The sequence below is a fragment of the Zea mays genome, chromosome 4 (assembly GCF_902167145.1).
Source record: "Zea mays cultivar B73 chromosome 4, Zm-B73-REFERENCE-NAM-5.0, whole genome shotgun sequence".
NCBI lineage: Eukaryota > Viridiplantae > Streptophyta > Magnoliopsida > Poales > Poaceae > Zea > Zea mays.
This window is the reverse complement of record NC_050099.1, coordinates 211651978-211724066: the sequence shown is the minus strand read 5'-3', so window position 1 is coordinate 211724066 and position 72089 is coordinate 211651978. Positions and strand designations below refer to the sequence as shown.

General features: G+C 46.7%; 1 protein-coding gene and 1 long non-coding RNA gene across 2 annotated transcripts; both read left to right on the top strand.

Moving 5' to 3' along the window:
* The first annotated feature begins 27153 nt into the window (after positions 1-27153).
* Positions 27154-57796, top strand: LOC103654563 (protein TPLATE). The gene is made up of 7 exons (XM_008681409.4): positions 27154-28587; positions 31037-31633; positions 46136-46497; positions 46632-46932; positions 47514-47636; positions 56277-56735; positions 56840-57796. Exons 1-7 carry the CDS (start codon positions 27463-27465, stop codon positions 57338-57340), a joined length of 3468 nt encoding a protein of 1155 aa, XP_008679631.1. The 5' UTR covers positions 27154-27462; the 3' UTR covers positions 57341-57796.
* Positions 57797-58769: 973 nt separating this feature from the next.
* On the top strand, positions 58770-60999 carry LOC103654561 (uncharacterized). Its single transcript, XR_566171.2, has 4 exons — positions 58770-59885; positions 59959-60091; positions 60170-60315; positions 60388-60999. It is a non-coding gene; the product is annotated as an uncharacterized lncRNA (long non-coding RNA).
* Positions 61000-72089: the final 11090 nt, after the last annotated feature.

The following is a 72089-nucleotide window of genomic DNA, read 5'->3' as shown; positions in this document are numbered from 1 at the left end:
TTCATCGGAATTACAGAAAAGGCCTCGCCGGCGATAAGGATGCCACCGCGGTTCGGGATGGGTCATCGGCGGCCACGGTAAAAGACTTTTGCGATGTGGCGTTAAAGCGGGGAGGTGGCAAGCCCCGGTTAAACGGCGGCCATCGTGCCATCACCGTGGTTCTGCCGCGCGGTAAGCTCGCCAGCGCGATCTGAAATCCACGATCCTCATTCGATTCCGGTCGTCGGCCTATAAATTGAGCCCAGACTCCGCTTCTTCACCACATCTCGCACCTCAGTGACTAAGCACTCGATTCAATTTCACCGGAGAACTCACACAGTCCACAAATCCCCTTTCTCCCTGTTCTTAACTCCGCCGTGAAGAACTCCACCGTGGTCAGTGCTCTTCGGGTTAGTAACTTCCCAATTGCTCCCTATTTTAGCTCGTTTGTAGCCTCCTATTGCTCTCAGTACTAACCAATTGAAGTTCGGTCGAAGCCTTTCACCGGAACACACACCTGCTCTGTAGAACGCCGCCGTGACACCCCCTCTGTCGACCCGCTCTTCGGTTCTTATTCTGCCCAAACCAAAATGTGTACCTAACCCCTGGTGAACCTGTGAACCTTTCCCCAGCCGCAATTTGGTCGTTCACGCCATTGGTTGGTCGGAACGCGTTCATCCCTATAACCATCCGCCCTGTCACCATGAATTGGTTGAGTCAATGCCCCATTGATGAAATTGTTTGAGGGGAAATGCTCGGGAGGGGTCCAATTCAGTGTCTGTTGCACGAGAGTCCCAGCCGTTGCGAGGTCCGGCCAGCATGAGCTCATCGGAGAACGGCCGAGCGCTGTCTACCGTCGGGGACCCCATCCTGTGAAGAAATAGAAGTTCAAGGGGATTCTTGTAAAATGTCAGCGATTGTTTAAATAGTGTTTTGGACTCGGTTCGGGATATTCAAAACCGCAGGGCCTCCATGCAAAATCTGCAGGCGCGCAGGCGCGGGCGCTCTTTCACCCATGGTTGGGCCGACCTGGGCCAGATTCAGCCCGGTACTATTCACAAGTTTTTTTCTTTTTCTTTTTATACCAGAGCTAAATAAATTCTAAAAAATTGCAGAAAATGGCAAAAATGTCAAACCAATTTTCCTAGATTCCTAATTTTCCATATTATTTAATAAAAATAGTTTTATGATTTTTAGGTCAAATGGGAAATTTTGGAGCATTTAAAATGGCCTAATAAATTGTTCCTGGATTTTTAGAAAATCAATAATAATTCCAAAAATCCCCAAACTTTTTATATGAGCTCAAAACATTATTTAGAAGCCTTGGGTAGAGTTTGATTTGATTTGGACCTTGTTTGATAATTATAACCCAAAACCCTACCCCCTGCCCTTTGAATTCCTATATTGACTCTAGAAACCCTAATTCTCTAGAGATCCGTGAAGGAAAATTATATTCAAGACTTTAGATAATAAACCTTTATTATCTTTGCATCCTCATGAGCATTACATGTGCATTCATTCTTATATATATGTATATGGTTATATTTAGAAAACGAGGAAGAAGTTGAGGTAGAAGAAGAAAAGACTTCGCCACCACCACCTACGGAACATCAGGCAGGAAATTGTTTTTATTTTTTACATTTGCGGATCCGAGCCTGACTCACCTATAAACGAAGGCAAGCCCCGGTGCATTTGCCACCTCCTTGATGTTTTTAAAATCTTTCTCACTTGCTTGATGCATTAGGTGATACGAGTTGAGTGCTAAAACAATTCCTGCATTACCTTCCTTGAATTTGATTACCTTCCTTTGAATCCCTGTTTTACAAAAAGGTTTTTCCTATGCTTAGCCCTGCTCTAGAAAAACAAAATGTTTTGTTTTCACAAAAGATGATGTGGCAAAGTGGGTGGGATGTTTTTCAAAAACAAAACTTGATGGTGAATCCATCATGGTCGTGATGGGTTCAACATCGGAAAAGATGTACCTCTGCCAGGTACCAAACTTTGGGTTTGAAATAATTAAGCTGAGACCGGGCGGGTGACTTGCACGAGAAAGGACTCTCGGTGTAGTGTCTCCGTCTGAGTTGATTAAGGACCGTCTCGATGTAGGCTTGATGACCGAGGACCCTTTAACTGGTCACATGCCTCGTCATGGGTAAGCTTTACCTCGGGCAGACTAAGGCCAGAATAAGATACCACGCAATGGGAGTAGAGAGATGGCGAGAGTAGCGTGTACCCTCCGTGGCAAGAGGCTGGACGGTGGTGTATCTGTGCTCTCGGTTGGCGTGAACCTGATCTGGTCTTAAGAACCCCGGTGGCGGGTTGACATATGCAAGGGTTAAGTGCTACATATGTCGTGTGATTGGAGATCCTCAGCTGAGTATAATCGATTCGGATCACCGTACCTTCGCGGTTATGAAGACTTGGTCACTGACGTATACGTAGAAATCCAGTAAAGATGAAGGGTTGTTAAGAAATTGGCTAGTGCAGGTCAAGTGTTTGAACTAGGGTAGAAAGAACTCTAGTTGCAGGTAATCTTACTTAACCTGACAAATTAAAATTGGATTTTTAAGGATCCACTTTAGTAAGCATTTCTGCAAACAGAATCATTGATTATTGATAAGCCTTACCTTGACTCCCTTAAGCCAGCATACCCTTGAGAGTCTTTTCTTTAGTCGGGTAAGACTTGCTGAGTAATTCCATACTCAGGGTTTTATTCCCTGTTGTTTTTAGGTGAGGAAGCAACCAACTTTTGTTGCTTCTGTTCTAAGGTGGTACCGAAGGAAGAACACCAGGAGTAAAGCTGCGGGAGGAAAGGATCCTCCATAAAAACTTTTGTTTAAAGACTTATCGGGAGGGGTTTTTGCCTCCCTTGGTGTGTAATAATAATACTATGCACTCGTAGGTTATATTCTGGTCTATAAATATTCAACTCTATCTTACTTTTAAATAAAGGTAAGTTCATGTAATTGCTTCCGCATTCTCGTAACTCTGATGCTTGTAATGTCTGCGTGACGGGTGAAACGCTCTTGGGAAAGGTAAGAAAAGCATAAACCAAACTTGTCAAGTGATTCAGGGGCACCTGCAGGGTTGTCTGAGGTCCGTTGGACAAGGACAACTGTAGGTGGGCCTAATGACTTGGGAGGTTCCGTCACAGCTGGTATCGGAGCGAAGCCCTTCTCTGCAGATATTATGAAGCATCTTCAAAAGAATTTTCTAAAGACTTATCTAGAAAATCTCTTCCCTTCTTACCTAAAGTATTTCTGAAGAGTTTATCTTAAATACCAGATAGTAAGAGTGCAACATATAGAAGGTATGAATCAACTAAGGTTGATTCTATAATTACACATGCATCATGCTAAGAACTATGCTAATAAAATTTCTCCCTTAGAAAAATGCCGCCGCGCACGAGGAAAACTGCACGCAAGCATACTGGCCCAATTGGTGTGCCACGTCATCAACTAGCCCCAAGACACGAGGATAGCAGTAGTGGGAGTAATGATCCGATCGGGGATCTTGAAGCGAAAGTTAATCAGCTTCAAACAGAACTCCGACGCAAGACTGACATATGGGTCGCGGATGGCAACAGAATCAATGAATTGAGAAGCGACATCCGCCGCCTGCAAGATCAGCTCGCAGGTCGAGATTTAGCGCTCGACTGGGCGGTTCACTCTCGTTTGCTTGCATGGGCTAAGGAGGCAAAAGCTCGAGCCCGAGTAGAAGAGCTTAGCTCAGCTATTGATAACCTGCAGGCTTATTGCAATACTCTACATGAAGAAGTTCATGTACTGTATTCACAATTGCACCCCCAATGTACCTGCGGATCCTGTCGGGACAGAAGCCGGACCTTCTCATGTAGCGGGAGAAGCTTTTGGTGGCGAACTGGACCTTTTCAGGCCCCCTCCCTCTATGAAGTTGGTCGATGAGTGGTCTCCTACGCCCGACAGCGAGGCTACCAGGAGCAACAGGAAGAAGGAGTAGTATAGTTTAATAGTAGAAATAGTAGTGATGTATAATAGGTAGTGTAATCCTGTTGTAAAATTCGAGTCTGTAACATTACTCCTTTTAGTAATGTAAAATGGATGGTTTTCTTTGGCATATTATATCGTTTTCAAATGTTTGTTGCCACAGATGCCTTCCCGGACTCGTGCTCAGGATGGGGCTAGTACCTCCCGTGGGAGGGAGGCAACACCAAACCCACCTCCAGTCCCTCCCACGTTAGCCGAGGCTATCGCCGCCTTGGTGAATGCTACAACAGATAATACACGTTTCCTACGGAAGATGGTAGGTCAACAACTACAACAACAAGGCGGGCGGGCATGTCAGCAGGGCCCCCGTGAAACATCTTATTTTGATTTCTCTGAGACGCACCCCCCGTTGTTCATCAAGGCAGAAGATCCTTTAGAGGCGAACGAATGGATTCGCGTCATTGAACAGAAATTTGGGCTTCTCCGGTGTTCTGAAACTCAAAAGCCCCTGTTCGCAGCTCAACAATTGCGTGGCCCTGCTAGCACCTGGTGGGGGAACTTTGTTGCCGTACAACCGGCTGGTCATCAAGTAACCTGGGATGAGTTTAAGTTGGACTTCAGAGAGCATCATGTACCTGAGGGAGTCCTCCACATGAAACAGGAGGAATTTATGAAGCTGAAGCAAGGAGGGGATAATGTTAATCAGTATCTCAATAAATTTAATCACTTATCCTAGTATGCAATCGATCAAGTTAACACAGATTTGAAGAAGAAGAATTGTTTTATGAGAGGTTTAAATGATCGACTGCAAAGAAAGATGGCAACCTGCATCGACCTTACTTATGGAAGAGCTGTCAGCACAGCGTTGGCAGTTGAAGCAAAGTATGCAGGCGCCGGAAAATCCAAGGGTTTTGGAGGTGACAGGCCTAGTCAGGGCCCCGAGAAAAGGCAACGGTTAGTTATCCGGCCTGTCAACCAGAATCGCTCTTCCTCTCGTCCACCCTCCTTCCCTTTTAAGCAACTAGTGTTCATCCGTCCCAATACTGCCCCCATTACAACAAGTCAGTCGGGTGCCCCTAGCACTCGTTTCCCTGCTCTTCCCAGTTCGTCAACAGGCTGCTTCAATTGCGGAAAATCTGGGCACTTTATTAAGGATTGCCCCTACCCGAAGCAGAACCGCTCAAACAATCAACAAGGTACTGGGAATTCTTCTCAAGCAAAGGGAAATGCGGGCAAGAATATAAAGAAGACGTGACAAATTTATTACACTCAAGTGGCTACAACACCGGAAGGCAAACCGGTGATGATGGGTACGTTCCTCGTAGCCAAACACCCTGCACTTATTCTCTTTGATTCTAGTGCTTCGCATACATTCATCAGCAAGAAATTTGTGGAGCAACATTGCATTCCATACCATGAATCAAGGGAAGGGTTTAAAATACATTCGCCTGGGGGGACAACTCTTTACCAAAGAAGTGGCTTACCAAGTGCCCGTAACATTGGCTGAACGAGACTTTCCTACTAATATGATTGTTCTGAAAGGCCAAGACATAGATGTAATCTTGGGCATGAATTGGTTGGCCCAACATAAAGCAACCCTCAACACTGATCAGAGAACCATCAGGTTGAGTCATAACCAAGAGGAAATTCTTTTGTCTATCCCCATTCCAGCTAAAACTACTGGCAGAATATATGAAGCCATTATACCGGAGATCAAGGATATTCCGGTAGTATGTGAGTTCCCAGATGTTTTTCCAGAAGATTTGCCTGGATTACAACCAGAAAGAGATGTCGAGTTTGTAATTGAGTTGAAGCCCGGTACGGCTCCTATTTCTAGAAGGTCGTACCGAATGCCTCCAAATGAGCTGGCAGAACTGAAGACCCAATTGCAAGATCTACTAGAGAAAGGATTCATCCGGCCAAGCTCGTCACCATGGGGTTGTCCAGCCATCTTCGTCAAGAAGAAGGATCAAACATTGCGGATGTGCGTGGACTACCGACCCCTTAATGAGGTCACTATCAAGAATAAGCATCCTCTTCCTCGGATTGATATTTTGTTTGATCAACTGACTGGAGCAAGGGTATTCTCTAAAATTGATCTCAGGTCGGGCTATCATCAGATCCGTATCAGGCCTGAGGATATACCCAAAACCGCATTCACTACGCGGTATGGTTTATTTGAATACTTGGTAATGTCTTTCGGACTGACGAATGCTCCTGCCCACTTCACTTATCTGATGAACTCGGTATTCATGCCCGAGTTGGACAAATTTGTGGTGGTCTTCATAGATGATATCTTAATATATTCCAAGAATGAAGAGGAGCATGCTCAACATTTACGGATCGTATTGACGCGCTTAAGGGAACATCAGTTATATGCCAAGTTCAGTAAATGCGTGTTCTGGCTGGAAGAAATTCAATTTCTGGGACATGTATTATCTGCCAAGGGGATTGCGGTAGATCCCAGCAAAGTCAAGGATATTTTGGAGTGGAAACCCCCAACCACTATACATCAAGTCCGAAGTTTCCTTGGACTGGCTGGTTATTACCGCCGATTCATTCCAGATTTTTCTAAGCTTGTGAAACCAATCACGAGTTTATTGAAGAATGATATTAAATTCAATTGGTCTTCAAAATGTAATGAAGCTTTTGAACAATTGAAGGTATTATTAACCACTGCTCCGGTATTGGCTCAACCGGATATTAATAAGCCCTTTGATGTGTATTGTGACGCATCAGGCAGTGGTCTCGGTTGTGTATTAATGCAAGAAGGCCGAGTGATAGCTTATGCTTCAAGGCAGTTACGCCGGCATGAGGAACATTATCCAACTCATGATCTGGAGCTTGCTGCAGTGGTTCATGCCCTAAAAATCTAGCGTCATTATCTGCTGGGTAATATCTGTCACATTTATACAGATCATAAAAGCTTGAAGTATATCTTCACCCAGTCAGAGTTGAACATGAGACAAAGACAATGGCTTGAGCTTATTAAGGACTATGAATTGGAAATTCATTATCACCCAGGCAAGGCCAATGTAGTGGCAGATGCACTTAGCCGTAAGGTTTCCTGTCACTGTCTTACTGTGAAGACCTCTGATAATACACTATGCCAGGAGATGGAGAAGTTAAACCTGGGAATGATCCAACAAGGAGCCTTAAGTCAACTAAAGCTTGAGTCAGTCCTTTTACAAAGGATAATGGATGCTCAAAGGGATAATGAGGGTATGAAACACATCCATCAGAAGATAGAAGCTGGAAAAGCTGACTGCTTCCGAAAAGATGATCAAGGCATTGTATGGTTCAACAACCGCATAGTTGTGCCAAAGAATGAAGAGATCCGCCAACGAATATTAGATGAAGCCCATCTTAGTCGCTATTCTATTCATCCCAAAAGCACTAAGATGTACCATGATCTAAAGCAATATTACTGGTGGACAAAGATGAAAATTGAAATCGCACGCTATGTGGCAAGATGTGACACCTGCAGACGTGTCAAAGCCATACATATGAAGACGGCCGGTCCAATACAACCTCTACCAATTCCAACATGGAAGTGGGAAGATATAAGCATGGACTTTATTGTGGGATTACCCAGGACCGCAAAGGGGTATGATTCTATTTGGGTTATAATTGATCGGCTTACGAAAATTGCTCATTTTCTGCCAGTCAAGACATATTACCCGGTCCTCACATATGCAGAACTGTACATTGCTCGTATTCTCAGTTTGCACGGTATTCCAAAGACTATAGTGTTGGATCGTGGACCTCAATTCGTATCCAAATTCTGGGAAGAACTTCATAAATCCCTGGGTACCAAATTGCTCCACAGTTTGGCCTATCACCCTCAAACAAGTGGGCAGACTGAGAGGGTCAATCAGATACTTGAAGATATGTTGCGGGCATGTGTTCTGGAGTTTCCACAGAAGTGGGATGAATGTTTACCTTTAGCAGAGTTCTCATATAATAATAGCTATTAAGAAAGTATCAAGATGGCACCCTTTGAAGCTTTATATGGACGATGATGTCGTACTCCGCTAAATTGGTCTGAACCTGGTGAAAGGTACTTCTTCAGGCCTGATATGGTGAAAGAGACCAAAGAAAAGGTTCAGAAAATTATTCATAATTTGAAGAAAGCTCAAGCTCGTAAGAAGAGTTATGCAGACAAGCGACGACGACCCTTGTATTTTCTGGTTGGAGATTATGTTTATCTGAAGGTCTCCCCAATGAAGGGTGTAACACGTTTCGGGGTTAAAGGGAAGCTTGCACCCTGGTACATTGGTCCTTTCCCTATACTTGAGCAATGTGGACCAGTGGCATACCGACTTCAACTACCTGAAACCTTGTCTGCTGTACATAATGTGTTCCACGTGTCTCAGTTGAAGAAGTGTCTTCGGGTTCCCGATCGAACCATTGACGTAATGGATATTGCCCTAGAACCAGACTTGGCATATTCAGAGCATCCTATTCGAGTCTTGGATCAAAGGGACAGGGTTACCCGGAGAAAAACTCTCAAGTTTTACAAGATACAGTGGAACCAACATTCCGAAGATGAGGCTACTTGGGAGACTCATGACTTTTTAGAGAAGAATTTCCTAGGCTTTTTGGCCTCATGTAATTTGTAAAGTGTGTATAGTTGCTGTAATAAAGGAGTAAATCCCGAAACCACCCCTGCTTTGTACCAAGAATAAGGAAATAAAGACATGTCGTGTTTCCTTTTCCATTACTTACCCTGGGACTTTTAATCTCGGGACGAGATTCTTTTATGGGGGGAAGGATGTAACACCCCTAGTGTTACTATTACTAAAACTTGAGCATGACATCATCAGCATTAGCATTTCATATGTTTGATACACCTAGGATGCATTCACTAGGTAAAAATTTCAAACAAGTTGTATTGTTATGGCATTTTGCAAATAAGACCCTAGTATAGGATACTTAACCCTAAACAGGGATCTGAAGGGTAAAGCAAGACCCAAATAGAGAAAACCCTAAAGCTTAAGAAAAATAGTCATAAAATGTTACTAAGAAGGGACTTACATTACATTCACACCCTTGGAATACCAAAAACCCTAAAAAGAATTCTGGAAAGCCCTAAACCTAAACCCTAGGGGGCTAAGTGCAAAATTAGTGCACTTTTGGATTAAAGTGCAAAAACTATGAAGTTAAAGCATCTTAGGTCATTTGGTTCACAAATATGTGGGTTTGCAACTTAAACCCTAGGTTTTGGGCCTATTTTCAAAAAACACCACTTGCGTGACCTTATTGTTAAGTCTAAAAACCGTTGATCAAAGCAAACTTTGGAGCTCTGTAGATCAAGAAGTTTAAAGAGTTTGCACTGGGTCGATATGGCAAAGTTGCAGAGCCATTGTAGAGGAACAACTTTGCTATAGGTGTTTGGGCATGGTACCATGTGAAATTTGGAGAAATTTTGATCTGAAGATGGGCTGTCAGACAAGTTTTAAACTGAATCTGAGCACTGTGCATCGGAATTACAGAAAAGGCCTCGCTGGCGATAAGGATGCCACCGCGGCTCGGGATGGGTCGTCGGCGGCCACGGTAAAAGACTTTTGCGACGTGGCGTTAAAGCGGGGAGGTGGCAAGCCCCGGTTAAACGGTAGCCACCGTGCCATCACCGTGGTTCTGCCGCGCGGTAAGCTCGCCAGCGCGATCTGAAATCTGCAATCCTCATCCGATTCCGGCCGTCGGCCTATAAATTGAGCCCGGACTCCGCTTCTTCACCACATCCCGCACCTCAGCGACTAAGCACTCGATTCAATTTCACCGGAGAACTCACACAGTCCACAAATCCCCTTTCTCCATGTTCTTAACTCCGCCATGAAGAACTTCACCGTGCTCAGCGCTCTTCGGGTTAGTAACTTCCCAATTGCTCCCTGCTCTAGCTCGTTTGTAGCCTCCTATTGCTCTCAGTACCGACCAATTGAAGTTCGGCCGAAGCCTTTCACCGGAACACGCACCTGCTCTGTAGAACGCCGTCGTGACACCCCCTCTGTCGACCCGCTCTTTGGTTCTTATTCTGCCCAAACCAAAGTGTGTACCTAACCCCTGGTGAACCCGTGAACCTTTCCCCAGCCGCAATTTGGTCGTTCACGCCATCGGTTGGTCGGAACGTGTTCATCCCTATAACCATCTGCCATGTCGCCATGAATTGGTTGAGTCAATGCCCCTGTTGGGGGCCTTCGACTTCCGAAGGTCCTCAAAAACATGATTTAACAATGCTTCTGGACTAAAGTACATGAACAGGTACCTTCGGACTCGGATCAGAGCCATAGTATGAAGCACAAAGAACACGAAGGTTGGCGCAGAGCCGAAGCTATGTGCAGGAGAGCTTCGGCACGATAGCAGAAAAGGAAACCGACTTAAAAGGAAAAGGCTATTCAGACCTCGATGGGTTACTATAGAGTCATTAGCAAATGTAAAGGGCATGGGTGTAATTTTACATGGGCTGCGTCCCGTGCCTATAAATAGATGAACAGTGCTCCTGTACTGTTCACGCTGACTTGGCATTTGCTTTTGCGTCACGCTTGTACTTTTACCTTCCCTCAAGCCAAAGGTACATTGTAATTTAATATCATTTCTATTTTTCCATAATAATAAAATAGAAATGAGTTAATAATAATACATAATTGTTTATGTTGTCTCTTATACTTTATATGGTTCCTTCTTCATTATTGTATGTTGTGCTGATGAAGGTATGTCCTTCATAACCTTCGTCCGAAAATCATTATATCCCAAGGGAAATAATGCTTCGAAGGACAAAGGACTTTAACGTTTAACAATTTTTTTGTTGCCTTGTTCTTAACTCATAGCATTTGAGAACAAGTCCCCAACAGCCCCATTGATGAAATTGTTTGAGGGGAAATGCTCGGGAGGGGTCCAATTCAGTGTTTGTCGCATGAGAGTCCCAGCCGTTGCGAGGTCCGGCCAGCATGAGCTCATTGCAGAACGGCCGAACGCTGTCTACCGTCGGGGACCCCATCCTGTGAAGAAATAAAAGTTCAAGGGGATTCTTGTAAAATGTCAGCGACTGTTTAAATAGTGTTTTGGACTCGGTTCGGGATATTCAAAATCGCGGGGCCTCCGTGCAAAATCTGCAGGCGCGCGGGCGCGGGCGCGCTTTCACCCATGGTTGGGCCGACCTGGGCCAGAATCAGCCCAGTACTATTCACAAGTTTTTTCTTTTTCTTTTTATACCAGAGCTAAATAAATTCTAGAAAATTGCAGAAAAATGGCAAAAATGTCAAACCAATTTTCCTAGATTCCTAATTTTCCATAGTATTTAATAAAAATAGTTTTATGATTTTTAGGTCAAATGAGAAATTTTGGAGCATTTAAAATGGCCTAAAACATTGTTCCTGGATTTTTAGAAAATCAATAATAATTCCAAAAATCCCCAAACTTTTTATATGAGCTCAAGACATTATTTAGAAGCCTTGGGTAGAGTTTGATTTGATTTGGACCTTGTTTGATAATTATAACCCAAAACCCTACCCCCTGCCCTTTGAATTCCTATATTGACTCTAGAAACCCTAATTCTCTAGAGATCCGTGAAGGAAAATTGTATTCAAGACTTCAGATAATAAACATTTATTATCTTTGCATCCTCATGAGCATTACATGGGCATTCATTCTTATATATATGTATATGGTTATATTTAGAAAACGAGGAAGAAGTTGAGGTAGAAGAAGAAAAGGCTTCGCCACCACCACCTGCGGAACATCAGACAGGAAATTGTTTTTATTTTGACATCTGCGGATCCGAGCCTGACTCACCTATAAACGAAGGCAAGCCCCGGTGCATTTGCCACCTCCTTGATGTTTTTAAAATCTTTCTCACTTGCTTGATGCATTAGGTGATAGGAGTTGAGTGCTAAAACAATTCCTGCATTACCTTCCTTGAATTTGATTACCTTCCTTTGAATCCCTGTTTTACAAAAAGGTTTTTCCTATGCTTAGCCCTGCTCTAGAAAAACAAAATGTTTTGTTTTCACAAAAGATGATGTGGCAAAGTGGGTGGGATGTTTTTCAAAAACAAAACTTGATGGTGAATCCATCATGGTCGTGATGGGTTCAACATCGGAAAAGATGTACCTCTGCCAGGTACCAAACTTTGGGTTTGAAATAATTAAGCTGAGACCGGGCGGGAGACTTGCACGAGAAAGGAGTCTCGGTGTAGTGTCTCTGTCTGAGTCGATTAAGGACTGTCTCGATGTAGGCTTGATGACCGAGGACCCTTTAACTGGTCACATGCCTCGTCATGGGTAAGCTTTGCCTCAGGCAGACTAAGGCCAGAATATGATACCACGCAATGTGAGTGGAGAGATGGAGAGAGTAGCGTGTACCCTCCGTGGCAAGAGGCTGGACGGTGGTGTATCTGTGCTCTCGGTTGGCGTGAACCTGATCTGGTCTTAAGAACCCCGGTGGCGGGTTGACATATGCAAGGGTTAAGTGCTACATATGTCGTGTGATTGGAGATCCTCAGCTGAGTATAATCGATTCGGATCGTCGTACCTTCGCGGTTATGAAGACTTGGTCACTGACCTATACGTAGAAATCCAGTAAAGATGAAGGGTTGTTAAGAAATTGGCTAGTGCAGGTCAAGTGTTTGAACTAGGGTAGAAAGAACTCTAGTTGCAGGTAATCTTACTTAACCTGACAAATTAAAATTGGATTTTTAAGGATCCACTTTAGTAAGCATTTCTGCAAACAGAGTCATTGATTATTGATAAGCCTTACCTTGACTCCCTTAAGCCAGCATACCCTTGAGAGTCTTTTCTTTAGTCGGGTAAGACTTGCTGAGTAATTCCATACTCAGGGTTTTATTCCCCGTTGTTTTTAGGTGAGGAAGCAACCAACTTTTGTTGCTTTTGTTCTAAGGTGGTACCGAAGGAAGAACACCAGGAGTAAAGCTGCGAGAGGAAAGGATCCTCCATAAAAACTTTTGTTTAAAGACTTATCGGGAGGGGGTTTTGCCTCCCTTGGTGTGTAATAATAATACTATGCACTCGTAGGTTATATTCTGGTCTGTAAATATTCAACTCTATCTTACTTTTAAATAAAGGTAAGTTCATGTAATTGCTTCCGCATTCTCGTAACTCTGATGCTTGTAATGTCTGCGTGACGGGTGAAACGCTCTTGGGAAAGGTAAGAAAAGCAGATACCGAACTTGTCAAGTGATTCAGGGGCACCTACAGGGTTGTCTGAGGTCCGTTGGACAAGGAAAACTGTAGGTGGGCCTAATGACTTGGGAGGTTCCGTCACACGGAGCATCTTTTCTTTGTGTTTTTCCACTTATTGATGGATGGTCTCTAGGTTGTGTATCTCTTGGTCAAGTGCTTTGTCTTGTTGTGTCGGGCTAACTGCCTTCCTGTTTTGGTTGTGTGCTTCTTGTAGTGCTTCTTCTCCTTGGTCGATGTCCAAGGATGCAAGGACGGAGCTAGTCGCTGCTGACTTCTTTTGTGCCATGACAAAGCTTGTTGTAGTCATGGAAGTGAGTTGACCAGAGGTGGGCATCAATGTTGGTCTCTTCATTTCAATCCCCTAGAGTTATTAAAGATCAAAGCAACATAATTTAGAGGACATAAACCTTCTCCACTAAATGACACCGAAGGATAATTTAAGGGAGAAGGTGTGAAATAAAGAGGAATGTGCAATGATAAATGGGGGAAAGTAAAAACAAGGAATAAAGCACATTCTCCACTTTTCATACTCTAGCATTTTCATTCCTTCTCTTGTTGCTTGATACATAATTACAAACATATCTTTGACTTTTTACAAATGATAATTCAAAGGTATTTATAGATCTGAATTAGCCGAAGCTTTGGGTCTCCTCCCCCAGAGGAGTCGATTTATGCATAGCATTGTACCTCTATTTATAGAGGAGAGATACAACTCTGATGAATTTACATTTCACACCATCAAGCCTATACATTTGAGCTACACTACACAACGAGGGTGAAGCTGTCTTTTTATTTCATCAATTTTGTGAGATCTTCAGCTTCGCCATGCTTCGTATTCTGTCCGTTCGCTCCTTGTCATCTATATTCTAAAGCATGCTTCTGTGCCTCTGATTGATCCATCTTAAAGTACTTCGAGCGAGGGTGCCTATAATGTTTAGAAATATACCAAAAACAACCACTATCTTGGTGTTTCGAGGACCTTTGTAAGAGGAAGGCCTCCAAAAGTAATAGCCAGCTGACGTCACCTCGGTTCGGTGGCGCACCGGACCAGTCTGGTGACCACCCAAATGGAAAGCTCCCAATCAAATCCTGGAGTTGGGGCACGTGGACCCAATCCAATGGTGCACCGGGCCGGTCTGGTGCACCCAGCGCAAAATCACTTTATCTATTTGATTTGCAATGGCTACAAGGGCATGGGGGCTATAAAAGGGCCCCTCCACGACCCTAAGGAAGACATCTAAGCAGCAAGAGTGTAGACTCATTATGCAATATTTCTTATCTCCCTCTCTTATATATTTCTCTCTAGATCTAGTATTGGTGTAGTTATAAGCCAAAAGAGAGAGGAAGAGTGATGTCAGGAGATAGTGCTAGCAAGATCTTGAGCAAGCAAGGAGTTTTTCTCTGTCGGGGTGCTGTCAAGAAGTTGTAAACAACCACGACCCTACTGTAACCATCATCTACATATAGTGGAAGACTCAGTCCATCACTTGGTGACAAATCTGAGTAAATGGAGGAAGGAGTTGAAATAGACTCCAAACCAGGTTGGCTAACTCCAACGTGGATGTAGACAAGCATTTCAAACTTGGGCCAAACCATAGGATAAAACTATATGTCCTCTATCTCTCTTTGTGTATCTTGTTTACTTTGCTATTTGCACTTCTGCTCTCATCTTGGTATAATATGTTTGAAGTGCAGGCTATTGTGAGACAAGGACTACAATTTCGCTACGATCTACTCGAGCTAATCTTCATTCCGTTGCGTACACAGCTTCGAGTAGAGTAAGAAAATTCAAGTTTTAAGTGTAAACTTTTATTCGCCTATTCACCCTCTCTAGGCGACATCTAGATCTGTGTTCCCACAAGAGAACTTTTAAGTTTCCTATAGGTCACTACCCGATATGGACATAGGCTGACCCAACGCTCGTGATTTCCACGACAAGAAAACTAACTGGTTCAGTTGAAGAAAAGACAATCTTTGTAGTATGATTAGAATTCTTCTATATTAACCAACTACAACTTAAATCATGTACCTGCCCTTTAAACTATATAAAGAGAGACATGAGCACTCTTGTAACATAATAGAAATAATAATCTAACATAAGACAATCCAATACACATGGCATACTTTATTACACTATTTAACGATCTAAACCTGTCTAAATCATTATTTCATGTTAATCACTGAGATTAAATTTTTTTTGCTAATATCCACCAAATCTTACCCCAAATAACCCTCCAGTAAGATTGTCGGTCATCATACAAACATGACCAAAAAATCTAAAACACATCCATATTATCTTCATGTATGTTATAAAATATAAATAAAAAATTCATGATAATATTTCTCAATAGTTTTAGCTCCTTGAATAAAATATTGAAGTTAATCATAAATCACATTAATAGTATGAGTAACAAATTTAGAAGTCATTCAATGATTAAGCACAGACCAAGTTTAGGCCCCCTTTGGAACAAAGGAAATGTTGGGGACTTGTTCTTAAATGCTATGAGTTAAGAACAAGGCAACACAAAACGTTAGTGGTTAAAGTCCTTCGTCCTTCAAAGCATTATTTCACTTAGGATATAATGATCTTCAGACGAAGGTTATGAAGGACATACCTTCATCATTACAGTGTATATTAATGGAAGTAGAAGCATATGAAACATGAGAAATAACATGAATAGCCATAGAAAATCATTTATATATCTTTATTATATCATTATGAATAAACATGAACAATATTGAATTACATTTGTACCTTCGGCTTGATAGAAGGCAAAAAGTCCAAGTATGACGCACGAGTGAATACCAGTCAGCGTGAACAGTACGATGTCACTGTTCATCTATTTATAGGCATAGGACACAGCCCGTGTGGAATTACATTCATGCCCTTGACATTTACTATTGACCTAGGGATAATCTATCGAGGACTAGACAGCCTTTTCCCCTTTAAGTCGGTTTCATTTTCCACTGCTGAGCCGAAGCTTTTCCACGGGTAGCTTCGGCATTGGTTCATCCTTCTATTGAACTGCTCCCTTCATCTCATGTACAGCTTTATCCCATGTCTGAAGGCTCCTGTACATATATTATACTTGGGAAAAATGTTAGTCGTGTTTTTGAGGACCTTCGGAAGACGAAGGCCCCCAACAGTAGCCCCTCACAGTATTAATTTGTTATAATAACAAATTTAGACTGCGACGTGAACGAAGGCCTTAAGCCGAAGGTCCGAAAAACACCTTCCCTTTGCTAGAATAGCAACAGTTAATGACAGACGGGACCCTCCAAGTTGCAACGCACTGGGCGTATAAATATGAACCATAGCAACAACATTTGATACACCATTTCTGTCGTTTGCTTTGTTTTCTCAAACTTTTAGCTCTTGCTCATTAGTTCTTGCCTGATTTTTGAGTTTTTAGAGCTTCGACTTAAAGACACGTTTGCTCCAAATTTGAACAGAAGAAGATGAGTGGAGAGAAGAAGATGACTGAAGAGAAGAAAACAACCGAGGAGACGAAGTTGTATGAAGAGAAAAAAATTGCAAATCCTTTCATTGCTGGATTTTATGAGTCCATGGCAAAAACAAATACAGAGAAAATTACTAAGGATATCATGGAGGGTTTATCCGAAGATTCTGATGACAGTGATAGTTATGATGTGGAAAGTGGGGATGAAGACTCTGAGGATCGGCCGTGGCACCCAAGCCATACTATCTTTGGAAAATCGACTATTAAGTAAAGTCATGTTGATTCCATGAGGGGGAGATATTTTCGCGACATCTATATTGTCAGAGTTGGAGGAGACAGTACTGCCCCTGCTCTGGAGGAAAACGAAGTTGTTATATATCGAAGCTTCTTGAAGGTAGGTCTTCGGTTCCCGCTGAGTAAATTTGTGGTCGAGGGATTAAAGATATTCCAAATCTTTGTCCATCAGATTACCCTCGAAGAAATTATCAGGATGGGGATATTTGTCTGGGCTGTAAGGAGCCAGGGGCTGGAGCCGAGCGCGAAGTGCTTCTGCAGCATGCACGAGCTTTTATATGAAACGAAGGCTATTGGCAAGGAACAATATCACAACATCTTCGGTTGTTACGGGTTCATTGCCCATTCTAATGCAAGCCACCTAGTGCCAACATTCCAGAAAAGATGGCCCGAGGCCTGGATGGAGGAGTGGTTTTACGTAAAAAATGATTTGATTAAAAGAGAAGACATCAAGGGAATTATCCAGCGCCCCATCTAGTCTCGCTTCGGCCTCCGAAGGCCAAAGGTGGATATTGATGACAATGTTGAAGCATGTCAGAAGGCCTTTAGTACTGTGTGTGCCTTCATTGGTACGAGGGATTTGATTCAAGAGCACATAGCCTTCATGGTATGGCCACTTGTGGAGAATTGGGAAATGCCGAAGGATACTGTTGCTGAATCGAATGAAGGTGGCCTGGTTCGATTAAAGTATACTTTCAGATTTAGGGAGAAGTTTGATGAGCCAAATGATGACTGGCTGAAATGTATTGAAGCTACCAGTGACGAGCTGCTTGGGACATACTCTCGGGCCGAAGATGATGCCCTTTCCGCAGCCTTCGGGGGTCGGGGAAAGAAAAGACTGAACATGCTATTTGATGCAAATGGCTTCGTATACCCTGATTATCGCTACCCGCTGCGAGGGCAAGGAAAAAAGAGAAAGACTGCCGCTTCGGCCACCACAGTTGTGTCGAAGGGTAAAAAGGTGAAGGTTCTAACCCACCGGCCGCGTTACATTGAACCGGTCGTGGTGCCTGAATTTGGCGAGGGAACTTCTGCTACTGCCGAAGTAAAACAAGCTGCTCCGAATGTGCAGAGCGCCAAAGAGGCCATTGTAGTGCCGAAGGTGCCTACAGTCGGGCCAGTCGAAGCTGAGGATGATAAGGCCGAAGAGCCAGAGGTGGAAAAATAGTGAAAATGCCAGAAATCTTAAGTCCTCCAGTAGAGGCAAAATTGCCAAAAGTGCAGAAAGCTCCTGTCGCAACTCCCAAGAGGAGAAGGATTGCCAATGTGCTAGACGCTGTCTTGGAGACCGCATAGGCCTTGAGCCCTGGTCCTATTAAGAAAATTGCTGAAGCTGCTAAAGTCCAAGCCGAGGCCGAAGCTGAGCCTGCAGCGCCTATTGAGACGAAGGTCGTCGTGCCTGAAGATAAAATTTATCAACAGGCTTCAGGTGCTGGCATGGCAGAAGGGCAAGACGCGGCAGAAAGGGCAAAATCTCCTGCCCCCGAAACCGCTGTCGAGGATGCTGATTATATTTATCGTCATGCTTCGGGGAAAAAGTTGTTCGAAGAAGAAGTTCTGGAAGCCAGACACTATGCGCGAAAATTGAAATATACGAAGGGAGCTTTAGTGTTTAACGGCACTAACGATGACGACTTCCTATACTGTCTCTCGGACAACAAAGAAATATCTGTTTGCCGAGAGATAGCTAAGAGTATGGGAATTCCGAAACTTGAAGAAGGTCTATCGGTTCTGTCGAAAGATGAACTTGCTGATAGCCTCGCGTACAATAGCATAAAGGTATAAAAGTTAACTTTGAAGTTGGAAATGAAGTATTTTATTGTCATACTCAATTTTTTCTTCTTCTTTATAGGGCTTGATTCTTAGTAATGCCTTGAGGGCACAAAAGGATGATGAAGACAAGAGTTGTACCATAGCACTCAACAACCTTCGATCAGAGGTGATTGAGTTGAGAAACGAAGGCTAGGAAAAAGATAAAATTTTGATTTCATTTGTAGATAAAGTGAAAGAAGATGAAGCTAACTACCATGCTCAGATCGAAGCCCAAAAAACAGAGATTGAAGATCTTCGAAGGCAATTGGCTGAAGCTAATGAAAAATGCGCGCTTGCACAGGACAACCAATAGATTAGGGAATACTGGAAAAATAAGCTAGAGAAAAATGTTAAAGAACTTCGCGAATCCAAGGAAAAGTGTTTTGAAAAATCCTTGGATTGCATGAAGAAATTAAAAACTAGCTTCTCCAAAGTGGGCGCTTACTCTTCTGAAGAAAATTTTATCCGAGGCGACCCCAAAGGTGTTATTGAATGGATAAGTGGAGAAGCTGAAGCTTTCGAAGAAATACTGAATGACCGCGGGGACATCTGTGCCTTCTCCGGTGCTCGAGGAATTGCAGCTATCCTGGAGAAGGCTGGCTGTGACCATGTTAAGACTATAACTCAGGCTGAAGCTGCCTTCTCTATTGACACCACGAAGGACGCTTCAGACGAAGCAACTTTAGCGGGCGGAAAATTCTACTCTGAAGTCTGGGTAAACGGTGGCTGAGAGCTGGCCCACGAAATTATAAAAAAGAATGAGAAAGACACCCACGACGCCCGGGAAAAGGCAAAGCGAGCTGAAGAGGCTACCGAGCGTGAAAGGCGCATAGGTATTGTTTTTGATTATTTAGCTTCGGTATTTGCCTTATGACTTCGAACTAAGAAAATTGCCTACTTCAGATGAATTATCCCCGCCCCCGGAGCCGTATGATCCCCTAGCTGATCCAGAAATGAAGGAAGCATTGGATATTATAAGCATGGCAAATATTATAAGCATGGCAAACTCCATTATTGACGAAGTCGTCGACAAACTTTTGAGTGAAGTTGCGGAAAAAGTCCTAAGAGAAGAATAGGTCTTATTGTAATAATATTCTGAAATACTTGATGTATGGGACAATGGAATGAACATTAAGCTTCTATTGTAACAAAACTATGTAACATTTGATGTATGTGAATTATTGTAACTTGTTTCTTTGCGATGCATGAAATTTACACATACCGTTTTTGAGCCTTCGATGAAAAAACACCTTCCCTTCTTTTCATGCTTCATAAAGAAAGAGATCCCTTCTTATGGCAAGTCTGATAAAACTATATTTCTCGAAGCTTACTTCGTGCCTTAGCACATTTTTAGTTTGACGAAGCATTTGCCGAAGATTGGCTTCGTATTCGATTCTTGTGTCGTTAATGCAGTATGATGTATGATTTAATGTTATGCAAAATGATGTGATGATATGATGCAAAATGATGAGGATGCCGAAAACACACCCACGCGCCCACACTGGAATACACAAAACTCTGCATCCCCTTAGGAACGTCTTTTGAGTCTAAGCTCTGCATCCCCTTAGGAACGACTTTTGAGCTTCTTCACCTTCTATTTCGGTGGAATAAGTTCTGCATCCCCTTAGGAACGACTTTTGAACTTCTTCGCCTTCTATTTCGGCGGTATAAGTTCTGCATCCCCTTAGGAACGACTTTTGAACTTCTTCGCCTTATATTTCGGTGGTATTTGGCTCTGCATTCCCTTTGGAATGACTTTTGAGCAGAAAACTTACACTGCGCTCCCTTAGGAACGACTTTTGTAGCTTCGTCGATTTTGGCTCTGCATTCCCTTAGGAACGACTTTTGAGCAAAAAACTTACGTTGTGCTCCCTTAGGAACGACTTTTGTAGATTCATTTATTTTGGCTCTGCATTCCCTTAGGAACGACTTTTGAGCTTCATAAATCTGTGAAGAAGATATATTTCATTCTGGTACATGCAAAATTATTACAAGAAATTGAGACTGAGTTTTCATTACTTATTTCTTATATAAAAAGTAAAAATGGCATAAAAGATAACAATGCTTCAGAGGTAGGATATCTCTCAGTAAATGTGCTTCGATTCTGGTACAGTGCTGTTGACTGTACGAGCTTCGGACTCTTCCCTGAAGTCACGTTGTTGTTGAGGGTGTTGGCGCCCTTCTAGCTGCTGGCTTTGGGTATGAGCAGGTGGCAAAGGTGGTGGCAGTGGAAGCTGAGGCTAGGAAGCTTGTGAATGGCTTGCCGAAGCAACAGAAGTTGCAGGTTGGTTACCCACATATTCTGGTATGTAAGGAGAGTAGCACGAAGCAGTGTGTAAAACCTACTTCGGCTGGTTCTACCGAGCTTCTGCTTCAACAATCTCTTTTTTCTTCTAAATAGTAATTTGACACGTTCTTGTAGTGTGACCCTTGTCTTCACAGAACAAGCAATAGATTTTCTTAGACTAATCCCCATATCTTCCTCTGAAGCTCCTGCCACCTCTGTCCCTTATAGCTGGCGACCTGAAAGAGCTCTGCTGCTGCCCTAAAGATTGTGAGCTTTGGCGTGGCCTTTGAAGCTGACTTCCTCTATCATCATTCTAACTAGAGTTGTGAATAGATCTGACGTGCCTAGGGTGAATCCTTCCTCCGAAGCCCCTAGTCATCTCAGAAAACCTATAAGCTTCCTCCCTTCTTTGGCAGAAATCATTGTAAGCACGGATGTACTCATCCATTTTCTGAAGAAGCTTCTCCAGAGTCTGGGGGGTTTCTTGGCGAAATATTGAGTCGTAGGCCCTGGTCGAAGGCCCTTGATCATGGCCTCAATAACGATTTCATTAGGCACTATGGGCGCTTGTGCTCTGAGACGTAAGAACCTTCGGATATACGCTTGAAGGTAATCCTCATGGTCTTGTGTACACTGGAACAAGGCCTAAGCAGTGACTGGCTTCGTCTGAAACCCTTGAAAACTGGTGACTAGCATGTCCTTAAGCTTCTGCCAAGACGTGATTGTCCCTGGCCAAAGAGAAGAGTACCATGTCTGAGCCACACTTCGGACTTTGCCATGACAGCGGCGTTGCCTCCATATGAGGATATTGTTGCCTCATAGCTCATCAAGAATTGCTTTGGGTCCGAGTGCCCATCGTATATGGGTAACTGGGGTGGCTTGTAGGATTGTGGCCATGGAATAGCTTGCAATTTTGCTGCCAAGGGAGAAGCATCATCAAAAGTAAAGCTACCATGATGACAATCATCATACCATTCATCTTCGTTGAATGAGCCCTCTTGGCGAAGCTCCCTGTGTTGGGGCCTTTGGTCATGATCATCTTGGGTAAGATGACACATTTCTTCAGCAGCTTCGTCTATCTTCTTCTGAAGGTCGGCCAGCCGGGCCATCTTCTCCTTTTTCCTTTGCACCTGCTGATGAATGAGTTCTAGGTTCCTGATCTCCTGGTCCAGCTCCTCCTCCTGAAGTGTTGGGCTGGTGGCCTTTCTCTTTTGGCTTCTAGCTTCTCGGAGAGAAAGCATCTCCTGATTTGTGTACAGTGGCTGCAGTGCAGCCCCTGGCGCTGTTGTCTTCTTTAGCGGCATGACGAAGGTTGATGATTTGCTGAAGATTGTGGAAGTGAGTACACCGGAGGTGGGCGCCAATGTTGGGGACTTGTTCTTAAATGCTATGAGTTAAGAACAAGGGCAACACAAACGTTAGTGGTTAAAGTCCTTCATCCTTTGAAGCATTATTTCCCTTAGGATATAATGATCTTCAGACGAAGGTTATGAAGGACGTACCTTCATCATTATAGTGTATATTAATGGAAGTAGAAGCATATGAAACATGAGAAATAACATGAATAGCCATAGAACATCATTTATATATCTTTATTATATCATTATGAATAAACATGAACAATATTGAATTACATTTGTACCTTCGGCTTCACAGAAGGCAAAAAGTCCAAGTATGACGCACGAGTGAATACCAGTCAGCGTGAACAGTACGATGTCACTGCTCATCTATTTATAGGCACAGGACGTAGCCCGTGTGGAATTACATTCATGCCCTTGACATTTACTATTGACCTAGGGATAATCTATCGAGGACTAGACAACCTTTTCCCCTTTAAGTCAGTTTCATTTTCCACTGCTGAGTCGAAGCTTTTCCACGGGTAGCTTCGGCATTGGTTCATCCTTCTCCTGATCTGCGCCCTTCATCTCATGTACAACTTTATCCCATGTCCGAAGGCTCCTGTACATATATTATACTTGGGAAAATGTTAGTTGTGTTTTTGAGGACCGTCAAAAGACGAAGGCCCCCAACAGGAAATATGAAGGATTTATTCCTGAAATTTTTTTCTACGCGAGCCTTTGGAACACATGTTTTAATCTCATCAATTCCTTTGGAATTCCTATGGATTGCTTTCCTCCATACAAGTTTTGGAGGAAAATAACAAGAGGTCCAACCTTTTGCGATCTATTCGCTTCAGATTAAAGTCAGTTGTTCGGACTGCTGCATCTGCAATCTATAGAGACAAAAACACTATAGAAATAGTGAGGTCGTTTCAGATTAAAGATAAACGAACAGGCTGTTGGGAAATTTATTATGACTCTCATCTCTCCATTCAAATTCCCTCCAACAGGTCGTTTCAAATTTTCCTGCGTTCTCAATTCATGTAGGATTGCAATTCATAACCAACTCTAATCCTGTGTTTTTCCTATTCCCGTGTTTTCATATTCGTGTGTTCCGAAGAGGGGCATGTATATTATTAACATTATCATCATTGCAAATATCGTTAGATCAAAAAAGAGTAAAATGAGTAAACTCACTAGTAGCAAGTGTAACTCTATACTTTTTGAGCCCCTAGATGAGGATTAAATATATGCAAGTTCTCAGTGTAAGAGTTAGTTTGGAAGCAAGGGAGACACAAACCCAGAGAGGGAAAACCTCTCATAAATAACTAAATTGCCATCCCCATGTAATGCCCACCTTGGGAAAGACAAGGATCCAAGATGATTTGAGTTTTCAAACTAGCCCTAAATATATTGATAATTATTATCTCGACCATTATTGTCCCTCATATTATTGATGGTTAGGCTATGTCCAGTTGATCGCGTATATGATCATATAAAATATTGTTTTATAACATAGATGACACAATTTATAGAGTGTAGCTTGAAATAGATGATGAGATAAACCGCTGAAGATAGCATTATTATGTACTCTCATGCAAATTGTTGAGAACTACGGCACCACGGATCACCAGATCCACTCCTTTCCCTCCCGTCAGCAGTAGAGGCGCAAGAAGCTGTAGAGGACAAGTCTCCCTTCCCATAAGCATGACAGAAGAAACACACGAGACACATAATATAGGGTTGGGCCTCTGGCCTCTTTCTCTTCTATTTCTTATGAGGGGTGTACAGAATCCTTATATAGAGATGTGAGACCCCTAAGGGGCAAAGTTGATATTTAACCACATAACCCTAACTAGGGTTACTTAACACTCCCCCTTGGGCGAATACCGCGACCAACACATGCCTCTTTAAAACTCCAAAAAACCCAGTGGGAAAAATATGGAGAAAGAGTACATGGTGACGCAAATTTCATTTACACTTTGTTGCCCCATTAAAAACCTTATGTGAGAAACTTCAGAAAAACTCACCAAGGAAAACGAGTACATCAACTATCATCAGGACAAATTTTGATCTTCTGAATCAGGATTTCATCAAATCTTCTACAAGGGCTAAATTTAGAAATGTTTTCCCCTGATCCTTGCAAAACCGTATCAATATGGTAACATCTTCTTCTGGAAGTGTACGCACATAGAGATTTAGCAAATGGATTGCATATCCTTGCAAATATTATTTCAGGAACTTCACCTCAACTCACTTCTAGGATACACGAGGTAAGTGCATGTATCAACGTAAATAAGCCCTTTGACTGGTGGTGTTGGATCCACTGGATCTACATATCTGATAGAAACTTCTATAAAGCTTCACGTATTGATCATCAAGTTGACGCCTCCAGGGCATACTGATATGACATTCAGTATCTCGCAATTGTGATGAATATTAAGCATTCGCTCCCCCTGACGATGACATATGTCAAAGTCTTTATCCCTCGTAACTCAAACACATCCTTCAAGATATGTGTCTCATTGTTCATCTGGAATAATGAGGGTGGATGAGGCTAGGAGCTACACCTTTGATTCTATCATACACCACAATGTATACATAGTTGTGCAAAGCAAATAACTTACAATCTCATGGTCAAGACTTATGGCTCTTCTGGTGCCAAGGACCAAGGACATATCAATGCCCAATTTAGCTTCAAGCTCTGTGATGATGTGGGATTTCATGGCCATTTTTCTACTCTTCTTACTTCTGATAGATCGGATATAGATTGTAAGCATGCCAAGGGGTGAAATCTAATGTAGTTCTGCTACATAAACCCCATTTATATGCCCCTCCAGGTTTGACCTTTACCGTTTTGGTTACAATATATACCATACTCGTCAAAGGACTATCCCGGGTTAATTCAACAACTATGAGTACTTAAAATTTTGAGAGATGTATGCAAAACAAGCATAAAGGTCCTAGATAGGAGGAGCAAAGTGGTTCTACGGGAACACATAATGGTTTTCACACTAGCATAGTGCAAATCTTCTCAGAATAACCTCTCGGTATACTCGCAACTTTGTGTTGCTAGCGGTTACATGTCCTTTTATCTCATAGTTTGCTTCATGTCATTCAGCGACAAAGAGAGCAATGTGCTAACATCTGGTTGAGAAATGTATGACTAAGATTTATGGTCTTAAATCATCTGGGAAGGACTTTTTGCTTACTAATATAATCCCAATTTATGATGTATTCTGTGCCAAAAAGGCTTTCATGCATTATATTATATATCTTCGGGTTGCTTCGGGTAAAACTTTATGCATGAGGAGAGAACAGAGAAGTATTTATTTGTGTTTCATAGGCATTTCATTAACTTTCCAGATCTTCTAAGCACTATAGAGCTTGTCAAAGTTGTTATGGCCACTTGGCGATATATATAAATATATTAAGCCACACAACACATGTCAAGCAAAATATAGAGCCAAACGAAATTATTTGCGAAGGTTGCGTTATGCTGTGACTTCAGGGGCTCGGATAACCCACCACATTCCACGCGAGTACAAGCTCCAGCGTATCTGGCGTCAACACAGGTGCGACCATCAGGGCTACGACAACACAATAAGCCTATGTAACAAGCGCAACAGGCGCAATTGTGGCTCGGTGGTCGGGGTACACGATAAGTCCACACAACGTGCGCAACAGGCACAATTGTTGCGTCGCGTTGCTAGGGCGCAGCCAATGCCCTAACTCAACCGATTAATAACGTAGTTTGATAGACGTGTCTGAGTACCCACTATATAATTTAATCGTTCGTCGTGAGTCCGAAGCTCAACATAATATAAATATTTAGAGCAATTTAAATATGCGCAGTAACCTTCACATACACTTTAATAATTTTCTGCTAAGTATTTACTGCGAGAAATAATATTAATGCAGAAAAAACACCCGAATTAACACATTATGTTAGATGTTAAAGGCCTTTTTATCCATATAATATTTAGTCATTTATCCCTTAACCAAATATTAAATAACCAAAAGCAGGTATTACGCGAGGACCAATTCTGTGGGCACGATCAAACGTCCAGCGCGGACCAATTCCGATTATTGATCATGCAGACTTCTCCTATGTCATTACTATCATTTTTCTTTCCCTTGCTTATCTTATCCGGTCGCACATGCAGCGATTGACCGTTCTCAGGGACAAACAAATCCCTTGCCGCATGACCCGCTCTCGATCCAAGATAGCTGGTCCGGGCGATGACGACGATCTCAGTCCCCTGCTCCCCGCAGTCGCATACGTTGCTTTGACCAGCCCCTGCCACCACACGATCAAAGGGATCCGAGAATGATGCCCCTCGGGCAGGCGCGGTCTGGCGCGACTGCGGCCCCAACAAGGCGTGCGAGCGCTTCCTCTCGTGTTTGGGCACTCCATCGGACGACGATTGCGTATGAGACTTGCTCGTGCGCGAGCAGGTGCACAATGCGTCGTCGTCTGTTCTCCAAGCATCCGAGTGCGACCAATGAATAGATCAAGAATTGATCCAATCTAAAGACATACCGCTCGACTGTGTAGAAGAGGATTCGAAGTCTGTCGCGTAGGACAGTTCGGCTAGGCCGGAGGACCTGCCGGCTTGACGGAGAGTTGATGCAGATCTGATCCCGTAGCAAAGTCGAGGTAGAGCGTGCTGATAACGTGTTGAGAACTATGGCATCACGGATCACCAGATCCGCTCCCTTCTCTCCCGTTAGCAGTAGAGAAACAAAAGATATAGAGGACACGTCTCTCTTCCCATAAGCACGACAAAAGAAAAACACGAGACACAGAATATAGGGTTGGACCTCTGGCCTCCTTCTCTTCTATTTCTTATGAGGGGGTGTACAGAATCCTTATATAGAGATGTGAGACCTATTAGGAGCAAAGTCGGTATTTACCTATATAACCCTAACTAGGGTTACTTAACACAAATGACTACTCATGCAAATGACTTTCTTCTCCAATTAACCTCTGGATTTTCTTTTCAGCCCAAGCCGGCCTATTAACCGGCCCAGAGACTCCGAAACGTTCGTAACCATTCCCACCTCCCGCATCAAGGACCGGTCCTTCTCAACTCCGCGCCGGAGCCCCTCCGCCTCGGGGGCGCGATGGATCTCCTCATCGCGCAGATCACCACCGACCTTCGCTCCTCGGACGCACTCCGGCAGTCATTGGCGCTGCTGCAGGCCCTGCAGCAGTGCGCCGCGGGGCGGGATGTCTCCGCGCTCGCCCGCACCGCTGCCACCGAGATCCTGTCGGCACCCTCCTCCGCAGTCTGCAAGCGCCTGGCTCTCGACCTCCTCCGCGCGCTCCCGCTGCCGCCAGACCTCCTCGACCCGCTCCTCCTCTCCTCCCTCCGCTCCGACCTCTCCTTTCCGGACCCCGACGTCGCCTCCTCTTCCATCGCCTCGTTTCCATCCTTGCCCTCCCACCTTCTCCCATCGCTCCTCTCCTCTGCCCATGCTGAAATCGCTAATGCGCTCTCCTCGCCCGCTGAGTCGCTGCGCCTCGGCGCTGTCACATCTCTGTCCTCGTTCCTCCCGCGCGATGACCTCGTGCTCATGTGCTCCACAAACCCCTCCCTCATGGCACACGCCACCACGTGGTGGGCCCGCCTGGCCGAGCTTGCGCTGGACTCTGCAGACGCTGTTTCCGCCGGTGCGTTTGAGGCCCTTGCACGGTTGTTCCAGGAGCTAGAGGGGCGCCGCATGAGCCGGCTAGCTGGTGACAAGCTTGTTGATGGAGAAGGTGTGCTTGCAGTGCGGGCCCAGTGGGCGGCTGATGCCATTGATTTCATTTGGTCAAGGCGCAATATGCTGATTGCGCGCTCCGTGGTGATGCCTGCGGAGAGCTTCCGACTTACTGTGCACCCTCTAGTGCATGCAGCGAAAATGGTTGCTTCTGGTGTAGTAAACACGCTGCAGCGGATTGCCAAGCCAGGGGACACTACAATTGCTGATAGTGTGGAGTCTAGTGCGGAGAAATTGGTTGGAGTGTCAGACATTGTCTCGCACTTGCTGCCATTCCTTAGTTCACTTGACCCACCACTGGTGTTTGAGGTGGGGATCAATATGCTGGCACTTGCAGATGTCCCTGGTGGCAAGCCAGAGTGGGCTTCAGCTGCCATTATTGCAATCCTGACACTATGGGACCGGCAAGAGTTCTCATCGATGAGGGAGACAATTGTAAGGGCTGTTGTGACCAATCTTCATTTGCTGGATCTTGGAATGCAGGTACTGAAGCAATCACCATAATGGCTTACTTTCATAACTTCTAGCTGATCTAACCTGTTAACCATAGCCTGTCCTTGTATGATAATATATTTGTTAAATTTTTGTAACCATATTCCAATAACATGTAGTTCTGTCCATTTACTGTTTGTTTGAGTGTGCCTAGACAAAACTACATGGGCTTGAAATGAACACAAATTTATATTTTAGAACAACTCAGGTCCAGTGTATTTCTAGGTTCTTCCTCGAAGCTACTAAGTTTATTCAGTCAAATACCTCTAGTTGCAATTTGCAAATGTAAGTCGTTAGGACAATGACATGGTCTCTAAGGTGGTACTTTAACTAATGATCTCTGTGGAAATATCTTGATTCAAAAGAAGGGAATATGCCTAGGAAGTGTTTTGATTTTTGAATGATGAATGTAGTAGGATTAGTTCTGTGCTCTTAGGGAAGGGCGGGCCTGGTGCAGCGGTAGAGCCTACCGTCTGTAACAAGAGCCTACCGTCTGTAACCGGAAGGTCCCAGGTTCGAGCCCTAGCCTCTGCATATTATACGGGTATGGCTTGGAGCTTAAAGGTACCCTTCCCCAGACCACGCATAGTGTGGGAAGCCTACGACACTGGGTACGCCCCCTTAGTTCTGTGCTCTTAGGACCTAGTTGGTTGGTGGCCAAAAATTCGTGACCAAAATGTGGGTAACCTGAGACTTTGGCAACCATTTGGTTTGCTACTGAAGTTCTTCAATATCTCAAATTTGGCTTGCCAAATCTCGACAAACATTTTTGCCCAACTTTTTGCTTGCCAAATCTTTCCCAAGGCAAAATTTGGTAACAAACCAAGCAGGCCCTTAATCTAAATAGTTATTATTGTATTGATGGATGGAACTTAGATTTTTGACGAACTCATATCCTGAATTACTTAACTGCAATTGGATGAGTATTATCTCACTCTTAACTCAACATTTACCAATTTCCTTTTTTTGTCAGCATTGTATACAAGGATGAAAGTGGATATCCGAATTGTTTGAACAAATTCAATATTTTAAAATAAATATGTATGAAATTTGATGACGATCTTTTCATATGTTATCAAGCATATTATTACACATATGAATAAAATGTTTCATAAATTGTTTTATGCATTATTTGCTCTCTACAACACAAAAGGTGAATATATAACCAAATTTGTGTTCGAATCTGTATCCGAATTTTGTATCTATCATTTGAGAAAATATATGATAATTGAGGTTTACTTTTAATGAATCTTTACAAGTTCAATGCTAAAAACAAGAATATAAATTTGTACATCTGATTCTATAACCTATTTATTTGAGCGAAAGGGCCTCTAGTCTAATGGTTAAAGACTTCTAGTAGTATCTCCAAGTCCCGGGCTCGATTCCCCTTGTGGGTAAATTTGCCGGCTTGGTTAAAAAAATCCCCTCACTATGCCTCATCCACTCTCGGGTTACGATGTCCTGTGCGCCACCCTCCGGTTAGGCTGCTGCAGAGTGGACGGTTGACGCCGACTCGTTAGTGATTGGGGGCCAGGGTTCGAGGATTTTCTCGGTCGGACCATTGTTTCGGTCTTTTCTTAATATAATACCGGGAGGACGGTCATTCCCTCCCTGTCCGAGTTTTTTTATAACCTATTTATTCACAATCGACCAAAAAATGATATCCGAATAAGTATCTGTTTTTGACTGTTTTAATCCCTAAGGGGTAAGGGCTAGTTTGGGAACCCCATTTTTCCAAGGGATTTTCATTTTCCCAATGGAAATTAGTTCATTTTCACTTGGGAAAATTGAAATCTCTTGGAAAAATGGTGTTCCCAAACTAGCCCTAATTGTATAAAATTGGCAAATGATAGATTAGTTCCTTTTGGACCTACATGCCCGTATTGTTATCTATCTACATTAACTAGAACCTGATTTCCTGCAATGTTGTTAAATTATGCTTCTTTTCTATTTAGTTCAGTCAAATGTGTGTTGTCTAATGATTCTCTGTCAGATTCAGACATTGAGAGTAGAAAATACAAGGGGCCCTAGGTGTGCAAACTCTAATCTCTATACAACCAAACAAAGTTTTTCCCACACATAAACTAATCGTTTATGCAGTGTATGCAATGATCTGTGATTTGGTTATTTTGTGATATGTCCTTCAACTTGAGACTATAAATGATACAATGTTGTACGCTTGCTATCAAATTAAATTTAAATATATGACATTTCGATCTCATAATTTGGACTATTCTTTCACTGAGCCATTTTATGATTGAATCTGAATGTAGAAAAGATAAAGCTATTGATGAACTCTTACTAGTTTCTTACTTCTCTGCATCACCGCTGGATAGATATGTTGCTATGTTTGGACTTTGGAGTCATAACTATTAATTTAGTGGAAAATATTGTGAATTATGTTCAAGATGTATTTATGTGAGCATCTGCTGTAATACAGGTCTCTCTGTTCAAAAGACTGCTTCAGATGGTGAGAAATTTGAGAGCAGAATCAGATCGTATGCATGCTCTGGCATGTATTTGTCGGACTGCTCTTTGTGTTGATCTTTTTGCAAAGGAAAGTGTTCGAAGAGGTCAGAAGCCTGTTCCAGGAACAGACGTGATATCACTCTTTGAGGATGTGAGGCTGAAGGAAGATCTAAATAGTGTAACCAGCAAAAACTTGTTCAGAGAAGAGCTAGTGGCTTCCCTGGTCGAAAGTTGTTTCCAGCTATCCCTTCCACTACCAGAGTTGAAGAATTCTGGGACAGAGAGCAGAGTTATAGGAGCTTTAGCCTACGGAACTGGTTATGGTGCCCTTAATTGGACAGAACCTGCTTTGGATGTGGTGGAAGTTTGCAGGCCCTGTGTTCTTTGGGATTGTGATGGTCGTACCTATGCAGTTGATTGCTATCTAAAGTTGTTTGGGAGGCTTTGTCATATATACGACACCAGAGGTGGTGTGAAGACAATTAAAGCTGGTGCATCTCAAGATCAGATTCTGAATGAGATGCGACTTAGAAATTTGCAGCTACAGCTTATCAGGGACCTTCGCGAGGTTGTGATCCTTCTTATTGTCTCTGAATGTTAAATTTTAATTATACCTTCATGTGTTCATAATACTAGTTGAAATCTAAGAAGACTGTTTATTTCATTGTTGTTTCACAACTCAATGGCATGACTGTTTTTCTCATGATGTTACATAGTTCTTGCCTGAGTTGTCAACCAAAAAATGTTTTAGAATTAAATTCAGTGTTCTTTACTCTTAGCATAACACATATGGCATCTTTTTCTCCATAGTTTATTCTCTTTCTTTGTTGCATATATCTGACTCTTGCATGTAAATCTTGAACCCATAGACACCCTTTTATAAACAGGTTTTAGGACACGACGACGACGACAACAACAAAGCCTTTAGTCCCAAGAAAATTGGGTAGGCTAGAGTTGAAACCCAACAAAAATTACAAGTCAATGTTTAGGCACATAGATGGCTGTTTTTCGTGTACTCCTATCCAAGGCTAAATCTTTAGGTATCCTTTCGAGTCTCCTTTTACTGTCAGTTCCTATGTTAACTTCGGACTTTCCTTGCCTCTCTTCCTATTGCTATTACATCTTAGGATTCCACTACGTACTAGTGCTTCTGGAGGTCTCTGTTAGATATGTCCAAACCATCTCAATTGGGGGTTGGACGAGTTTTTCTTCAATTGGTGCTACCCCTAGCTTATCACGTATATCATCGTTTAAGACTTGATCGCTTTTTGCATGGCCACAAATCCAACGCAACATACATATTTTTGCAACACTTATCTGCCGAACATGTCATTTTTGTAGGCCAACATTTTGCACCGTAAAACTTAATTGGCCTAATTGCTGCCCTATAAATCTTGCTTTTTAGATTCTGCGGTACCCTCTTGTCACATAGAACACCAGATGCTTGATGTCACTATCCACTCTGCTTTGATTCTATGGCTAACATCTACATCAATAGCCCGATCTCTTTGTAGCATTGATCCTAAATACTGAAAGTTATTTCATGGCCATTACTTGACCTTCCAAACTAATATATCATTCCTCATGTGCAGTTGTGATGAATTCACATCCATAGTTGTTAAGGTGGCAAGACGAGGTAAGGCGACCAACCCCCTTTTAACTTTTAAGCGATAAGGCGAGGTGACACCTTATTAATATATAAAATTAGGAAAAAATATAAAATATAGGAATATAGTCTCAAATAGATAGGGATAATAGTATTATAGTAGCAAATAGGAGTACAAGTTCAACATAAACCAACATAACAAACTTAAAGTCCAACATAAGTAATAGATAGTAGTAGATAACACTCTCATCTCTCAATAGCCAGCGCTCTCCATCACAAATCTACAAAAGATAATTCACATCCATATCTATATTTAGAGAACTGAATAACTGATCAACTGAAACCGAGTAACTGACACTCTGAAATTGAATAACAATGCATCCACATCCACTAAAACTGAAGAACAGAGAGAGCAGAACAGAGAGGAGAAAGACAACACACCCGTAGGGGCAGGGGGAGCTGCGGAGGGGACGACGCAGGGCAGAGTCGTGCCTAGGAGAGGAGTGTGGAGCCATGTTGGGGAGGGGGACTTCACTGGGGAGGGGGCCACCGTCGCTACCTGGACTTCACCGGGGTGGTGGAGCTCACGGAGAAGCCATTGACGGCTGTAGATCGCCACTTCCGCTGGTGGAGAGAACCCTGAGCGCCACACCGCTGCCTGGAGCCTTGGACTAATTATGTTTGTAACCGTGAATAGATGAGCCTGTGACCGCGAACATATGAGCTCTTCCCCTATATCCAAGGCGTCCTTAGGGCAACACCTTACCAATGCTTAAGGCGCTAGGGCGACACCTTGATGCCTAAGGCAGACGCCTTACTCGTGACTGCAAGGCAAGGAAGACGCCTTACCACTAAACCTTGCCTTAACGCTTAAGTGGACACCTTAACAACTATATTCACATCTCATATATTTAGTTTTAGTTCTTGTTACTAACCTTGGGATTAATAACTGATAATAAGTCCCTAAGGACTATAGGTTATATATAGGCAGTAGGCCTGGGCCTAATGGGCCTTAACACCCCTCCTCAAACTCAAGGTGGAAATGGAGGATCTAAAGCTTTGAGTTTGATCAAGTGAAACTGATGTTGTGCTCTTGTTTGCGCTTTGGTGAAGAAATGTGCCAATTGAGATTCTGAGGGCACATATTGAAGATCAATAGTCTTCTGTTGACAATGAGATTGAGTAAATGATGCATCGACACCAATGTGTTTAGTAAGTTCATGCTTGATTGGATTATGAGAAATCTGTATAGCACTCATGTTATCACATAACAGAGGTGTAGGAGTGTCACAAGGGACACCGAGATCAGCCAAGAGCCAGCGCAACCAAATAATTTCAGCAGTGGTAGTAGCAAGAGCCCGAAGTTCCGCTTCAGGCCTAGAACGATATATGCCCGCTTGCTTCTTGGATTTCCAGGCAATAGGAGAGGACCCAAGAAGAATACAGTAACCTGTAGTAGAACAACGCTCAACAGGATCACTCGCCCAAGTGGCATCAAAGTATGCATGAAGCTGAAGTGGGCTATCAGAAGCATAGAGTAAACATCTGGATCATGTCCCGCTTAAATATCTAAGCACACGAAGCAAATGACCATAATGAATTGAGGTTGGTGTGGATACAAATTGGCTCAGAATATGAACAACATGAGCAATATCAGGTCTAGTGATAATGAGATAAACAAGGCTACTCACAATATGGCAATATGCAACTTCATAGTTCATGTACTCTTATATATTCTCCCTAGAGGCTCAATGCAATACATCCCACACATTATACGCATTCTCTACTTTCTTCATGGTATCACGAGTTTAGGTTTTAGATCCAACAAGCATCTTCCACTGCCACCGCCGCGCCTCACCCGGGGAGATCGTTCTCCGCCGGGGGCAGCACTCTCGTAGGATGCACGACCGGTCCCTCTGATCTGTCGTGCCCATCGTCGTCATCGCGTCAAGTCGCAGTAGCAACAGATCAGAAAACTCACCGTCGGCGTTGCTCGGATCGGCTGATCCGGCACCTCCACACGCCGTCGTGGTGACAGTTGTGGCCGGATCGAATCCCCGTCGCTGGCTGGGTCGTGCGACGCCATGGTGACAGCTCCGACTCTCGCTGCCAGCCGATCTTGCCGGAGCCACACGCCAGGCTTGCGCGCTCGCGCTGGATCCACGTGCCCGCGCCAAGGACGCTGCGCCATCGTTGGGTCTGCGACCTCGCCTGGCCACGCCACGCTGTGGTCGCGCTCGCGCGCTACCGGGGCTAGGAGCACCGCACCTGTGTTGAGCCGCCAGGGTCGCGCCAGCGAGCTGGGTCCACGTGGTCACGCCGCCAGGCCGCGCGCCCGCAGGGGACGTGCCTCGGTACCCGGTGAATTCCCCAGATCTGTTGCTGCTGCATCTTTTTTTGTTTTTCCGGTCAGTGATCGGGTTTGCGTCTCCATCGCCCACCGTCAGTTGACTCGTGCGCCCTCGACAACGGCTTCAACAACACTGGCTTCTTCATCTTCTTCGACGGTGCAACTAGCGTAGCATGCGGCGTAACCGGAACACCTGCCTGTGTCGCGCCTCTTCGTCTGCACGTCCATCTATGCCGGCTCGTCGTCGCCACCACCGATTGGGAGGCTCCACCATCGACATCACCATCATTGTCTCCGACTCGCACACCGTCGGCCTGATCAATCGATCGCCGACGAACCATCCTCCCGAGACGTTTGTCGTCCATTGCGCGATGCTTCGCCAAGCAAGAGGGCCGTCGCTGCGTCGCCTCCTCGGGCAGCAGTGAAAGTCGCCTAGAGGGGGGGTGAATAGGCGTAATATGAAATTTACAACTTAAAACACAAACTACAAGCCGGGGTTAGCGTTAGAATTAAATCCGAGTCCGGTAGAGAGGGGAAAAACAAATCAACCAAGAAATAAATTGGATGAACACAATGATTTGTTTTACCGAGGTTCGGTTCTAAAGAACCTAGTCCCCGTTGAGGTGGTCACAAAGACCGGGTCTCTTTCAACCCTTTCCCTCTCTCAAACGGTCACTTAGATCGAGTGATCCTTCTTCCTTAATCTCACGGGTCACTTAGACCCCGCAAGGACCACCACACAATTGGTGTCTCTTGCCTTGCTTACAAAGCACTTGAGAGTAAGAATTGAAAAGAAAAAGAAGGCCAAGCCAAGCAAACAAGAGCAACGAATGAATACAAGAGATCCTCTCACAAGTCCTAATGCACTAGAGTTGATTTGGGGACTTTGAGTGGATCGATCGCTTTGACTGTGCCTTGGAGTGGAGTCTATTGCTCTTGTATTGAATGCAATGTTCAGAATGCTTGGATGCTTGGTGATGTGGTGGTTGGGAGGTATTTATAGCCCCCCAACCACCAAATGGCCGTTGGGGATGACTGCTGTCGATGGGCGCACCGGACAGTCCGGTGCGCCACCGGACACTCTCTGGTGTGCTGCCACGCCACCCAATCGTTAGGGTTCGGGAGCAGTCGACCGTTGGCGCCGTTGTCTTCTTGTGGCACCGGACATGTCCTATTCACTGTCCGGTGCGCCTCTGGCTCTACGCTCTGACTCTGCCACGCACTGTTCTTCACTGTAGTGCTGTCAGCGCTCTTTTTGCAGTCCACCGTTGCGCTGGATAGTCGTTGCTCCGCTGGTGCACCGGACAGTCCGGTGAATTATAGCGGAGCACGCCTGGAGAAACCCGAGAGTGGCTGGTTCAGCCCTGTACGGACCTGGTGCACCGGACACTGTCCGGTGGCACACCGGACAGTCCAGTGCGCCAGACCACAGCACACTTGGTTTCTTTGCTCCTTTGAATTTGGATCCTTAACTTGAGTATTTATTTGTTTGTGCTGAACCTATGTGCACCTGTAAAACATGTATTATAGAGCAAACTAGTTAGTCCATATATTTGTGTTGGGCATTCAACCACCAAAATTAATTTTGGGAAAAGGTTAACCCTATTTCCTTTTCAAGCAGCATCGCCGTCTGTCGTCGACCAACGCCGTTGCATCTACATCGCCATCGACTTCGTCGGTGCGCATCTCCCGTGCACGGTTTGAGCAAGCTGTTCGACACATGTGAGCTGCATCGACACACCCGTCGTTCTGCGCTACAGGTCCTCTTGCATGCTGCGTCAACACCTTGCGCTGGTGTTGCGCCTGTCCTAGGCGTGCCAGCCACCGTCGCCAGTCTGCACCACACTTGTCATAGAGTTCTTCGCCGACAAACACCGCCATCGCGCTCCACTGGCGCCATTCAGGCTCGTTTCCTGTGCGTCGTGGCTCTCGTTGCCGCGACTCCAGGAACCTCGATTTGTCACCAAGCCCACCCTTTCGCTTCGTCCAGCACAACCTCGTCACCAGCATCATCGTCTCGTCCTTGACTACTTCGTCTACTCCGCTCTGACAACTGTGCGTTGCGCTGGCACCCCCGCCGTGCTGCACTGTCGCGGAGGTCTTCTCTGTTAGTCCCTTGAAATGCTGGCACATATGGTTGGGGCCCTCTACCTAGTACGTTCGGTACTGGCACCACCGGCACGTGCATTCATCCACGACATGTTTCTAGGCTTGGCAAACCTGGAACACGCATCGTCCATGGTTGCTTGACGCGTCGCCCCCGACATCGACACCCTCATCTGCCTCGACGCATCGCGCCTTCATCTACGACTGCTTCTCAGCGCCACCGTCACCACGACGTCCTCTAGTGCGCTGTGGGCCTTTTCGCGTGCCGCACCAGAGCCCGCAACTTGTGCGGCTTGTCTTTTACGACGTGCTCGACAGCTTCCTCGACCACGGCTACCCTATGCACGACACTTCGACAACGGCTCCGCGTCCTCGTCCTTGGCTATCTCGACATTATCGGCACAAAGGGCTATCATCTGCATGGTCTACTCCAGTCGCATCATTCGCACTAGTGTTTCGACTGTGGGGGGGTATATCTCCATTATTCTCTGGTCTGTCCGTTCGTGTTGCTAACGCTATGACTGTGGGGGGATGTTAGAGTACATTAGGCATGTTAGAGTATATTAGGCAACTCCTGGTATGGTTGGTTTAGGATTGATTGTAATCCCGACATACCTTTCTTATATCTAGGATAACCTTCCTTTTCTCTAGGATAGGCTTCTTGCCCTCCAAGTCATGTACTCTTATATATTCTCCCTAGAGGCTCAATGCAATACATCCTACACATTATACACATTCTCTCCTTTCACAGTCTGAACACAAAAAGCCCACTCTGGGTAATTCTGCCCATCAAGCACAATATTGACAACAATAGCGTTGGCCGACATATTGAAGAGCAAGAAAACACTGAAGAATAACAGATCTGAGAAAGTCTGGCTTGATGGTACCAAAATCCCTGGAAGGTGCAGCAGATCAACAGTGGATACACCGGTTGCAGCCTGGACGAAACCGTGTGGACTCCTAGCAGATCGAATAGATCTCAGCAGATCTGGTCTGCGTGAGCTGGAGGCGGACAGACGCGGGCGGATCCTGGCCAGCGCGGGTGGCACGCGGATCCTGGACTACATGAGGATGCGGGTGCGAACGACGCGGATGGCGTGAACATGGTTTGGTGGCGACGTGTCCTGTTACGCCCGTCATGGACCAACAATGTCGGCCTGAGCTCCCTCCTTGCGGGTTCGTTTGGTCGTTTGCTCCGCCTCACAGACTTGCTCGACGGGGGCTTGTCGTTCGCCCTGCCTCACAGACTTGCTCGACGGTGGTTTGGTCGTTCGCCTGACCTCGCAGACTCGCTCGACGGGGACTTGGTCGCTCGCCCCGCCTCGTAGACACGCTCGACGGGGACTTGGTCGCTCGCCCCGCCTCGCAGACTTGCTCGATGGGGGCTTGGTCTTATGTCCCGCCTTGCAGACTTGCTCGACAGGGGTTTAGCCGTTCGCTCAGTCTCGCAGACTTGCTCGACGGGGACTCGGTCGGTAAATGGGTCAGAGAGAGGTTTATGGGCCTTGCCTTGGGTACCCCTTTCCTGGGTACCCGACAGCAGCCCCTCGAGCCTTCGTGCGACTCCTTGGAGTCGGTCGGAGGCTTTCTTGCCAGGGTCCGAAGCCCCGAGTGCACGCAAGCGCATCGGTATGATGTAGCCCCCGAGCCCCCGAGTAATCCGTGAGGATTGCTTGGAGGGTTTACTTAGTTCTTAGCGAAGCCATATGCCTGCTTTTTTGCCAACCACTTCCGACTTTCTGGCCGTGTCAGATACACTTTTGTTTGGTGCCATGGCTCTTGATCCGGCCCTTTGGGTTGGTCGCCAGAGCGGAGCGTTGCTTTGGTCCCCGCACGGAGTTGCCCGGTTGCAGCGTTCGCCGGAGCGGGCGTAGTCTCTAGGGACAAACCCGTATAGAGTTGCCCGAAGGCGATGCCTGCCGGAGCGTGGCTTGAATGTGCACAAGCGCATCAGTATGATGTAGCCCCGGATTAATCTATGAGGATTGCTTGGGTGGTTGCTTTTTCCTAGGTGAAGATTAGGATTTGCCTTCTATTGACCTTTCTCGATTCGGCCCTCCGAGTTGGTCGTTGACACTTGCCAGTTCTTTGTCGTGCACGCATCTCCCCTAGAAGGGCTTTTGGGCCCTTTTTAGGAGAGGGCCGCCTTCCCCGACCTAGTTGGCACGAGGGAAGGGGCTGTTGAGCTACAAACAGGTTATCCAAGTGAGATCCGACTGCCCTTTTATAGGGTCTGGTTTCGGCGAGCGGTTCCACTGGGGGCTCGACCCTTTGGGGGCTTCTCATTGAGTCCTTCCTTATTCTATCTCGTATCGGCCCTCCGGTCGGTCTGACCTACTGGAAGGGAGCCCCGTGGCTACCTCATTAGCATGGTTGCCACAGGAGAATGTGAGGTACGACCTTGGACGTGGGACCGAGCAAATGATTCCCATCCCAAATGCATGATCAGAATTGAGAACATGCAATCTAAGATCATTTTGAAGATAATCTCGAATACGATGAACCCACATACCAAGATCAGCCTGTTGCACCACTCCTTCCACATCCGCCGCAATGACAAACTCATCACGTCGAGTCTCTTGCCCCATAGCAAGATTAATGCGGGCACGCGTACGTCGGCTGGCGTCTCCATCCATGGTGACAAACTCCGGCGGGAGGAAAAGAAGAGGGTTCGCAGAGAAGTTGGTTATGTGCAAGAGGGATGAGGGCAGCAGTGAGAAACCACCGAACTGATGAGTTCGAGAAGGTGAGGGCCAAAGGGTTTTCTCAACAACAGTAAGAGGGGAGTGGCCAACGTTAGAATCGAAAAGGCGCCTGCAACCGGGTATAGCAGTCGAGCCAGCAACCGAAGCCAGTTGAAAGCGGGGCGAAACTCTTTCGGGGATAGGAGCCGAACAATTGCCCTCGTGAGTGAATGAATAGGCGCCTTTACTGGAAGATTGAGTGGGCCCGGTGACGAAGGCAAAGGGGCCATAGCTAAGGCTCCGAGAGCAACTTCTAATGCAACAGGAGCATCATTGCAGCCTGCCGCCAATCTTTTTTCTCGAATACGCAAGAGAATTGCGTATTTTTTATATTAATAGAAGAAGCAAAAACACAAAAGTTATAGCCAAGAGGCCACACAAGAATTACAGGGGATAACAGGAGGAGAGAAACAAAGACAGACATAACAGCCCCAAACACACAATCACACCAGAAGCACAATATCACTTAGGTAGCAACATCTGGCAGCGACAGACCATTGGCACCAGCCAGCTTCCAAAGCATAATATCATGCCCAACCATGGCTAAGGCAGCAGAAAGATTTGGACTCATCCCATTGAAAACACAATCATTCCGATGCTTCCAAAGACACCACGCCCCCAAGATCACTAAGGAATTAAGGCTAGCCTGAGAAGATCCCCCCACGGGAGTGGAGATGCCTTTCCACCAAGCCATGAAGTCCTCTTCACCCGGTTGCGGTGCCACACCAGCAAGCCCAATCCTCTGGAGAAGGATAAACCAGAATTGCCGAGCGAAAACGCAAGACAGCAGCAGATGGTTGATCGTCTCCTCCTCCTGGTCACAAAGGACACAAGCGTCGGGATGGTCGAGGTTGCGCCTAGCCAACCGGTCGGCCGTCCAGCAACGGTTGTGGGCAACCAGCCATAAGAAGAAACGACACTTTGGAGGCGCCCAACTTTTCCAAATAAGATCGCAATGCTCGAAAGTGATTGAGCCCATGAAGATCATCTCATAAGCAGACTTTGCTGAATATTGGCCCGAGCTTGAGAATCTCCAGATATGCTTATCAGGGGTATCAGGCAACAGCAACACCTCTGAAACAGCTTCCGCTAATTTAATGAACTCAGCGATGACCACAGCAGTGACCGTACCACGAAGATCGTGGACCCAAGCCATATCAGTTAAACCCTCAGCGACCGTTCTCTTGTTAGCTACTCCCTTAGGAACCATAGCACATAGGTGGGGGGCCAGATCAGCCAGGCGCTGCCCAAACAGCCATCTGTCACACCAAAACAAGGTGTTGCTGCCATCTCCAACTTCAGAGACTAAGGCAAGATCGAAGAGAGACTTCACCTGATCTGAAAACTGGAGTTGAAAAGAAGCCCAAGCCTTGTCCGGACTAGTCTTTTGAAGCCAAAGCCATCTAACACGAAGAGCCCAATTCAAAGACTGTAAATTAGAGATGCCGAGGCCGCCCAGCTCCTTAGGTCTAGTGACTTTAGGCCAAGCAATCAGACAATGACCTCCATTAGTTTCGCTACTGCCACGCCAAAGAAAATTCCTCCTGATTTTATCCATGGCCTTGAGGGCCCAAGAAGGGAGATCTAGAGCCATAGCATGATAGACAACAGTAGCTGTCAACACAAATTGAACCTGGACCGCTCTTCCTGCCTTAGTCATAAGATCAGCCTTCCAACCCGGGAGAGAGTTCGCCAAGCGGTCAATGAAGGGCTGTAATTGCGCTTTATTGAGCCTTTTTAAGGACAGCGGCAGCCCCAAATATTTAAAAGGGAATTCCTCCAGCTTGCAAGGCAGATGATCCTAAACAGTGGCTACCTCCGACTGTGAGCACCTGATAGGGATAATACTACTTTTCTGAATATTTGTTTGGAGACCGGAAGCTTCACCAAACAGCCTGAGTATATCCCCCACCAGAACAAGGTCATCCGCAGTAGGTTTGATGAAAAGCGCAACATCATCCGCGTAAAGAGAGACTCTATGCAGAAATGATCGAGTTGACAGGGGCTGCAACAGCCCAGCTTCAACAGCTCGCCCCACCATGAGGTTTAGAACGTCCATCACCAAAATGAATAACATAGGGGAGAGGGGGTCTCCCTGCCGCAGCCCTCTTCTGTGTGGAATGAAGTCCCCTGGAATACCATTAAGGAGAATCTGAGAGGAGGATGTGGCAAGCAGCCCACTTACAATGTCACACCATCCAGCACCAAACCCCAGACTCCGCAAGACTTCCAACAAGAAGGGCCAGGATACTGAATCAAACGCCTTTGATATGTCCAGTTTCAGCATAATTGTTGGCTGATTCTGAGAATGAAGGAAGCGGGCTGTTTGTTGGACCAACATGAAGTTGTCTTGAATAAATCTTCCCTTGATGAAAGCACTTTGGTTCTTGGACACCATACTATCAAGCTGACCTCCCAACCGGTTTGCAAGGATCTTCGTAATTAGTTTGGCAAAACTATGAATGAGGCTTATAGGCCTAAACTCCTTGGCATTAGACGGGTTCTCAACCTTAGGAAGGAGGATAACGAAGGCTGAATTAAGAGCCCGAAAATTCCGAAAGTCCTTCCTCCAAACTGCTGCAACAGCCGCCATGATGTCCTTCTTAATGATTGGCCAACACACCTTATAGAATCTTCCCGTGAAGCCCAACTTCAACAGCTCGCCGCCAATCTTTTAATGCAGTGCGCCTAAGGCCTCTAGATCAGACGTGTTGTAGGTTGGGCGTGCGTACTGTTGCAATATTTTTCAAAGTGACCAAGCAGAAAACACCGGCGACACCTGAGCGGGCTAGAACATGTCCTGACGAAGTGGGTGTTCGAGAGACACCGATAGCAAAGCTTACCCAATAGAATGCTAGGCCCCACATTTGTCGAGTGCGCATGCAACATGCGTACATGCCCAGCCGATGAGAGACGGGTTTTGCACAGAGCCCAAAGAGACGCTGCCTTGTCCAGATCCTGGGAAATCCGAGAAAAGATGGCTGGAACAGGAACTAAAGCAGTCTTCGGAGAGCCTGTTTTCAAAGTTGGACTGAAACGAAATCTCGAGTTCAAATTTAAGAGGCAAAGGACATTTGAAACTCCCAATTTGCACAAAATCCAGCTGATACTGATCAGTGGGAGTACCCTAAAGAATGAGCTTCGACTTCCTCTTTATGGCTGACCTGAGAAATCCCTTGTCCATTCGACCTGAGGGACCATGTTTCTTTCTTGGTGAGTCTTGCACCAAATTCTTAGAAATGGAGACCAATTTTAAAGAACGACAACTTCTGCGTTTAACAACTGTCCATTTTTCATCCTCCTTTTTTGCACCAAAGAGCATATTCCTTTCTCCAATTTGGACTCCCATTTCTCCAAAGAGCGAAATAGACATCAAAGCTTGTAGAGATGATGCGTTTTAGAGCCAGGACCATGAAGCCAACTTTCTTAGAGGCGATGGAAAAACGAAAATGGCGGTCTGATTCTTCAACAACATGGAAACCCGCCGGAGAGCCACCAAGAACCGAATACAAAGCCAAACTGACCGATTCAGCCTAAAGACGAAAAGTGTAATGATGAAAAACTGCGATCAAAAGAAATGAGCCCGATGGCGAAGAGGAGGCATGCTGGACTGAGGATCCATATCTCCGAAGAACCGAGAGTTGGAAAGCTTTACCAGACAAGCAGTCCAAAGAATTTGCGAGCAGTTTTCCCCTATCATCCCAAACAAATGGAGAAGCCATTGCGGGGAGGCCGCCCGACAACACCAGGAGGGGGAAAGGGGAGGTCTAGGAGGGGAAGACTAGACCCACGATGACGCTAGGATAGACGCATGGTGGTAGGCGAATGACGGTGGACGGCGGCGGTGGGAACGGTGGTGGAGGAGAGCGCGAGAGCGAGCGTGGCAGATAGCAAAAGACCACCACTATTTTTTATTCTATTATATAATTAAGGTGTCGCCTCGTCTTACGCTTTACCGCCTAAAAGGTAAAAAGAGGGTCGTGCCTTATGTCGCCTTACCTCCTTAATAACTACAGTTCTCGCTATCTTGGCTTGTTTATCTCTACTGACACGTACTTGGAAACGGAATGCTGCTACCACAAGCTTATGTTGAGAGAGAACACACTCATGTATCACCTTGCAATCCAAACATTCTCATTTGTCCTCTCTTGTGAGGATAAATTCAATCTAACTCTAGTGTTGGACACTACTGTAGCTCACTAAAAGGGATTCTCTCTCCCTAAAGGAAGTATTGGCTATCAACAGGTCAAAAGCTACCGCAAAGTCTAAGAATTCCTCTTCCTCCTGGTTTCTATTACCATACTTGAAACCTCCATGAACAGCCTCGAAACCTGCACTTGTTGTACCTACATGCCCATTGAGAGCTCCTATGAAAAGTTCCTTACTAATAGGTATAACTCCAACCATGGCATCTAAGTCTTCTAGAAAAGTCTAAAAGCACTCATCGTGGCCTACTTGCAGGGAATGTGGGATATTTACATTGAAGGGCAGATCATTCATGACAAGCTTGACTAACATAATCCTATCTCCTTGTCTTCTCATATACACCACATCGTTCTTGAGGTCCTTATCAATCAAAACTCCTTGTTCGCTTCTATTTGCAGCTGTCCTCGTGTACCAAAGCTTGAAGGTGACATTGTCTGCCTCCTAGTTGTCGCCTCAACTAATTGCCTTAACTGTAAGCGACCCTACATTCCAACTACCTAAACGGATCTAGGTTCGACTAGCTTCCTTACCCTTCGCACAGGTCGATGATGTGATGACCCTTGCACATTTTTCACTAACCCAGGCTTCTCCTTTACTTTAGGACATACATAGATAAATGCTTTTGCTTTGCTAAAGCTTTACCCTTGCTTAGATCTGATTATGCTTGTTTTCACCATGTTTCATCTTTCCTGGTAAACACTAATATTGCGCCATTTCTCATTTCTTAAAATTGCTTTTCTAATAAAAGTAGTGTTTGAAAAAGCACTTGGTTCTAGGTGGTGTAACACCCCGTCCAATCCCGGAACAGCGGTACTTACTCCTGGCAGTTCTCTACGATCATATATTGCCCCCACAGACTAACACGAGTCTTTTGTGCGCACTTTGTCCTCACTCATGCACACCTGAGAAAACTTCCCGATCGGTCACCAATCCCAAATTGCTCCAAGCCAAGCACGTTTAACTTGGAGGTTCTTTTGAGATAGGCTTCCGAAAAATAAGATGCACCTTGTTGATATGAGTACTCTATTAATTCTGTTAAGCCTTGGGCCAAGATATCCCATTCACCGAGGCCAGGATATCACAATCTACCCCCTTAGAAGACCGACATCCTCGTCGGTCAACCCCAATCCAAGAACCTCCCCTTTTAGCCACGTATGTGTGTCTAGTGTCGTCATATGCCATACCATGTGACCACTCCGGGCCCACATGCGTCATGCGCCATATACCTGAACCCCCTAGCCCACACACGCCCGTGAAACCTCGAGGGTCAGCTCTGATACCACTTGTAACACCCCGTCCAATCCCGGACCAGCGGTACTTACTCCTGGCAGCTCTCTAGGATCATATATTCTCCCCACATACCAACACGAGTCTTTTGTGCGCACTTTGTCCTCACTCATGCGCACCTGAGAAAACTTCCCGGTCGGTCACCCATCCCAAATTGCTTCAAGCCAAGTAAGCTTAACTTGAAGGTTTTTTGAGATAGGCTTCCGAAAAAGAAGATGCACCTTTTTGATATGAGTACTCTATTAATTCTGTTAAGCCTTGGGCCAGGATATCCCATCCACCAGGGCCAGGATATCACATGTGGGTAGTGGTGAAAGGGCCTCTAGCGTAATGGTTAAGCCTTCCGAGTAGCACCTCCAGGTCCCGAGTTCGATCCCCCTCGGGGACAAATTTCAGGTTTGGTTAAAAAAATCCCCTCGCCATGATCCACCGCTCTCGGGGATCGATATCCTGCGCGCCACCCTCCAGCTGGGCCGTTGCAGAGTGGACAGTTGATCAGCCCGTTAGTGATGTGGGGTCACGGTTCGGGGGTTTTCTCGGCTGGGACCATGTTTCGGTCTCTTCTTAATATAATACCGGTAGTGCGGTCTTTCACTCCTCGGCCGAGTTTTTTTAAGGCGGGTAGTGTGCTGGCACCTACTAGCGCCTAGGCAGTGATTAAGGAGGCTAGTGCTGACTCTTTAAATAGCGAATACAAACAAATCCATGCTCTACATTTACTTTTTCAGAATAGTCCAAGATTATTAAATTTGATTAACTGTACCTTTCCAGGTTCACACTCCACGTATATCTTCACGCTTGATATGGGCAATTTCTGAACACTTTGATCTTGAAGGTCTGGATCCCCTTTTAGCTGATGACCCAGAGGATCCACTGAATATTATCATATCTAACATGCACAAGATATTATTCAACATTGATTCGTCTGCTACTACATCAAATAGGATACAAGATGTGCAGGCTGTGCTAATTTGTGCTCAACGTTTGGGAGCAAGAAATACAAGAGCAGGACAACTTCTCACTAAAGAACTGGAAGAATTTAGGGCAAGTACTTCAGCCGATTCTGTCACCAAGCATCAATCACGTTATGTGTTGCAAGTAATAAAATATGTAACAAACCATCCCAATAACAGGTGAGTGTATTTCTGTACTCATGTTACTAATTTTGTCACTTGTGTACCATAGTGTTTGACTGTTCACATAGACGAGTATACCTGAATGAAAGTTCTACAGGGAAATGACAATGTTATACCTTCTGTTGTTTCAGGTGGGTTGCTGTAGGTGATGCTACAGGGGATTATCCATTTAGTCACCACAAACTTACAGTTCAATTTTCAGAGGCATCTGCTGCCCAAGATAGAAAATTGGAGGTATTAGTTCATAAGGCCATTCAGGAGCTTTGGAGGCCGCATCCCAGTCAATTAACTCTCCTACAAACAAAGGGAATCAGTGCCTTGCATAAAGAGCTTCCAAAAGCCTGTACTTTGACCGGCAGCAGTGATCCGTGCTATATCGAAGCATATCATTTGGCAGATCCAACTGATGGCAGAATCACCCTACATCTGAAGGTATGGCCTGATTGATGCATCTTTCTCTATACTATTAACTTGAAATATACCTTTGAGCCACGATTACTGCTAATGCATCGGATATAGTATTAACCGATTGTCGTGTTTAACATTAAATGATTTTTTAATAAATTGGATATACTATTAACTTGAAATTAACTGATTGTCGTCTTTAACTTGAAATACCTTTCTCTATACTATTAACTTGAAATATACTTTTCACCTCACATTCTAATTGTGAATTTAATTATCTAATTGTCGTGTTTAACATTAAATGATTTTTTAATAAAAAAGTTTTTTTTGAACACTTGCTTGCTGCTACATTAGTTTCATTAGGAATGAATGTTCTTGTACAAATAGACAAAGTACTGATTACTGAAACTAGTTGACATGATTAGACGATTAGTGTTCACATACAAGTAGACAAACATCTAAAGAATGTGGCCTTGATGTCCTGCATCGGATATAGTATTAACTGAAAGAACTACGGTTGATTCTTCACATGTTGCTTTGTTCAAATGTTGAATTATTTGATTAGGAACTATATTATCACGTCTTTTGACTAGTGTGTCCTGTTTCAGATTTTAAATTTGACTGAGCTAGAACTCAACAGGGTGGACATTCGTGTTGGCCTCTCTGGAGCACTGTATTATATGGATGGTTTCTCTCGGACTGTTCGCCACCTCGGAAATCTTGTTTCCCAGGTCCTTATAATTTCTTTTTCGAAGGAAGAACTTTAACAATTATTTTCTACTGATTAGTGATTACAGTTTCCTATTTTTTTCCTCTCGAACACGCAGGAGAGCTGCGTATCATTATATTAAAAGAAGAAATAAACAAGGTCTAAAATAGACCGGGGTACAACTGACGCCTTACGGCGGCCTGAACGAAACTAGCATAGACTGACTAATCTATAAAACTCTAGGCTACATGAGAGAGGGAGGCAACAAGGGATGTCAACCCCTTGGCCCCGTCAGTCTCCCACAGACGACGCTCATCCCCCACATGGATTAGGAAATTAGCAACATTAGGGGAAAGGCCATCAAAGATGCATCTGTTCCGGTGATTCCACAAAATCCAAGCGCCCAGCATAATGAGGGAGTTTAGGCCATCTCTGAAGGACCCCTGAATAGCTTCATTTGCTTGATGCCACCACTCCATAAAATTAATATTTGTTGGTTGGGGGGGCCAAACCCTGCAGCCCGAATTGCCTTAGAAGGAGGAACCAACATTCTCTTGAGAAAACGCAATTCACAAGCAGATGGTCAATTGTCTCCCTCTCCTGCTCACATAAAGGACATTTTTCCGGATGATCCAGCCCCCGCTTCTCAAGTCTATCTGCTGTCCAACATTTCTTGTGAGCCACCAGCCACAAGAAGAATCGACATTTGGGCGGAGCCCAAGTTTTCCAAATCCGCTCAAAAGGTTCAAACTCCACAGATCCAATGAAGAGCCCCTCATAAGCAGCTTTAGTCGAATATTTGCCATTAGCAGCCAACCGAAAAATATGCTTGTCCTCCTTATTGGGGTACAGATCAACTTGGGCCACCAAATCCCAAATACGTAGGAAGTCTGCAAGTGCACCAACAGATAAACTCCCAGGAATATCATTAATCCAGCCATTATCCTCGATCGCCTCCTGAACTGTCCTTTTGTTAATCAGCTTCTTAGGAATGGTCTCAATAAGTCGGGGAGCGATATCCCCAATCCGCTGCCCACCCAACCATCGATCACTCCAGAAAAGGGTAGAAGCTCCATTTCCAATCTCAGAATACAAGGCTACTTGTAGAAACTCTTGAATTTTTTTGGGGTATGCAAAGGCAGGGATGCCCAGGGCCGACCTGGCTCAGTTTTTTGCAGCCAAGCCCAACGCATTTTAAGGGCCCAACTCAGTTCAGTGATGCTGAAAATACCCAATCCACCAAGCTCTCGAGGTCTGCACACACTGCCCCAGGCCACTGCACAATGGCCGCCCATGGCATTTTTACGACCACGCCGAAGGAACCCTCTTCGAATTTTATCAATGTCCTTCAAAGCAGTAGAAGGCAAGTCTACAACCATAGCACTATAAATCAGCACCCCTGTCAAAACAGATTGCACCAATACACTTCTTCCTGCTTTAGGGTGTGTTTGGTTTGGCTTTTGGCTTTTACCCCCTAAAAGCCAAAAGCCAAACCAAAGGGCTGGATCTAGGAAGCAGCTTTTTCTAAAAGCCGACTTTCTTGCAGTGCAAAACTGAAAGCACCTCTGGACCTGCTTTTAGCGGCTTTTGGATGGAACTGTGAAAATATATATGGAAAAACTTTTAGCGACTTTTAGTGGTTTCCACCAAACACTTTTTAGCTTTTTAACAGCTCACAGCCCACAACCGCTTTTCTCACAGCTCACAGCCCACAACAGCTTTTTTCACAGCCACAGCCCAACCAAACAGACCCTTAGTCAACAAATCAGCTTTCCATCCAGGTAGTTGATTAGCTATTTTATCCACAATGAGCTGCACCTGCTCCCTTCTTAATTTATGTAACGACAGGGGCAGCCCAAGGTACTTGCATGGAAAGCTAGATATCTCACAAGGCCAAAACTGTTGAATAATCTCTAAATTGTCTTCATGGCATCTGATGGGGTAGACACTAGATTTCTGATTATTATTATATAAACCAGAAGCCTCACCAAAAAGCTGAAGGATGTCTGAAACCATAGTCATGTCCTCTGCCACAGGATTAATAAAAAGAACCACATCATCAGCATAAAGAGAAACCCGGTGTTGAAGCTGCCTAGTAGAAAGAGGTTGTAATAAACCTTCCTCATCTGCTTTAGAGACAAGTTGACCAAGCACATCCATGACAAGCACAAACAGCATCGGAGAAAGACGATCCCCCTGTCGCAGCCCTCTTCTATGAGAAATTATGCTTCCCGGATGACCATTAACTAACACTCGAGTAGAGGAAGTGAGAAGCAGCCCTGAAATGATATCTCTCCCGATCTGCCCAAACCCTAGATTCTGCATGACCTCAATAAGGAAGGGCCAGGAAACCGAATCAAAAGCTTTAGTAATATCCAGCTTGATCATCAGGCAAGGATGCCTTTGTTGATGAAGTAATTTAGCCGTCTGCTGAACCAACATGAAATTATCCTGGATAAAGCGACCCTTAATGAAGGCATTTTGGTTTGGAGAGACCAAATCGTTGAGCCATGAAGCCAATCGAGAAGCCAATATCTTTGTGATTAGTTTTGCAAAGCTGTGAACAAGGCTGATAGGTCTAAAATCTTTGACCTGATCAACATTATCTTTCTTTGGGATTAGAGTGATAAAAGCAGAGTTCAGCTTATGAAAATTATCAAATTTTCTGTTCCAAATCGCAATCACCGCAGCCATAAGATCCTCTTTAATAATGGACCAGCAAATTTTGTAAAATCTACCAGTAAATCCATCCGGTCCAGGAGATTTATCAGAGGGCAGAGAATTTATAGCATTGCACACTTCTTGCTCAGTAATGGGGTTGTTCAACTCGATCAAATTTGGAGATGGAGTGCCGCAGTTTCCAGAGCCTCAAGGTTAATCAAAATATTTCTGTCTTTACTAGCCCCAATCAAATCAAAGTAAAACTGATCCACTGCTGCAACTATGTCGTTATGAGCATTAAGGACTTGATTTCCAACAGTAAGCTTGGATACACTATTTTTCTTCTTTCTGTACCGTGCAAAGGAATGGAACAACTTAGAATTTGCATCTCCTTCCTTGAGCCAAGAAATTCTTGATCTAAGGCGGGCAATGGTACGCTTGGTAGAGGCCAAAGCCAGAGCGAGCTTCTTCAATTTACTTAACAACCACCTTTCCAACACAGACAGAATACGACCATCCTGCGCAATCTCAAGTTGATGGATCAAATCTCTAGCAAGATGCAGTTGAGTCTCAATGTGCCCCACCTTCTTGCTGCTCCATCCTTGAAGGGCTTTGGCTGTCCCTTTAAGTTTTAAATCAAAAGTGGAGAAAGGGCAGTGGCCAACAGGAACCGAATTCCAGGCGTTGTGCACCACTTCGTGGAACCCTTCAATTTTCGTCCAGAAGGATTCAAAATGGAAGCGCCTTTTAACACCTTTGCAAACTTTGAGACCCAATAATAAAGGACAGTGATCAGAATCTTCAGAAGCCGCACTTTGTAACACTGCACCAGGAAACAACTCCTCCCAATCAATAGAGCACAGGACTCTATCAAGTTTGACAAGAGTAGGCTGATTCTGCTGATTAGACCAAGTAAACTTGCGCCCATGGAGTGGAATTTCTTTAAGAGCGAGATCATCTACCAATTTTTTGAATCGACCCATCAGGGTGGCCTACAGCAGGCATGTCCCAGGTGTGCAGGAAAGGAGAGGAAGGGGCCGTGCTAGGGTGCCTTAGGCGTGGCCTATAGCACTGCGAGCCTCCCAGCGCGCCAGCACGGAAGAGGGGACACGAACGGCTGGGTCGGATCGAGGACGACTACGCAGGGGAGGGGCGTTCGAGAGGAGGGGGCCTGCCCAGGCTGAGGAGAGGGGCGCGCGCCAGGGGCGGTGACACACCATCGTCGAGGACTAACGACGCGGATCTGAGGACTGCGGAGTGGTTGCCTTGTGCGCTGACCCCTGGGCCAGAGAGGTAGCTCGACAACGGTGTGTGGCGTACTGGGCACTGCTGCTGCACTGGCCAGGGCTTCACCGGCGAAGTCGACCGACAGCACTGGACGACGCCCTGTGCGGCTTGGAGAAAGTCCGCGCTCTTGCGCAGAGGAGGGCGGGCGCAGTCCGACGTCGGCGTGCCAAGCGACAGTTGGTGCGGATTCGGGGCGCCGACATCGGGAAGCGCGGCCAAGGGACAGCTACACGCGTGTGCCAGCAGCGGGTCGCGCAGCACCAGGGGGGCCGCGTAGTGAGCTAGTGAGGTGGGGGGCACCGAGGCTCAGCCGGCCAGATCTGGGCGGGCTCCCGACGACTGTGATGGTGGTCGCCGCCGTGAGGCAAGGATGAGCCTCCCGGGGCGACGACGACTATGATGTTGGCTTGCCCCTGTGAGATGGTGGCGACTAGAGAATAGGGAGAGGAAGGGAGGGAGGAAAGATCTAACCCTGATACCATGTAAGATTGTGAAGTCCTGTTGTATTGCATAGGGGTGGTTACATATATATAGATTCATGTGAGGAGTCTAGGCTGCTCTTAACCGTGAGCACGGCTGTCATATCAATTTTACACTCTGCAGAGGTGGCACATCTTTACCCATGAGTCGCGATTCCGTTCTAGCCTAGGTTGATCAGACCCGTATTCACTTTCGAGGTGAATGACTAAGGTCTCACTACGAGGCTTTTCCCTAGAGTCCTTAATATGCAAATGCTGGAAATGGTCAAACTGCATAGAGCACATCTAACGTAACCAACTTATAGTCCAGACTGCAGGGTAAAGCTTTGGGAACTATGCCCGTATCCAATCTGCCTGAGCCAGAAATATAAGAGCTTGCCAGATGCCCCCGTTCCGGTCGACCACGACCAGCACCCAACATAAGGGTCTGTTTGGTTGGGCTGTGGCTTTGAAAAAAGTTGCTGTGGGCTGTGAGCTGTGGAAAAAGCAGCTGTAGGTTGTAAGCTATTAAAAAGCTAAAAACTGTTTAGTGGAAACCACTAAAAGTCGTTAAATTTTTTTCAATATATGTTTTCACAGATCCATCCGAAAAGCCACAAAAAGCATGTCCAGGGGTGCTTTCAGATTTGCACTACGAAAAAGTCGGCTTTTAGAAAAAGCTGCTTCCTGGATCCAGCCCTTTGGTTGGCTTTTGGCTTTTAGGGGGCAAAAGCCAAAGCCAAAAGTCAAACCAAACACACCCTAAGACTTCCCTAGTTATTTAGCCAAGGGCGTCTCATACCACCCTCATGGTTTCACTGTTTTACTGGGTGGTCACTCCATGTTTCAATTAATATGCAATAATTTTGTTTAACCATCGGGTTAACATCATAATACCAATTTCATTTACGAAACATTAAAACAGGAGTGACATAACCATTATTAAGTTGAGCGGTAGCATCAATTTGCAAAGCATAGCATTTTCCCAGGGTAATCAAGGAATACAATTGGTAAATCTAGGAAATCCTTAATTAGGTAAATCCCATCAATTTATGCAGTATATCCAAAAAGTAAACATTATTATATGCATTAATTGGGTATAAATAGAATATGCAGAGAGAGAATCCACTTGCCTTGCTCGAACGTGTCCTGCGGGTCGTCCTCGAACGTGTTAGGCTCGTCTACCTCACAGTCCACTTCTAGCATCGATTTGCGTATCGCATATACAAAAGAATACGTAAGCCAAATAAATAAACATACACCACTACAGGGGTAATCATTCACCATTACATTCATCACACTTATCACACTCATAAATATGTCCTAAAGCGTAAATACTTATTAATTGCGAGTCATAAATGGTGAAATTATGATTAGGTGTTGTAATAATAGTTTTAACTAATATTAATATGTATTAACATACTTTATGAAAATAAAGTCCGTGGGCAAGATGGCCTCGGCCCCATAGACTAGAAAGAACGGCGTGAACCCCGTGACTCGGCTCGGGGTTGTCCTCAGACTCCAAATCACTGAGGGGAGTTTGGTAAGCCATCGTCTGCCGAACTTGTTCAGCTTGTTGAAGATCCTTGGCTTAAGACCTTGTAAGATCATGCCGTTGGCATGTTCCACTTGCCCGTTTGTTCTCGGACGAGCCACGTCGGACCAGTCCACACGAATGTGGTGGTCGATACAGAAACTTAGGAACTTCTTTCCTGTGAACTGTGTGCTGTGGTTCGTGATAATGGAGTTGGGGATCCCGAAGCGATGAATAATATCCGTGAAGAACGCCACCGCTTGCTCGGATTTGATGTTGGTGAGAGGTCGGACCTCAATCCACTTGGAAAATTTGTCGATGGCGACCAATAGGTGCGTGAAGCACTCGTGCGCCTTTTGTAGAGGACCGACGAGGTCTAATCCCCATACAACAAAGGGCCAAGTGATCGAAATTGTTTGCAAGGCCTGAGTTGGCATGTGCGTTTGCTTCGTGTAGAATTGGCATCCTCTGCAGGACTGCACAATCTTGGTGGCGTCGGCAACCGTAGTTGGCCAATAGAAACCCTGTCTGAAGGCGTTTCCAACGAGGGTTTTCTCCAGGCAACTTTGGTTTTATATTTTTCAGGCTATAAAGATGCCAGAGCTGGTACCCAACATTGCTAAAACTTCCTTCCCTAAGTGGAGGAAGGTGGTCAAGTTAGTACCAAAAGAAAGGAGGCAAGGGCTCAATTCTCTTATCATTTTAACAGCCTGGGAGATATGGAAGCACAGTAATTCTTGTGACTGAGAATTCAGAGCCGAACACTCTTACTTTGATCACAAGGATTGTTGAGGAATGTTGGCTTTGGAGGTGAGCTGGAGCCTCCAAACTGCAAGACTTCCTGGTCTGGGCACGAGCTAGGAATGTGTAGCCTATCCCTCTGTGGTTTTTGTATTCTAGTGGTTTAGGTGTCACCGTTGTTAAAAAACTCTGCCGGTAGGGGGAAAGACCGCCCCACGGTATTATATTAAGAAGATGCTCAATCGGAGCCCCCGACCGAGAAAGGTCACAAAAGCTGGTCCCCCATGCAACATGAGGGTCCGCCCCCTATAGGCTAGATCTTTACTTGTGTATTGAGCTCTCCCAGCCCCTACACGAGGATCCGCACCCCATAGGTCAGTCCATCTCATGTGCATACGACCAAGAGAACCAGCGAGTGACCTTTTTTAACCTCAACCTGAAATTCGCTCCCACTGGGATTCGAACTCAGAACCTAAGGAGTGCTACTCAGACCACCTAGCCGACTCGGCTAGAGGCCCTTTCACATGTCACTGTCGTAACAGCCTGGACTTTTAGTTGCTCAGTCCCTGGCTGTAGGGGTACATGTCTTGTGGTCTTTGTTGTTTTCGAGTATTTTTTGCTCTCTTTGATGTTTGTGGTACTTCTTTTTTTCTCGAATATGCAGGGGAGCTGCATATCATTATATTTAAGAAGAAGAAAAAAGTCAGGCCAAAGCCCTTACAAGCCATAACACTGAGGTTTAAACCCCTCAAAAAACAGAAAAAAAACAACAACCCTTGAACAGAATTTAGCCGTGAGGAAGGTTAGCTGCTAGGAAAATAAGCCCCTTAGCCCCTGCCATCTCCCACAACGGCACAACCTTCGCTCTTCTCCAACCTACTCTAGAACAGCAGCAACACTCGGATTGCCGCCCTCGAAGACACACTGATTACAGTGCTTCCATAAGGTCCATGCACCAAGCAAAACAAGGGAGTTAATCCCCATCTTCATTTGTCCAACTGCCATTTCACTTATTGTCCTCCACCAGTTCAGGAAACTATCATTTTCTAGTTGAGGGGACAGAGTATGCAGTCCAAATTGTCTCAACAAAAGGAACCAGCACTCCCTTGAGAAAACACAAGAGACCAGAAGATGGTCTATTGTTTCACTTTCTTGTTCACAAAGAGGGCAGCTATCAGGGTGATCCAATCCTCTTTTTGCAAGACGATCAGCTGTCCAACACCTTTTTTGAGCAACTAACCACAGAAAAACCCGACATTTAGGAGGCGCCCAGGTTTTCCATATCTCTCATACGGTTCAAAAGGAATCGAGCCAATGAAAAACCCCTCGTAGGCAGATTAAGCTGAATATTTTCCATTGGCAGCCAGCCTAAAAATGTGCTGATCTTCAACATTCGGCCTTAATTCAGCAGTTACAGTAAGTTTCAGAGGTGAAGATAATCAGCAATTGCCCCCACAGATAGGGCCCCTCGAATATCCGACATCCATGCTCTTCCAGTTATAGCTTCTTACACTGTCCTTGTATTGATTTTTCTTTTCGGAACAACTTGAAGAAGTCTTGGCGCAATATCAGCCACCCTCTATCCTTGAATCCATCGATCCTTCCAAAAAAGAGTATTAGCACCATTCTCAACTTCCGTTTGCATCGCCATACTGAAGAAGGCCTGGACCTTGTCCGGAACTTGATATTCAAGGATGACCAAGATCGGTTAGGCTACGTTTTTTGCAGCCATAACCAACGCATCCGCAGCGCCCAACTCAGCTCCTTACTTCTCTTCTTAATGAAATGACACATAGATCTCCTGCGTTGTTCGAGAAAAAAATAACCAGCAAACAAAATCGGTTTCGTATCTTGTTTCTAGATAGATTATGTCCAACATGAAACAAATATTGGTCTATTTACAAACTAAAAACTCACTGTAGAATTATGCTTGGGTAAACTTTGGCATTATTGATCACCTAATGCTTTTTTATATCTCCAGGATCCTGTCCAAAGTAGTGTGACTGTTGGAGTTTCACATTTTGAGAGATGCTCGCTCTGGGTTCAAGTTTTGTATTACCCGTTTTATGGAAGTGGTGGATCTGCAGACTATGAAGGAAACTATGCAGAAGAAGAGGATTCGCAGATGATGAGGCAGAAGCGCTCACTTCGGCCTGAGCTTGGGGAACCAGTTGTTTTGCGGTGCCAACCCTACAAGTTCCCTCTCGCCGAGCTTCTGCTACCATTAGAATGCTCTCCAGTTGAGTATTTCCGGCTATGGCCTAGCCTACCAGCCATGGTGGAGTGCACTGGCACGTACACATATGAAGGCAGTGGTTTCAAGGCCACGGCCGCTCAACAGTATGACAGCTCTCCCTTCCTTGGTGGACTGAAGTCAATTTCTTCTAAGCCCTTCCATCAAGTCTGCTCACATTTCATCCGAACAGTAGCTGGATTCCAGGTAAACCGTTGACATGCTGTATACTAAATGGTGCAGTATTTTTATTTCCTATTCATAACTAGTAAACATTTTGAGTGATGACTAACAACTCGCATCTCCTACAGTTATGTTATGCAGCAAAGACATGGTTTGGTGGGTTTGTGGGCATGATGATATTTGGGGCAAGTGAAGTCAGCCGGAATGTTGATTTGGGTGATGAGACCACCACAATGATCTGCAAATTCGTCATGCGTGCGTCTAATGAATCCATCACGAGAGAGATTGAATCTGATCTCCAGGGCTGGCTGGATGATATCACCGACGGTGCTGTGGAATACATGCCTGAGGATGAGGTGAAGAGCGCGGCCGCTGAGCGGCTGAAGATCTCCATGGAGAGGATCTCCCTGCTCAAGGCAGCCAAGCCAAAGGTCCCACCTGCGAAGACCGAGCAAGAGGAGGAAGAGGAGCGAAAGCAGAGCGAGGAACTAGATGGGTTTGGGAACCCCAAGGGCCCCTCGACCCTCTCCAAGCTCACTGCGGAGGAAGCCGAGCACCGAGCTCTCCAGGCTGCCGTGCTGCAGGAGTGGCACCAGCTGTGCAAGGAGAAAGCTATGAAAGCACAGTGAGGTCGATTTGGACCGCGTGGATCTTCGAAAATCTCTCTTAGGCTTCGTAAAATTCACTTCTTAAATCATCATTTAGTTTTTTATATCTTTTCATCTTCCAACATTTTTATATATGTTTTACACTCCAGAGAGTCATTCTTATTTTTATCCTTGATAGCGAGAAATTTAAAATAGAAGATGCATATATTTTGATGGCTACTTATATGTTGTTTAGAATCTCTAGAGCTAATACTTAAACAGCTAATAAATTATTAACTAAGTTGAGTCATCTAATGTACTAATTGTTAGCTGAGAGGTAGCTAACAATTAGTTACGGTATTAACTGAGTGTATTTGGAATCCAATAACTAATTTTTTGTAACTAACTGTTAGTTCTAGAGGTTCCCAATGGTGCTTTGTAAAAGCTGTTAAAGAAGTTGGAGAAGCTATTTAAGGGTAAGTGTATTATTTAAATATCTATTCCTGTTAATTAGGAATGATAGTTTTCTGGAGTTGCGCGCCTGTATGATTTTGTATTTTTTTTTTGTCTTCCATCTTTTTTGCGTAACTATCCTGCTGATTTCACTCACTGTATACCGTCGCAGATATTGTGTCGCGAACAAACTTTTTGTAACAGTAGCATTTTTAAGATCTGGCGTGAAGATCAATTGTACAAGAGAATCCGGATGTCATTCTTGCATTCCTGTTTTTTTTATGAAAGTAATGTATTCTGTAATTGAAGAATTCTCTCGAAATTGTCATTGTTTATATATATAAGAAATGTGGAGTTATAACGATGTAACGATGACTCCTGACGGGTACAGCAGTTCTACGACTCGGAGATTGTTTGGCATGGCTTCCATCTGCTCTAGCACAGTTGATCACTCTACCACGGAGGCGGTGATCACATCTGCTCCGCTATTGTTGATCACTCAGAGCATGTTTGGGAGGACTCCGACTCTAAAAATAGTTCTGTTTCTAATTCCTCTATAAGTGCTCCTCCTCCATAGGAACCAATACTTTTTGTAAATCGTTTGGCGAACTCCGTGGTGTGTGCGCTGTCGTAGTGGACGCTGGGGAGGCTTCAACGCCAACTCAGGTTCTGATCACTTGATTTCTCGTTTAACACTTGCCAAGTTATTGTATGCTTTGTGCTGATCATATTGTTTCATTGTTGTAGAATTCTTTTGCTGAGTTTGTGTCCAATCCTCCCATCCATGAAGAGGGTAGCAATTCTAGCCATAGACTGCGGCTTTCTTCGGACGAGATGGAAACCATAGTTGTTGCGCACGAGACCTGCCTGATAAGGATAAGCAGACTCATCTTGATACGGCAGCCTACCAGTGACTCTGAGATTGAGGCTATTCTTGGCATGTTGGCCAGGGAGTCCTCTGAGGCTATGTTCGATTCTATCCCAATCCATATGGATTGAGGGGGATTCAATCCATAGTAAGTCAAAATCCCCTCCAATCCGTATCAATCCCCTTCAATCCATATGGATTGAAAATAACCGAACAAGCCCTGAGTCGGGGTGCGAAGCCCCCCGAGCAGTCGAGTACTACTAGGAAGAGGGTAGATAACCTTGCGAGTCCGTGGCACAAACGACCTTGTTTGCTAGATGCCTCGGCTGATGCTCCAGAGGTTAAGAAGAAAAGGAAGCTCCAGTGTTCGTTGGACATGCAGCCGATGTCTACCCAAGCTAAGCTAGACATCAGCGATGATGTGGTGGATGCTGGTTTGGTGGATGATGTGGAAGGTGGAGGCATGGTGAAGACAGTCAGGTATGTTGGGGAGGAAATGGAGGAAGATGATGATGATGATGAGGTGCTCCCACTAGTCCGGCGCGAGCGGCGTTCTAAGGCTCAAAGTGATGCTTCAAGTCTTGTAGCCCAATGAGACTGGTGGACATCTAGGGTTTGTCCATGTCAGTTGTGGATTGTATTCTTGAAGAGGCCATTCCAAAGGCGCTGCTACGTGAATTATCCGAGATAAATGCTATTGATGTTGCCATAGTTCGCTCGGATGAAGTATCTCATGTTGGTTTGTTGGCTAGGCCAGAAGTAAGCCTGCCATTTCCCTAGGGAGTTCTTGCATTAGTCGGCTATGCCGCCGATCCAGTCCTGACCCTAGAGGGCGCTCCAGCCCCCGAGGGTGCTCTAGCCCTCGAGGGTGTCGTGCTTGGTTCTCCTTCTGCTGCTTCAATGGAAGTTCAGGTTGGGTCGCTAATGCCTCCGATTGACGATGCTGTGGCAACAAGTTCTACCCTGCCCATCAGATCTCGTCCAGACGATCCAACCACTTTTGGAGGTTAGTGGTTCTGGTGCTGGTGCTGGTAAGTCTTTGCCATCCCCCTTGGTTAAAGAGGCCACCCCGAGTCAAGTTCCTGAAGATGCTACAACAACTTCGACCAGCGTTGGGATCCCAATGGGTGTTGCACTTCGTCTGGGGGATTTGGAGCCTTTGGCGCTTGTTCCTACTTCCTTTGTGGCTTCTACGGATGTTGCTACTTCTGGGCTATCTTGGCTTCACCAGCTTTGGATCTTCCAGTGTTTCTATTGAATTTGCAGGTATTTGTTGTGGAGTTCACGTTTCTTTGTATTTTTCCGATGGGAGCTCTATCTTTTGATTTTTGCTTTGCAGGGCGTTTTGAATCAGGTGGCCGTTCAGCTGAAAGTACAGGCAGCTTAGGTGCCCGAACAGATATCTTCTTTGTCGTAGTGGGATCCTACTGTTCTTCAGAAGCAAATAGATGACCTGAAGGTTGCTAATGTTGGTAAGTCATTAATACCGTCCCTTGCTAATTCTTCTCTTGCTCGTTCGTATTCTTTATAATTGTGTGCTGCTTCCTCAGCTACGACTCGGTAGTGCTTTGATGCTGAGTAGAGGTGCGCCCGAAGCTAGGCAGAGCTTAACCAAGTTACTGGGTTCCTTGATGGCGCCCGTGCAATGAGCTCCTCCTTGCAGTCGAAGTTAGACATGGAAAATAAAACTCACGAGGTAACTCATCGAGAGCTTCAGGTTGCTTATTCCATGCTGTCAACCTATTATCAAGAATTCTCCCATATGCAGGAGGATATCCAGAGGCTAAAGGATGAAAATCGAGCGTTGCTCTCTTCTCAAAATATTTTGCACAAGCTATGCAGGGATGCCACCAACTCCCTTACCACTTTGGAGAGGAGCCACCGATTTACCATGGAGGAGCTAGAGCGTAAGAGAGATGAACTGAGGGATTCCTAGGATGAAGTGTCAGCGCTTAGCAGTTCGTTGTCCTCCAAACATTCTATCATCAATGACCTTCGTGCTTCGAAGAAAATTTTGTCCCAAGAGTTGGATACCGCCAAACGGAACATTAAGGTCTTAGAGGGTGACCATGAAGTTCTGAAGGCGGGGTATGATAAAGCGATGGATAAGGCGGTTCACGTGGGTTGTCTTCTAATGAAGAAACCCAGTGTTGTGGCCCCTGATGACATTGTTGCAGATGTTCTAGCTGCATCGGGGATTGCGGCTAAAGCTCTTGCCCCGGTGAACCCAAGGTTGATTCCACTCCTGGAGGTGCTTCTACCTAAGTGCATGATGTATTGTAAATAATTGTTGCTTGTGTGGGAGGTGCCCCTCCCCTCTATGAATGTATTGATAATTAGTTTAAATCTAATCTTTAAGGTTGCTTCCCCCTTTCTTTGAATCGTGCATTGAGATTAGTTGCGTAGGTGGGACTTAATGGGTGTCCCTACCTTTTTTCTGCGAGCGTGATATGTCGTCTTAAGTTAATCCCCAAGTTTTATACTGAGCATTCTTCTTGATGGGGTTTGGAGTGCACCCTTTTATCTGTATGTCTGAGATTGTGACACCGGCTTAAGGCACGTCCTGACTTAAGTCGATTGCTTTGTTAGTAGGGTATGGTGTGCACCCTTTATTTGTAAGCGTGAGCATGTACCACCGACTTAAGCCGATCCCCGACTTAAGTTGATTGCTTCGTTAGTAGGGTATGGTGTGCACCCTTTTATCTGTATCTGTGAGCATGTGACAACGACTTAAATGATCCCCGACTTAAGTCGATTGCTCCGTTAGTAGGGTATAGTGTGCACCCTTGATTTGTATGCGTGGGCATGTAACACCGACTTAAGCCGATCCCTGACTTGAGTTGATTGCTTCGTTAGTAGGGTATGGTGTGCACCCTTTTATCTGTATGCGTGAGCATGTGACACCGACTTAAGTCGATTGCTCCATTGGTAGGGTATGGTGTGCACCCTTCATTTGTATATGTGAGCATGTAACACTGACTTAAGCCAATCCCTGACTTAAGTCGATTGCTCCGTTAGTATGGTATGGTGTGCACCCTTCATTTGTCCTGGGCCTGCTCATTAGCGGTTGTTGGGACCTTCCCCTTCCGAAGGTCCTAAAACATGACTAGCAATGTACTTTCAGTATAATGATGATTATCATAGGGAGCTTCAGTTCATGAAGGGACTGTTCTCCTTCATTGAAGGACTTCAAGACAAAGGCATCGCCCGAAAGCGACGACAATGAATGACCGAAGCTATAGCCAAAGGGAAACAACTTCGGTTTAAAGCAATGCCGAAGATCAAACATGGAGCCGAGCCGAAGAGGAAAAGACTAGCTAGTCCCTAATGATTTATGTTATAGTAATGAGTAAATGTTAAGGTTATAAATGTACTTTTACCCGGGCTGCGTCCCGTGCCTATAAATAGGTGAAAAGTACCCCCGTACTGTTCACGCTGTATTGTAATCGCTCTCGCGTCAGCACCTTCGAACAAGCCGAAGGTATCAACATAATGTAAATTTTGTTTATGTTCATGTATACATTATGAAATACACATGTGAATGAGTTGATGGATTACATTCACCATCTCTATGTACTCCTATTATTATGAATGATGAAGGCATGTCCTTCATGACCTTCGTCTGAAGATCATTATATCCGAGAGGAGATAATGCTTCAGAGGATGAAGGTCCTTGATCTTTGATAATTGTGTTGTCTTGTTCTTGATCCACAACATCTGAGAACAAGTGACCAACATTGGCGCCCACCTCCGGTGAACTCCAACGACCACCTTCGGCAAGCATTCACCTTCGTCATGCCGCCAAAGAAGGCAATGGTGCCAGGGGCTGTAAAACCCAGGTGTTACTCAGGGTTTCTCCTCAGTACCCACATTGTGACCTATTATCACATGTGGTTTAGTTGGGGCAAAAGGCACCAAACTTGAGGAGCTAAACCCTGACCATATAAAGCTTAAGGAAGAAGGGAAATGCTAAAACCCTAAAAACCCTTTCTTTAGAGCAATGGAACACTGAAAAGAAACTCAATAAAAGACCAAGAAAATCACATTGTCATGACTTGGGCCAATTATAAAGTTGTAATACAACTAATAACCTACAAAATATAGCAATAAAGTTTGCCCAAAAGAGTTTTGCAAAATCCCCAAACAAGCCACTCAAGTGGGGCTTCAAATATAAATCAGGATTTCAGAATTCTGAAATCCAACCCTCTCACAAAGATCAAACGCGTTCACCATGTTCTAAAACTCAAATTCACTTGACCCAAATAACAAAGTGGTGCAAGGACCCCTAGAACACCCTGGTGAAGTTTGAAGACAAACCCAAGTCGGTTGACATGACTTGGCGTGAGATTTGCGTCGGGACGAAGCAGTCGGACAAACCCACGTTGGTGACATGATAACGCCCCACACAGACCAGAAAACCCCTCGACTTCCACACGAAAATGTTAGAGTAGAGTCGGGGGGAAGAAATCTCTCATAAGGATCCTGTTGAAATTTGCTAAGATTTGGAGCCAATGGATGCTTGAAAGCGACCACACTTTGTGTCGCCACGTGTTCGATCGCGTGCTCAAGTGCTTGGCCGTGCACTGGCCGCTCTCTGCGCGCGCGCCGCACACGGTCGGCTCCTCCCCCGCGCCTACGCCTAGCCGTGCCCGAGGGCGCCTATAAATCCCTCCCCGGTGCGCAGTAGTTCATCCCTCACCTCGCCTCACTTCCCCAAGCAAAACCCCGACTCCGGCGAGCTCTGCGCCGCCCACCATTGTCGCCCGAAACTTGTCGTCGTGGCCAGGACATCCCAACCACCCCATCGCCTAACCGAGAGCACCAGAGGCTTCCCCGCACCCTTCCGCAGCTTGTAGCCTCACTCAAGTTAGCTCTACCGCGCTGGAAAAGCACCGCCACCACCAGCCACTCACGGTCTGCTGCGAGAGTGCAAGGGCTGGTCACTCCAGCCCTCCACCTCCCAATTCGAGCCCGGGAATAGCTTCGCGAAAGCCCTGCCAAGCTCCCTGAGCTTTGCCACGAAGATCCACTGCACCAGGCCCCTGAATTGAAGCTCACAGACGACCTCCACCGCCTATGCCCGTGGACCCGCCAGTTCAGCTCATCGCCGGCCAAATCACCGACGCCCCCAAGTTGGCCGAACCGACCCGAAGCTCTGCAACCTTGTCCCCGACACGCTACCGCACCAAGTAAGCCACGATTTCTCGCAGTCATTCGCATACTGTTCCGACGAGGGAGGGAGGAGCGCGGGTTGAAGATCTCAAAACCCGAGTCTTTCTACTATGTCAGTGACCCATAGAAACAGTTGACCAGGGACTCATTTTGTAAGGTGCCAGGGAAAATAAACCCAAGGACCCGAGCGCAAAGCGGCGTTTCTTTTTTAGTTAATTGAAAATACCTTTTAAATCTGCAGTAGGCTTCAAAAATTCATAACTAAATGAATACTGGCCCAAAATTCATAAAACCAATTTTGTTAAACTTTGTGTACCGAGAGCCTTCAACTAAAAATATGAAATCACCTTTGTACAACAACAAATGTCCCGATTGGTTGAAGTGGACTGGCTGTATGTGGGGTTAAGGTCAAAGAAGTTGCTTTTAGTTGGTCAGGTGTTTATCATTAATAGAAATAAAGTTTTATTATAAAACCCAAGTTGATATTCCCAAAATAAAGCACCTCCTTAGAGAGGAAAGTACCAGAAATTATAAGTATAGCCATCATCATTAAACCATCAACATAAATGAATCTAGATTATCTCTAATCAAATAGGATCCCAGGGTTGCTCTTAACCGTGAGCACGAGTGATATTCCAGTTTACAACCCTCTGTAGAGGTCGCACACTTTCCCCACGAGTTGTGATCTCTTTCCAGCCTGGGTTTGCAAGACCCGATTTTCACAACCGAGGTGAATGGCTAGGGATTCACTATGTAGCCTTTACAAAGATTCTCCTAGTGTGTAGCCGCCCGTTAGGTTTCACCAGTCGTACAAACACAGTACTCCTCTCTAAGGTGGGTGACTAACAAAACCAAATCGAATGAACCTCGACACCCACCCTTAGTAGAGCAAGCACTATACGCACAATTTTAAAATTGCCTAGGGGCCTTTTCACAAAATCGCCATCTTCTTCCTCTCACCATGGCAATGGGAGGAGAGGGGGAAGGGGAGGGCTGGCCCCAGGAGGGAGAAGAGTGGGGTCGAGCCGGCCACGGGCCCGGGGGCACGGGGGGCGCGGGAGGGGGCACGGCTTGGCCGCCGCCAGGGAAGGCCATGCGCGCGGGGGGGGGGGGGGGGGCACCACCACTGGGGGAGGAGAGGGAAGGGAGGCACTGCGTTAACGGGATTCGAAGAAACGAAGAACTCTATGTGCAACAATGGTGGAGGGGCCCATCGGAGAAGAAAACATAGCCGGAGCCGAGAAGAAAAATGCTGATTGGGGATGAATCGTCGGTCGGATCGAAGTTCTCGACGAGACGAACATAGAGGTACCCTCCTATTTATAGATGGCCAGCCGTGCCGGGCTAATCGGGCCGGCCCGGAGCACGGCACGGCCCATAGTGCATGGGCACGACACGGCTGGTGTCGGGCCCGTGCCGGCACGGCCCGATAGGTAGTGTCGTGCCTGGGCCGAGCATCAGGCACGCTGGGCCGGCACGGGCACGACACGATTAGCCCCTAGGCACGGTTAGGCACGATTATGCATGATTAGATCCAAACACGACTGTTGGAACTTGCTATCAGTCGCAAGAAGGCCAACAGGGGTGAACAGTGTAGACAGTAGGGTTACGCGTGAGATGGCAAATAGCTCTATTAACCAGGCCTCTCACGGGCACTGTGCGGGGGTATTTATAGGTACCTGAGCGCCCAGCGCCTTGTGTTAAGGACGCATGTGCCCTCAGCTACCTAGGTTATCCCTAGAATATTCCCATAAAGCAGGGTTATAGACTGTAATTATAGGGATGCCTTTACAAATTAGGCCCGTAACACGCGGCGACCACGCAGGGCCCGTTACAATGGGCCGGATCGCACGTGGGCCTCTGAGCTGGACGAGGCCGCACTGTGGGATGCCTTCGTCGCCGGTCTTCGTCTGGTGCCGATCAAGCGAAGGGTGTCCCTGCCTGCTTTGTCTCTGTCAGAGCAGCGGCTAAGCAGCGGAGACTTCGAGCGAAGGGTGGCGTTTCTGCCTTCGCTCCAACATTTGCCCTCCGAGGGACCAGTTCGACAAAGTCACCTGGTGCCGAAGACGTCGCTAGATGGCGGAGACGCTGCCCTCGCTCGAAGTGGTTCCGCGGGGTTTTTTGATGTGACCGTTGATTGACGGCGTACTGTTGGATTGCGGGTTTCCCGAAGCGCCGCGCCCTGTTGGATTACGGGTTTCCCGAAGAGCCGCGCCCTGCCTATAAAAGGGGGCGGGGCCCGGCGCTTTTTGAACTTTACTTTCCGCGCTCCGCGAAAACCCTAGCCGCCCGCCGTCTTGCTGCTCGTCTGCCCGCCGTGCTCTTGTTCGCCGGAGATCTGGCGCGAGTGAAGCAGACTGCCCGCCGCCGCCGACGGTACGTAGCGATGCCGTCCTCCTCTTCTTCCGCTGCCGCTACGCCGCCGGCCGGTTCCTCGCCGTCAGCCGCCGCCTCGTCGGAGGAGACGTTGAGTAGTTTGATGGCGGAGGAGTTGCGCGTCGGCGATTCTGTTGATTTCGGCGTGTCGCGAATGTCGTCGGCCCGCGTGGAGGATATGCAGCGGTTGGGCTACTTCGGCGGCGGAGTTGCTCGTGCCCCGGGGACGGAGAAAGTCCCCGAGCCGGAGGGCGAATTGGTTGTTTTTGAGGCGTTCTTCGCCGCCGGTCTCCGCTTGCCTGCACACCGGTTTGTTGGCGAAGTCCTGCGCAGGTTCAACGTGCAAATACATGAGCTGACGTCGAATGCCGTGGTGGCCCTGTCGAAGTATGTCTGGGCGACGACTTCGTACGGCGGACAGCCATCGGTCGAAGTTTTTGCGAAGCATTATTGTTTACACTGGCAGAAGAGGATGACCGGGGACGAAGTTGCTCAGTTTGGGTCCTGCACATTCACGCCGAAGACCGGCAAGACCACGATGCAGGTAGTCGAGTTGGTTCCTTGCGCCCGCAACAAGTGGGGCAACTGGAATGAATTTTGGTTTTACGTTGCTGAGGGTACCGTCGAAGGCCACGAGGGACTTCCCGTGTCCGAGATGTGCTCTCATTTTTACTCAGCGTACCCGCCCTTCGAAGTGGCGGAGGATGATGTGGACGAAGGGGCCCTTCGGTGTGCCGCCGGCCAGAGTAGTGGGCGCGACTTGGTTGAAGAGTTTGTGGCGTACGGGGTATGGCCCTTGGCGCATGGTTGGGCGTTGGGCGAAGTATGCCCTCGCCAGATGCCTTTCCGTGGTGGAAAGGTGGTGCGGAGTCCCGCCTTCGCGCTAAATCTGCGAAACCGTGATCCGGCCGCCTTTGTGCGTGAGGCGGAGGATGAGGCGGTGCGGCTTGTTGGGTGTTATGTGCCGAGGACAGAGGGCCAGCGCAGCTGGGAGATCCGCGGGTCGAATGACCATCTGAATAGGGTCTTCGAATTGAACCAACTGCCATATGACGGCTACCCTGGTCAAGACGATGCGGACCGCCGAGGGAAGAAACCGGTGGTGGAGACTAAAGACGACCCTGCGCCGGCGGCCGCCCCATCCTCTAAGAAGAGGAAACTAGGTACTGCCATGGGAGGACTTGGGGTTTCCGATGGCTTTGCTAGAGAGTTGATGAGGACGTGCGCGGCCCCGGGGGAAAGGATGTCTTCGCCCGAGCTCCGGGAGTCTTCGGCTCGGATGCTGAAGGTTACCGGGGGTTGCTGGCCTAGGAATGTTCCTATCCCCCGCGCGGCCAGCGGGGACGTTTTTACATCTCGCATGGTTCGCAAATGGAGAGTTTTTCCTTACGGGCGGAATATTGCTGCTGTTGTGTCGGCAGTGATGGACAAGGATCGCCATGGGGCTGCACAAAAGCGCCAGGCGGCTGTCAGGCTTGTTGAAGCCAGGCCAAAGAGGCAAAAGCGGGGGTCGGCGAAGGCTGCGGCCCCCGGCGGAGGCAAGCCACCGCTGGCGGCGAAGTCAGGCGTCCCTGCGTCTAGCAAGGCGCCAGAGGCAGCGGCGGGCGCCGGAGGCTCCAAACTGGCGAAGGCTGCGCCGCCGCCCAGCAGGGTGGCGGAGGCCGCGAAGGCGGCCCGAGCGTTGCCGTCGGCAGGCAAGCGTGTCGCCGACTTCGCCACCGACATTTGTGTGGAGGACTATCTTGGTGGTAAGTCGCTGGCTCTTTTTTTTAATGTATTATTATTTTTTCGTTGATACGTTGCAGGGTCGGACGAAGGCCAACTTGTTATAGTTGCGCCTGCCGCGGCGACAGCGGTTGCTGCCGCAGCGCCGAAGGCGAAGGGCGGGGCTCTTAGCGCCGGAGGCGAGGTGGCGGCCCTCGCGGCTGTGAGGGATGAGGCGGGCGCTGCGTCCCGCCGGCTAAAGGAGGTGGTGGAGTCGCTAAGTCAGGTCCGCTGAGCCGGACTTCGCTCTCTCTCTCTCTCTCTTTTTTTCAACGGACTTCGCTGGCTCTTTTTTTTTAACGGGGCCGTGGTCTTATGCGTGTTGTGCAGGTGGCTGACTTTGCCAACCGCACGGTGTTGGGGGCCCTCACGGCAGTTGTGTCTGCCGAAGTCGAGAGACTTCGGACACAACATGCTGACGCCGTCCGAGAGAAATCGGCCGCCGACAGCAAGTGTCGCAAGCTGGCGGACAAGGTGGCCGCACTGGAGGGAGAGAAGGCTGACCTCCGGCGCCAATTGGCGGGGGAGAGGAGGGAGACCAACGAGGCCCTCGCCAAGGCGCAAGCTTCGCAGGCGGAGGCCAAGCTGGCCCGAGTGGAGGGAAATATTGCCAGGGAGCGCGCCGAGCAGCTGCAGGAGCGGCTCATCGCCCTGGAGAGCCGCGTGGAGCGGGCCGAGGCCGCGATGCGAGCGGAGGCCGAACGGACGCGCACACAGCTTGTGAGCACATATCGTGAGCTGGGTGCGCGGACCGGTGACTTCAAAGTGCCGGACCGAGAGTCCGGGCTTCGCTGTCTGGAATGGGTGCAGGAAGAACTGCAGGAACTCCCCGCTGTCGTGGGGGGGTTCATGTCGTACGCCTCCCTGGTCACCTGCGAGGGGGCGATGAACGCGCTCTCCCGCGAAGGGTGCCGGCACTTCGAGGTCTTCGACCAGGCGGATGAAGATTTTGATCGAGATGTCTATAAGGTTGAAGACCTCGTGGTGAAGGATTCTGCCGGGGCCCTCTACGACCGGATGTGGGGTCCGCACGGTCGCGAGGTGGTCAGGGAGCGGGCGGAGACGGCGATGGCTCAGGTAACATTTTCGTTTGTTTGGCGTTTGTTGGATGTGGGGTGTGCGTGTGTTTGCTGAATTTTGCGTGTTTTGTCTTAGGCGTTGCGTGGCGAGCGGGTGGACGACTTCGGGGCGTTGAACAGCGCGCTGTCTGACCCGGAGCCGACCCCTGCGGAGGCCGTGTCCGGGGTCGTCCTGGAGCCAACCCCGAAGACCGTGGAAGACGCACCGGATGCCCCCACATCCGCAGCGGCCGGCGTAGACCTGCCCCCGAAGGTGGCCGAAGGCGCACCTGATGCCCCCGCGGCTGCTGCGCCGAGTGCTGAAGATCCCGCGGCGGTGGCGGCGGAAACAACAGCGGAAGCAGCGGCGGAGCCAATGGCGGAGGCTTCCGCAGCGCCAGGGCCCTCGCAGGTGGCGTAGTGGGTGTATAGGGTTGGGGAATTTTGGATGTGTTGCTGAACTTTGGTTCCTGCGCAGGTTCAAGATTTTGGGCCTGCGCACGCAACCGCTACTACTAAATTTTTGGCGGCTTCGACCGCGGAAGGTGGTAATGAATATGGTGGATCTGCATCTGAGTTTTTTGATTTTACTGACTCTGGGAGCTCGGTTGAGTGGACTGAGGAGTCGTCGGAGGAGGACTTGGACTATTTTGCGGCCTTGGACGTGGCTGCGGCGGAGGCCTCGCCACATGCCGCGGACGCGCAAGATGTGCCAGGTCCTAACACCGGGCGCCGTCGGCGAAGGGCGGTTGCAAAGCGTAGGGTTAGTACGGAGGAAAGGGGTCGGCTTCGTGTGAGTAGGGCTGGTCGGCAGGAACTGTTGTCTTTGCCCGCCGCCGCGAGTAGAGGGGAAGGGGAATTGCGGAGTCTTTTTGCGGGTGAGGAGCTTAGGATAATGTTATTTAATTATAGGGAGATGGGAATTATTCCTAAGGTTGAGCCGATGTAGAGTGTGGCGCCCTCGCTTGTATATGTGTAAAGGCTTGTAAGATGAAGTCGTGTGCCCTCGCTTGCCTGTGCCTGCGAAGGCGTTGTGTACTTTGTCTGGTATGTTTTGTTATGCTGTGCTGGTGTGATTATAGTCGGTCTTAGCGCGGATGGTTTGATGCTGTCGTTTCTGGTTTTGTTGTACTAGTTCGGTTGCGCCCTTAGGCGGCTTCTGCGTGGATAGTCTTCGCGGTAGGCTTCGGTTTTTTCGCACTTGTTGAGCTAGTCCGGCTGCACCCTTAGGCGACTTCTGCGCGGATAGTCTTCGCGGTAGACTTCGGGTTTTTTCGCACTTGTTGTGCTAGTCCGGCTGCACCCTTAGGCGACTTCTGCGCGGATAGTCTTCGCGATAGACCTCGGGTTTTTTCGCACTTGTTGTGCTAGTCCGGCTGCACCCTTAGGCGACTTCTGCGCGGATAGTCTTCGCGATAGACTTCGGGTTTTTTCGCACTTGTTGTGCTAGTCCGGCTGCACCCTTAGGCGACTTCTGCGCGGATAGTCTTCGCGATAGACTTCGGGTTTTTTTCGCACTTGTTGTGCTAGTCCGGCTGCACCCTTAGGCGACTTCTGCGCGGATAGTGTTCGCGATAGACTTCGGGTTTTTTCGCACTTGTTGTGCTAGTCCGGCTGCACCCTTAGGCGACTTCTGCGCGGATAGTCTTTGCGATAGACTTCGGGTTTTTTCGCACTTGTTGTGCTAGTCCGGCTGCACCCTTAGGCGACTTCTGCGCGGATTTGTCGCACGCGAGGGAGGCTAGCGCTTAGCCTCGCGGTGACCTCGAATTGGTCGAATGTCGAAGACCGTCGTCGCGGTCTTTTTTCGACGCATGTTTTTGCGGGGGATTTTTCACACATATATTACATGGCTCCGCCTCGTTAAAAACCTCACCCCCCGGGAGGAAAAGAGTGCGGGCCGGTACAAGATTGTTTTTGGCGAATTACAAGGGCAGAATCAGCCCCGATGAGTCAAACAAAAAATTTGCGGAGGTTGTCGATGTTCCAGGAGTGCTCCAGGTCCTCGCCGTTTGGCGTTGTGAGCCTGTAGGCGCTGGGGGAAGCTTTTGTCTTGACTATAAAGGGGCCCTCCCACTTGGGCTCCAGCTTGCCCCTGGACTCCGTCCGAGCTGTTCGGACGAGTACGAGGTCCCCTTCGCTGAACTCCCTCAGGATGACTGCGTGGTCGCGCCATGCTTTGGTCTGGGCTTGGTATTTGTTTAGGGCCTGTAGGGCGAAGACCCGGTCTCCGTCAACGAGATCTTTTGAAGTTGGCTCGTCCACGTCGGGGATGGCTGACGGAACTGTACGCGGGGACCCATGCTTTATTTCTTGCGGGGTCATGGCCTCCGATCCGTATAGAAGGCGGAATGGAGTGAACCCAGTCGCCCTGCACTCAGTTGTGTTTAGCGCCCAGACTGCCTCCGGTAATAAATCGGTCCATCTGCCTTTTTTTCATCGAGGAGCATCTTCTTGACAGCTGTGAAGATTTTCCCATTGGCGCGCTCCACGACCCCGTTGGACTGCGGATGATAGACTGAAGCGAAGGCAAGCTTGGTGCCGATGGAGAAACAAAAATCCTTGAAATCTTGGCTGTCAAACTGCTTGCCGTTGTCAACTGTTAGCTCAGACGGTACTCCGAAGCGGCAAACAATGTTTTGCCAGAAGAATTTTTGGGCAGTCTTTGATGTTATTGTAGAAACAGCCCTCGCTTCGATCCATTTGGTGAAGTATTCGACGGCTACGAAGATGAACTTGAGGTTCCCCTGAGCGGTGGGCAGGGGCCCGACAATGTCCAGGCCCCAGCGCTGGAGAGGCCATGTATGGGCAATCAGCTTTGTATACTGCGAGGGGCTGCCTGACCGAGGAGAAAACTTCTGGCAGGCTTCGCAGGACCTTGCGACCCGATTTGCGGCGCAGATCATTGCGGGCCAGTAAAACCCTTGGCGGATCACCTTGGCAGCTAGGGCCCTTGGCCCTGCGTGGGAGCCGCACGTGCCACTGTGGACTTCACGTAGGATCTGCATGCCTTCGGTTTCGGTCACGCACTTAAGCATTGGCTGACTGACCCCTTTCTTGTAGAGTTGGCCCTCAATCAGTGCGAAGTCCCGGCTTCGAT

Excerpts from the sequence above, each read along its gene's own strand:
- LOC103654563 (XM_008681409.4), top strand. The coding sequence starts at position 27,463 with ATGGATCTCCTCATCGCGCAGATCACCACCGACCTTCGCTCCTCGGAC. Across the intron at positions 31,634-46,135 it reads TTATCAGGGACCTTCGCGAG|GTTCACACTCCACGTATATC; the intron begins GTTGTGATCCTT and ends GTACCTTTCCAG. Across the intron at positions 46,933-47,513 it reads GAATCACCCTACATCTGAAG|ATTTTAAATTTGACTGAGCT; the intron begins GTATGGCCTGAT and ends GTCCTGTTTCAG.